The sequence below is a fragment of the Micromesistius poutassou genome, assembly GCF_964030765.1.
Source record: "Micromesistius poutassou genome assembly, chromosome: 14".
In the NCBI taxonomy this organism is placed as follows: Eukaryota; Metazoa; Chordata; class Actinopteri; order Gadiformes; family Gadidae; genus Micromesistius; species Micromesistius poutassou.
The window spans coordinates 13,520,010-13,587,270 of NC_140284.1; the positions used below are offsets into that span (position 1 = coordinate 13,520,010).

At 45.5% G+C, this 67,261-nt stretch overlaps 3 protein-coding genes and 1 pseudogene across 7 annotated transcripts in view; 2 read left to right on the forward strand and 2 right to left on the reverse strand.

The window, feature by feature from the left end:
- Positions 1-726: 726 nt before the first annotated feature.
- Positions 727-1,451, reverse strand: LOC311358210 (zinc finger MYM-type protein 1; the record flags this gene model as incomplete). The annotated part of the gene is given in 2 exon segments (XM_084478219.1): positions 727-1,328; positions 1,331-1,451. Coding segments are annotated over 2 exon segments (723 nt in total).
- A 1,273-nt stretch (positions 1,452-2,724) lies between these two features.
- LOC311358211 lies at positions 2,725-20,838 on the forward strand (annotated as a pseudogene). The gene is made up of 12 exons: positions 2,725-3,072; positions 17,155-17,307; positions 17,490-17,698; positions 17,804-17,930; positions 18,225-18,523; positions 18,817-18,907; positions 19,155-19,271; positions 19,399-19,474; positions 19,550-19,807; positions 20,130-20,301; positions 20,390-20,538; positions 20,648-20,838. The product of its transcript is annotated as an uncharacterized misc_RNA (transcript).
- Positions 20,839-33,058: 12,220 nt separating this feature from the next.
- LOC311358554 (uncharacterized protein) lies at positions 33,059-60,380 on the reverse strand. Of its 4 annotated transcripts, none has more exons than XM_084478624.1 (10): positions 60,237-60,380; positions 58,880-59,320; positions 57,650-57,811; positions 50,117-50,292; positions 49,889-49,954; positions 45,136-45,229; positions 38,502-38,692; positions 37,861-37,947; positions 34,239-34,320; positions 33,059-33,900 (listed from the first exon to the last, which is right to left on the reverse strand). In XM_084478624.1, the coding sequence occupies exons 2-10, from the start codon at positions 59,298-59,300 to the stop codon at positions 33,596-33,598; spliced, it is 1,584 nt and encodes a 527-aa protein (XP_084334750.1). In that variant the 5' UTR covers positions 59,301-59,320; positions 60,237-60,380; the 3' UTR covers positions 33,059-33,595. The 4 variants fall into 4 exon arrangements, with proteins under 4 accessions (XP_084334750.1, XP_084334749.1, XP_084334752.1 ...); XM_084478623.1 differs by having other exon boundaries at positions 49,832-49,954; XM_084478626.1 differs by lacking the exons at positions 33,059-33,900; positions 34,239-34,320; positions 37,861-37,947; positions 38,502-38,692 and adding exons at positions 39,804-42,361; positions 42,473-42,543.
- Positions 60,381-61,893: 1,513 nt separating this feature from the next.
- Positions 61,894-67,261, forward strand: part of LOC311358212 (uncharacterized protein) — a gene marked incomplete at both ends in the record, with an annotated part of 6,479 nt that continues 1,111 nt past the window's right edge. Inside the window, 7 exons of the mRNA XM_084478220.1 lie at positions 61,894-62,149; positions 63,138-63,356; positions 63,684-63,866; positions 64,955-65,125; positions 65,218-65,349; positions 65,533-65,699; positions 66,992-67,228. Coding sequence (XP_084334346.1) covers positions 61,894-62,149; positions 63,138-63,356; positions 63,684-63,866; positions 64,955-65,125; positions 65,218-65,349; positions 65,533-65,699; positions 66,992-67,228 — 1,365 coding nt within the window. The remainder of the gene's footprint in view (positions 62,150-63,137; positions 63,357-63,683; positions 63,867-64,954; positions 65,126-65,217; positions 65,350-65,532; positions 65,700-66,991; positions 67,229-67,261) is intronic.

Consider the following 67,261-nt stretch of genomic DNA (forward strand, 5'->3'; position numbering starts at 1 on the left):
TCTTCAGGTGAACATCCAGCCTCTGTTTTCCGGGCAAGAAAGTTTCTGGCCACCAGAACCTCCTCTGTTTTCAGGTCAATGCTGTAGTGTTGCAAGTTCATTCAAGTGTGATTCACACAAGAAGGTTTCACATTTAGGACTGCATGCCTGGATGCCTTTTAGTAGCCCTGCATCTACACTGCAAAATCTTTGCTCAAGCTTGCCAACCATCCTATCCACACAAGGGAAGAATAACTCTCTTTTCAATGTGTCTGAGTTGTTCAGTTCAGTGTGTGAACCTGCAGTTGCCTCCAGCACAAAATCCTCCATTCTCCTCTGTTTATGCCTTGTCTTGGCACCTGGTTCTGGGATACTGTGGGTGTGGCACAGGGCTTTGGTTCTCTCATATAGCTCCTTGGCAAATGCATCTGTGCGTTTGCCCTTAAGTGTGTCACACACTGCTTGTTTGCAGATCAAAGCTTCTGCCAGGTCTAAAGTCTTTTTCTGAAGGAGCTTGTGGAGTCCTTCGGTTACAGACAGAAGTGACTGAAACATCAGTAGTGCGTAGACTGCTGAGAACTTATAGAGCTTTGCTCTGAGACCAACAGCTATGGGGGAGCGAATGGCAGAAAGGCACTCCAAAATGGCAGGCAATGTCTCAAGAACTGCATTGATCGATCGCAACTGACATGCCCAGCGAGTGTTTGAAAGTTGCACAAGCTCAGTTGTTGTCAACCCAAGCCTTGTCTAAGCCTCCATGAACTTATGATGATTCACAAGGGAGGTGCTGAAGAAAGAGTACACACACTCCAACAAGCTGAAAAGCTCCACAGCCTCTGGGATGGCCTTGCAAGTATGGCACAACACCAGGTTAAGTTCATGAGCATAACAATGCACATAAATAGCTTCAGGATGGAACCTTCTAAAATGTGCTTGTACACCTCCAGTGGACCCACTCATGACGGCTGCACCATCATAGGTTTGTGCTACACACTTAAGCTCTGCAAGACCATTGTTTTGGATCTGCTGCTGCAGCTCATTTGCAATGGACTTGGCATCAAATGATTTTATCTCTGCAAGTGCTAGGAAACGTTCTTTCACATCCCCCTCTGACACATACCTGACACAAACAGCTAACTGCTCTGATTTTTCATCCCTTGCCTCATCTGCCATGATGGCATAGATTTTGGACTTTGTCATTTCAGACACAATGACACTAGTAACTTCCTGGGCACAACAGTCAATCATCTCATTCTGGGATGTTGGTGAGATATACTGAGCATTTGATGGGGGATTATGTTTTTGAAGAAAAGGATCAAATTCCTTCAAAAGCTCCAGCTTGTGCTGTCTCTACCTTCATCATGGCCACGAAAAGGGAGTCCCTGTCTCCCTAACATAAAAGTGACTGCAACGATACGCTTGAGATACTCTCTTCTCTCTACTATCTCACTCACATTTGCAGATGCTATCATCTGTGCAACGTTTCCCTGTTTGCTAGTTGCCTGGTAGCTTTTCCATGCAACAACACTGTCCTTATGTGTTTGTGCCATCTCATGCTTGCCAAAGATGACTAAAGCTTTCTTCCAGTTCTTGCAACCACTACTGACCAAACTATCATGTTTGATATGTTTGCCAAACACTCTACATGGGAAGCAGAAAGCTGTATTCTGGTTGACTGAATATTCTAACCAGTTGTGCTTTTCAAACCAGCTGTGGTGAAATTCTCATTTCTGCGTACCAAAACTATCTTGTAGGTAGCTCTTCAGCTTTACCTGTCTGGGCCCTGTGTCTTTAGCACCTAAATCAAACCCTGTAGTGGAGTGAGTTGCTGAAGCTGCTGCATCATTTTCCCTCTCTTGGTCTGTTTGCTCTACTTCTCTCTCTGTAATAACTTGATCTTCCTCTGCCTCTGGATTCCCTTGCTCTCTCTGACTTGACCTTGCCTGTTGATCTTTTTCTCCCTCAGCATCTCCTTCTGCCTGACCCTTCAAGATACACAATGAATTGAATTGATAACTGATTAACATAGAAGCTAATGACATGACTTTTGCTCAGAACACAATAATTGTTTGCTCCCAAATATTTTGAAGTCGCACATTACATTTTGGGCACATATGTGACTAAAATGGTTGTAATTTCAAGCCCTCAAAAATATTACTTAATTATTTGAATTAAAGTAATATTTGGGTCAGGCTAATCTGGTTTACATATATATGTGTATATAACTTAAAATAAAAGCTCAAGTTAAATAAGTATTATATGGTGCACCTTGACTGAAATGTTTCATAATTCATATTCAAATTGAGTTCCATAAAGTTCCAAGACTGTCTGCATCACAAATGACTCTATTCTGTGAAATCCTTTAGACTCACCTTTTTAGGGTATCACAAAAAAGAAATATAATAAGGAAAAGTAGGTGATATTTTAGCGGTTAGCAACCGGTTAGCGATGATTCTTATTTCTCCCACAATGCATTGCATGACGTAACATGAGGTACTCCGCTTTGGGACGACAGCCGAAAGCCCGCCTTGATATCTTTGAGAGAGACGAGTAGCAGCTAGTGAGAGAGTGACAGTGTCAGATTATATAAGTAAATATATAGATAGAGATAGCCTAGATAGATAGATAGATAGATAGTGAGAGATAGCATAGCATAACATAGCATAGATAGATAGTGAGAGATAGCATAGCATAACATAGATAGCTGATAGATAGATAGAGAGAGATAGTAGATATATAGATAAAATGGTTTACTACTGTGTTTGTGGCGGGTGCAAGAACTCCAGCAAGACTGGACATAGGCTCTATTGCTTCCCCAAGGACAAAGGGATCTTCCGAAGCTGGGTGCAATTTGTCAAGGTTAGGCGGGCAGATTTTTCAGCTAGCTCTGTTACTGCGTACTCGAGAATATGCAGCGCGCATTTCAAAGAGGATTACCACTCAGGGGATGCCAAGATGGTCTCACTTGGTCTAAAGAGTGAGAGGATGGCGAAGTTAATTCCTACCGCCGTGCCGTCTGTGCATGCAAACCTCTCTGCCTGCCCTGTCCCGAGGTCGAGAGACATCGTCTGCCGCAAGCGAGAGATTGCCACGGTAAGCATCATGCTATAATGTTTACAAGCTGCGCGTTAGCTAGCTCTGTGTGTATTTTGCATACCGTGTTCACTTTGACACAGCCTCCACTACAAGCATGAGCAGAAGAGCATATTTCATGATTCACGAATATGAGCCAAAACAAAATTGCCCTGAAGTAAATGTCCATATCGTCATGAAAGCTTCATGGCTAGTGTTTGGATCAGTGGTGGTCATCATCAAGCGGCTTTCACAACAGTGTGTTTGCGTTTTGTGTAAGACTGCTACGGTTCTCTTTCACATATATTTGACCGTGACCGTGTCGCCAGGGCTGTAGTGGAGGCTAAATGTAAGTAAACGCAGTTTACCCACCTCTGAAATTTCAGAAACAGAGTTTATCCACTTCTCTATTGAGAATGAGGAGTTGTCGTCACGGCACAGAGCCCCCCCCCCCTTCCCGCCATGTTGGAAGGTACGCTCCTCCGAGTGCAGCTGAGCTTTGCATTATTGTTGACACGGTAGCTGCTAGCAGAGGAGGTTGTTGCAATTCTGTACTGTTTCAACAATGCCTGGAAATAACTGCTGCGTTAAAACTGCTTCAATGCCTCACACGATCGTCGAGGAAACCATAAGAACAGTGGGTTACAGTTTGTCAGGTTCCCTAAATGGACAACGCACTGAAGGCTGCCCCACACTACAAGAGTTGAGTCGGATGTACACCACACACATAAAGAGAATCTCAGCCAATTTGTTGCTCTCCGATCGTAAATACAAATACATGAGATTCGAACACAAGACGGAACATCACACACTATAGGACAATCTTGTCCGATAATTGCCCGCTGCAGTGCCGTGGAGGTAGAAGTAGAGCAACTCGCGTCAACAGTGAAAATGGATCAGCGTCTTTTGACAGCAGTGGTTTCCGCGGTGCTTATGATTACATAATATCAGAGAATATCCACGTCAGTTCGGCCGCGGTGCAATTAATGAATAAACATCATAAACTGAATGGCTGTGCAAGTGTTCTGAGACACGGCTGCGAACCGGCAACTTTTTAAAAAAGTAGTGCCGGTGTTACACCGAATTCTGCGACCCACCGAAATATGTGACCCCAGGGGGCGCTGTTGCACATTTTCTGCAACATGCACGAGTTTGAAGCGTAGACAGGCATGAAGTCGTTCACGTGCGGAAACATGCACGAGCTTAAAGGGTATCGTCATCGATCACTCGGAATGGGTATGTTCGTTTTGTGACACCGGGCAATACTTTCTTTCTTGATAGCGTCTTACTGACTGTAGCGTCTTATGGGGAAAGAAGCAACGGTGATGGGCTGTAGGCTAGCCTACTAAACGCCATATCCATACTATGGGTCTGTGAAATGCTAATGAAATCAAATGTATTTATTAAGCGCATTTAATACGCTGTGCAATTATTTATTTATGTTTTTGTTATAATGCCCACCGTTTTTATTTTTATGACCACCGTTATTATTTTTTTAATGCCGTTTATGAAATAAATATGAACTAATGCCAAAATTATTCATGTCTGCGATCATCACAGAGTCCACAAGCAGCAGGTCACAATCCACGATGGGTCACAATCCATGACAGCAGACCGTCGAATTCTGCGACCCCACTGTAAATGCGGGGAAAATGAGTCAAACCCCAACCAAATCTCTTCAGGTCATTTGTCGTCCTCATATCTGTATGTGCACACAATTATTCATGTCTGCGATCATCACAGAGCCCACAAGCAGCAGGTCGCAATCCACGATGGGTCACAATCCACGACAGCAGACCGTCGAATTCTGCGACCCCACTGTAAATGCGGGGAAAATGAGTCAAACCCCAACCAAATCTCTTCAGGTCATTTGTCGTCCTCATATCTGTATGTGCACACAATTATTCATGTCTGCGATCATCACAGAGCCCACAAGCAGCAGGTTGCAATCCACGATGGGTCACAATCCATGACAGCAGACCGTCGAATTCTGCGACCCCACTGTAAATGCGGGGAAAATGAGTCAAACCCCAACCAAATCTCTTCAGGTCATTTGTCGTCCTCATATCTGTATGTGCACACAATTATTCATGTCTGCGATCATCACAGAGCCCACAAGCAGCAGGTCGCAATCTACGATGGGTCACAATCCATGACAGCAGACCATCGAATTCTGCGACCTGCTATGTTCTATTAAATCCAGGAAAGGCCGCCGAGACAGGATCGCTTTTAACTCACTTTATTTAGTTAAGGTTTTGGTCTATTGTCTATCGTCTATGAAACAAAAGGAGAGGAATGTGTATAACACGCGCGGAGCGTCTCTAAGCTTTGCATCCACGATACGCCGCCCAAGAGATTCTGGGGTCTGATAGCGGAGTCTGAATTTAAATAGGCAGGTAGGGGTGGGCGTGTTCTGTGGATTTAAAAGCCCGCCCCCTGACGTTGCAGCCCTTCCATATGTGCTCGGTGCTGCTCCCTTGTGGCTGTGAGAGAATATCACTTCTTAACTATTAGTATTATTGTGTATTATGGCTGAAATATTACAGAATGTTACAGACCCCACTGTAAATGCGGGGAAAGAAGAAGCTGAACGTTGGGAAGGCCCATGCAAGTGAATGGAGCAGTCTACAGCATTGAGAAGAGCCGTGTAATAATAAAATAAAATAAATAATAATTCAACTTGAGTATTTTTTTTTTTTTACAAAAGTGGGTACAAAATGAATCTTGACGAACTGGTGGCATCCCCAATCAACGCCTATGACGTTGGATGTTCCTGATTGGTTCCTGATTGAATTCTGTAACATAAACAGATTGACAACAGAAAGTTAACGTAGGCCTACACTTTTTGAGCAGCAGTTTCAAGAGTGCATTATTTGTAGAATATAGGCTATATTATGGAGCAACAAATGTTTGAGGAATTGAGGGAGTTTCTGATCAATGGAGAGTTTCCCAATGAAACTGACAAAAAACAGCGCTGGACAATACGACGACAAGCCTTAAACTACGTGATCAATGGTAGGCTCAAACTAGATATTTAATATATTATAGCAATAAATTATTTATCAATAAATTATGCAGTTATGCATTGCAATTCATGTGAGGCCTGTAGGCCGAATTAAACCAGGTTTAAAGGGTACTCAATAATTGCTATCCTATCATCTAGATGACAAATTGTTTTATGTCAGACATAGGGGCTCGGACAAGGAGGAAAAGGTGAAAGTGGTCTGTGGGGCAGCTGAGGCCGACGCCATATTTAAAGAATTTCACTGCAGCGACATTGGCGCACACTGCGGCCAAATTCGTACCAGGACAGTGATTTCACAAAGGTTCTACTGGCCTGGCATGTCCACCGACATTGATAATTGGGTTTGTTTTTGCTTTCATATTTAATAATTTTCTACTTTATTCAGCACAAAAAACGGCAAATCACATGAAAATATCTTCCATAGGTATCACAATGCATTGTGTGTCAGCAAAATCGACATGACCTCAAGCTTGGCACAGAGTATAAACCAATAAAGGTAAACATTTCATTTTTGTGTCTTTTAATCCATGTTCCTATAGATGGGAGGAACATTCATCATATTTTCAACATATTTCATGTGTGAATAACACAGCAATTACCTCTTTCTCTGTCTTTCTCTCTTTGTTTTCAAACAGACCAAAGTTCCTTTCGAACTAATAGGCATGGACCTGGTTGGCAAACTTGTGATGACTAATCAGGGAAATCAGTACATCTGTGTAATGGTGGACTACTTTACTCGATGGTCACAGGCCTATGCCATCAAATCAAAATCTGCAGCCGAGGTCACACAGTGTATTCTGAAATTTGTTTATCAATTTGAGGTGCCACAAAGAATACTCACTGACCAAGGAAGAGAATTTGTCTACCAAGTATGTATTTTTATCGCTATTTTAGCAAACATTTTAACTTTCAAATGACTATGTTTTATTTATTCAATGTTACAGTGGGGTTAATTTGTTCTCTGCACCATTCATACAGATCAACACAGAAGTGTGCCAAATTTTGGGGATAAGGAGGAGTCTCTGTTCCCCATACCACCCCCAGACTAATGGGTTGGTGGAGAGATTAAATGGCACAATACAGAGGTTAAGAGATGTATTTTACAACTAGTTCAATTGACAAAATTACCTTGTTAAAAATCGAAGAAACAGCATTTAACATACTCAAATAAAAGGGTAACATTAAACTTTTTTTAACTGTCTAGAGCTCTGGGGAAGCTCGCAAAAGAAAAACCCAACACATGGGATGGATACCTGGACGCTGTCATGTTTGGTTTGCGCACCAAAAAGCAGCTCACAACCCGCTTCTCTCCATTTTTCCTGATGTTTGGGAGGGAAGCAAGGTATCCATCTCAGGTGCAGGACAACTATGAGGTTAGTTGGAATGTTTATATATATTCTCTTGTTCTTCAAAAAAATATTTTGAACAATTATTGAATGACGTTACATAGTTATGAACTGTAATCAAATTAAATGACCAATTTTGTTTTTTACAGGTCGATGGGTCCTTTGAGGAACAGTTTAATGAAGAGGAGGTGGCAATGGACATCGAGCGACAGGACAAAATTGTCCAGCAAAATGTGGAGAAGGTTCAGGAGAGAACCAGAGGTAGACTGCAATCCTTGCAAAAGAGAAAGAGCTTTAAGGTGGGGGACATGGTGTGGAGGAAGAATGTCCGTAGCCTGCAGCGGAAAGGAGGAAAGCTCGATCCTGAGTTTCTTGGGCCGTTCACAGTGGTGAACATTGAAGAAAAAAGTGTTGACCTTGTGGATAGTTCAGGAAAATCTATCCACAAGGTCAACACTGATCACCTGAAGCTGCACACTACCCCAACCCCAAGAATTCCTCGGAGGTTGAGAATTCCCCCAGTCTCTTCTATTACCTCCACTCCACCTGCTGCCACCTCCACTCCACCTGCCACCTCCGCACCACCTGCCGCCTCCACTCCACCTGCCACCTCCGCACCACCTGATGCCACCTCCACTCCACCTGCTGCCACCTCCACTCCACCTGATGCCACCTCCACTCCACCTGCTGCCACCTCCACTCCACCTGCTGCCACCTCCGCACCACCTGCCACCTACACTCCACCTGCCACCTCCACTCCACCTGCTGCCACCGCACTCTACCTGCCACCTCCGCACCACCTGCCACCTCCACTCCACCTGCTGCCACCTCCACTCTACCTGCCACCTCCGCACCACCTGCCACCTACACTCCACCTGCCACCTCCACTCCACCTGCTGCCACCTCCACTCCACCTGCCACCTCCACTCCACCTGCTGCCACCTCCACTCCACCTGCCACCTCCACTCCACCTGCTGCCACCTCCACTCCACCTGCCACCTCCACTTCAGAGAAATGTATGTAACGCTATGAAGCTCAGTCTGATATTGTACATTTTGATGTAAATGTTCAACCTTAAAAGTTCAGGTAACTCAAACAAAACAGCTGTTCAGGAGAGAAGATATTGAATCGATTGAATAACATTTTTTTTAATAACTTTTTTTCATGTAAGATGTTACAGAGGCTTGGGACGGCAAAAATGTTCATGTTCTGCTGTCCAGAATCGGACCATACAAGTTGTTCTATTGGGACATCTGTAGGACAACTCCGGGTCAGGAACTCGAGAGTGAGGTAAGCTTCAGTATTTTATTCTCCTTTAGTTAACTCATATAACAAGGAAATCTCCAAATGCTCATAAGTTAACTGACTTCATTTTCAAATGGATTTGCTTTCCCCAGGTGATCAATGCCACCCTGCAGAGAATGGTCCAAAAGCATAATTGCCAAGGGGGCAAAAAGGCACTTTGCATTGATACATATCCTATGACACAAATTTGGAACGGGAAGACTGCAATTCTAAGGGTAGGCACAGGTTTTTTTTAACAGTGAATTGTGTTATTATTTATATATTATTGTGTTTTTTTTTAACAGTGAATTGTGTGTTATTATTTATATATTATTGTGTTATTTTAGAAGTGTAATCCATCATTGTATGGAGTCATTCTGGGGGTAGTGAATGAGCCAAATCATTGGATACTCACAGTAAGTTAAACATTATCTTACCCTATGTATTCATATTTTAATTTCCAAGGCACATCCATGATTTTATTAGGATATGTGAATGTGACACATGCACAATGTGTTACGGTACAAGACTGGGACCCAAATGCTGGACACAGGGAGGCGGAGACAGGGTAAAAGGTAAAGGGATTTATTGGATGAGCGATCGGGTAGTCAGGCAGGCGGGGGTCTGGAACCGGGAGGGCGATCGTGCAGGCGGGGCGAGGGACGAGTAGTCAGGCAGGCGGGGGATCTGGAACCAGGAGGGCGATCGTGCAGACGGGGCGAGTAGTCAGGCAGGCGGGGTCTGGTACCGGGAGGGCGATCGTGCAGGCGGGGCGAGGGATGAGTAGTCAGGCAGGCGGGGTCTGGTACCGGGAGGGCGATCGTGCAGGCGGGGCGAGGGACGAGTAGTCAGGCAGGCGGGGTCTGGTACCGGGAGAACGATGGTGCAGGCGGGACGAGGAACGAGTAGTCAGGCAGGCGAGGTCTGGTACCGGGAGAACGATGGTGCAGGCGGGACGAGGATCGAGTAGACAGGCTGGACTGTTGCGAACTGCTAGTAGGCTAGGGAAACAACGAACTGGCGCCGGCTGATTGGGGAACCCCGGCTTAAGTAGTGAACGTAGATTGGGGATTGCCCACAGGTGGGTTGCGGGAAGGAGGACCAGTTACGCCCAGCAGCCACTAGAGGTGGGTGTTGGACCGTGTAGCGGGACGTGGCGTAACAGTACCCCCCCCTCGACGGACGCCTCTTGGCGGACGCCCTAGCACCGCCGGGTGATCTTGAAGAAAGTCCTGGATAAGTGATGGGTCCAAGATCCGGTTCCGGGGAACCCAGGAGCGCTCCTCAGGACCGTACCCCTCCCAATCGACGAGGTACTGGTGACCCCGCCCACGGCGCCGCACATCCAGGAGTCGACGGACCGTCCAGGCTGGATGATTATCAATCACCCTTGGCGGAGGTGGAGGTGGGATGGGGGGGGACAACGGACTGGTAGAGACTGGCTTGATCTGAGAGACATGGAAGGTGGGGTGGATGCGGCGGAGTGCAGGGGAGAGGTTCAGGCGAACCGCAGAGGGATTGACCACCTTGGAGATGGTGTAGGGGCCGATGAAGCGTGGGGAGAGTTTGGGAGGAATCCCCTTCAAGGGAAGATCCTTAGCCCGCAACCAAACCCCTTGCCCGGGGGCGTACTCGGGTGCTGGTCGACGCCGCTTATTAGCCTGAAGTTGGGAGCGAGAGGATGCCTGGAGTAGTGCAGTGCGTGTCCGTTTCCAGATGCGCCGGCATCTGCGCAGATGGGTCTGGACCGAAGGGACTGCAATCTCTTCCTCCAGATCAGGGAACAGAGGAGGTTGGTAACCCAAGGAGGCCATGAATGGGGATAACCCCGTGGATGCGCTTAACAGCGTGTTATGGGCGTATTCAACCCAGGGCAGCTGAGAGCTCCAAGTGGTGGGGCTGGCGTGGGTGATGCAGCGAAGTGCCGCCTCCATCTCCTGGTTGGCTCGCTCCGATTGCCCGTTAGACTGGGGGTGAAACCCAGAGGAGAGGCTGGAAGTGGCGCCAAGAGCCTTGCAAAATGCCCGCCATACCTGTGAGGTGAACTGAGGACCTCTGTCCGAAACAATGTCTGCGGGGATGCCATGCAGGCAGAATACATGCTTGACCAGGAGGTCGGCGGTCTCCCTTGAGGTGGGAAGCTTGGGAAGGGCGATGAAGTGGGCGGCCTTTGAGAAACGGTCAATCACGGTAAGGATGGTGGTGTTGCCCTCTGACGTGGGTAGACCAGTGACGAAGTCAAGGGCAATGTGTGACCAGGGGCGGCTAGGGATGGGTAAGGGCTGTAGTAAACCGGAATGGGGGCGGGTCGAGGTCTTGTTCCGGGCGCAAGTTGCACACGCCGAAACAAACGAGCGGACGTCCTTGTCCATGGTGGACCACCAAAAACGCCGACGGATGAAGTCCAAGGTGCGGGTGATACCTGGGTGGCAGGTAAGCCGGGAGGAGTGCGCCCAGGTCAGTACTTTAGACCTTACCGCGTCAGGAACGAACATACGGTTAGGGGGCCCGAGACCGGGATCCGGCTGTTGCCTCTGCGCCAGACGAACCGCGGACTCCACCTCCCAGGTGAGAGTGGCAATGAGGCAAGTGGGTGGCAGAATGGTCTCGGGGTCAGTGCCGGGGTCCTCGGGAGAGTACAGGCGGGACAGAGCATCCGGCTTGACATTCTGGGAGCCGGGACGGTAGGTGAGGGAAAAGTTGAACCGACCAAAGTATAAGGCCCACCTGGCCTGACGGGAATTTAGCCTCTTTGCAGACTGGATGTACGCGAGATTGCGGTGATCGGTCCAAACTATAAAAGGAAGCTCCGCGCCCTCCAACCAATGTCGCCACTCCTCCAAGGCCAGCTTGACCACTAAGAGCTCTCGGTTGCCTACATCATAATTGCGCTCCGGCGGGGACAACCTTCGAGAGAAGAAGGCGCAAGGATGGAGTTTGTGGTCGGCGGAGGAACGCTGGGAGAGCACCGCGCCCACTCCGGTGTCCGAGGCGTCAGCCTCCACCACGAACTGGAGTGAAGGATCAGGTTGAGTGAGGATGGGAGCGGATACGAACCGCTGTTTGAGGCCCTGAAAGGCGGTCTCCGCCTCCGGCGTCCAAGCAAAGGGACTCTTGGTGGAAGTCAAGGCCGTGAGGGGTGCCGCGATTTGGCTGTAACCACGGATAAAGCGACGGTAAAAATTGGCAAAGCCAAGGAACTGTTGCAATCTCTTGCGGGTTGAGGGAGGGGGCCACTCGGCCACCGCAGAGACCTTAGAGGGATCCATTTCTACCTGGCCCTGGCTGATGATATACCCCAAGAAGGAAATGGATGGGACGTGAAACTCGCACTTCTCCGCCTTGACATACAGCCTGTTCTCCAACAGCCTCTGCAGAACCTGTCGGACATGGACCCTGTGCTCCTCCATGGATTTAGAAAAGATTAAAATATCGTCGATATAGACGAAAACGGTGTGGTTCAACATGTCCCGGAGGACATCATTGACCAAGGACTGAAACACTGCGGGGGCATTGGTGAGGCCGAAGGGCATAACCAGATATTCGTAATGGCCCAAAGGGGTATTAAAAGCCGTCTTCCATTCGTCACCCTCCCGAATGCGGACTAGATGATATGCATTGCGCAGATCTAATTTGGAGAAAACTGAGGCTCCATGGAGGGGGACGAAGGCGGAACTGATGAGTGGTAATGGGTATTTATTCTTCACAGTGATGTCGTTCAGACCACGGTAGTCGATGCAGGGGCGAAGTGACTTATCCTTCTTGCTGATGAAGAAGAAACCCGCTCCAACAGGTGATGATGAAGGGCGGATGATTCCCGCGGCGAGGGATTCCCCGATGTACTCCTCCATAGACTCTCGTTCAGGGCGGGAGACGTTGAACAGATGGCTGCTAGGAAGGGGGGCTCCGGGGAGGAGGTCGATGGCGCAGTCATAAGGGCGGTGGGGGGGCAAGGTCAAGGCATGGGCCTTACTGAACACCGATCCGAGGTCGTGGTACTCCTCCGGGACAGAGGACAAGTTAGGAGGTTCGGGTACGGACTCGAGCTCTGTCGCCCGAGGGGCCTGAGCGGACCGCAAGCACTGGGACAGGCAATGGGTACTCCATGACAGGATGCGCCCGGTTCCCCAATCGATCTGCGGGTTGTGAGTCCGAAACCAGGGGTAGCCCAGAACAACCGGGGAGAAGGGGCTGGAAATCACCAGGAGGGATATGGTTTCATGGTGATTCCCCGAAACGAGCAGGTTGAGTGGAACGGTGCGGCGTTCCACCCGTGTGAGGGTCCTCCCGTCTAACGCCTGGGTCTCGATTGGGGGATCGAGAGGAATGGTGTTTATCCTCAGACGCCTAACCAATTCCTGATCGATGAAACTATCATCAGCTCCGGAGTGCAGGAGAATGGAGAGCGGGAGGGTTTGATCTTGCCACAAAAGGACGGCCTAGAGGAGGGGACGGGAGACTGAGGGATTACGAGAGCGACTCGCCAGTATCCCTCGGGTTACTGACGAGCCCGTTCTTTTCCCGAGAGGGCGGGACATCCGGATCTAAGATGACCTGAAGTGCCGCAATACAAACAGGCTCCCGATCGGATACGACGCTCCCTCTCCTCGGGAGTAAGGTGTGTGCGTCCGATCTGCATCGGCTCGGGGGAAGAGGACCGCACATAGCGAGGTGGAACGGCGACCGGGAGGGAGGACTGAGTTGCAGCCGGTGACTCGAAAGGGGGCGTGGCGAATGAGTGGGCGCTTCTCTCTCTGCGTCGTTCGCGCAACCGATTGTCCATATGAATCGCGAGAGAAATAAGATGGTCTAAATTCGTGGGTTCCTCCCAGGAGGTTAAACGGTCCTTCAGCTCGCTACTGAGCGCGTTTTGGAAGACCCCCTGCAGCGCTTCCTCGTTCCAGCCGCTCTCAGCAGCGAGGGTCCGGAACTCGACTGCAAAGGAGGCGACGCTGCGTGATCCCTGGCGAAGCTGCAGGAGACGTTGGGAGGCCTCCTTGCCCCGGACAGGATGATCGAAGACCTTCCGCATGTCTTCCGTGAAGGCGCCGTAGTTATGACAGACCGCAGACCCGCGTTCCCACACCGCCGCGGCCCACGCGAGAGCCTCGCCACTCAGCGAACCGATCAGGTAAGCTATCCTTGATCTCTCGGTGGGATAGGTCTGGGGCTGCATCTCAAAGACAAGGGAACACTGGGTAAGGAATGACCGGCAGGATCCTAGATCCCCTCCGTAGCGTTGGGGGGCTGGGATGGACGGTTCCCGAGGAGAAGCCGACGGACTCGGGGCGGGGGCTGGTGGTTCCGGGGCGACGGGGGGCTGAGAGTTGACGGCTAGGGTCAGCTCACGGAGGGCGGTGGCGATCTCCTGCAGGGCCTGATCGTGTTGGCCCAAGAGAGTCCCTTGGTGGGAGATCATTGCCCTGAACCCCTCTGCGTCAGCTGGGTCCATGTTGGCCAGTTCGTACTGTTACGGTACAAGACTGGGACCCAAATGCTGGACACAGGGAGGCGGAGACAGGGTAAAAGGTAAAGGGATTTATTGGATGAGCGATCGGGTAGTCAGGCAGGCGGGGGTCTGGAACCGGGAGGGCGATCGTGCAGGCGGGGCGAGGGACGAGTAGTCAGGCAGGCGGGGGATCTGGAACCAGGAGGGCGATCGTGCAGACGGGGCGAGTAGTCAGGCAGGCGGGGTCTGGTACCGGGAGGGCGATCGTGCAGGCGGGACGAGGAACGAGTAGTCAGGCAGGCGAGGTCTGGTACCGGGAGAACGATGGTGCAGGCGGGACGAGGATCGAGTAGACAGGCTGGACTGTTGCGAACTGCTAGTAGGCTAGGGAAACAACGAACTGGCGCCGGCTGATTGGGGAACCCCGGCTTAAGTAGTGAACGTAGATTGGGGATTGCCCACAGGTGGGTTGCGGGAAGGAGGACCAGTTACGCCCAGCAGCCACTAGAGGTGGGTGTTGGACCGTGTAGCGGGACGTGGCGTAACACAATGTGCTTATCCAAATTTCTCTAGGTCATCTTCCCCTCAGAACAGAGGAGCCTTGTGCCGGCAACGATGCCTCCAAAATAAAAAGATGTCTGGAGACCACAAGGTAACAGTTGTGTTCTATGGCCTGACCCCGGCAGGCGGAAGGCTGTTATTTAACCATTGGAGTATGGGTGAACACCTTGTGCTCATTTGCTAATTTGCTGCTTTTTGTCTACTTTTCAGAGCATTCATGAGAGCGAGGGGCTGTAGGGTGTCCAGGTGGAAAGCCAACACTGTGCCACATAGCTTGCAACTGGATTTCACTTCATGTGGAATATTTGCCATCAAAGTAAGTTTTTGAATTGCATATTTCTTTATGGAAACATGAAGCAGATTTTGAAAAGGTCTCTTTTTTCAACATTTAAACTCTCAGAGAGACATAAAGTTGATGAATTTTGATTAAGTTAAACTGGGCCAGTATGTTTTGAATATTCATTTATTCAAACATGTTTTTAGTATGCTGAGAAAGTCCTGGCAGAGGAGTCTCCTACTTTCCCAAACTCCGAAGAGGCAGTGGTTGACTACAGGAGGGAAATTGCTGTGATGCTTCTTAATGAGACTGGTATGTTAACTCTTTTCAAACTTCTATTAACACCATGAGGATTTCAAATATCATAATTGAAATGAATATAAAAAAAGTCTAGAAAGTTAGTATATATCACTCATGGCATATTTTCCCATGGAAATAAGAAGAAAATATAATATGTAATCAATACCATATCTTAACCAGATGATCTCAGTGAGCTGTGCCACTGCTGTGGAGAGGGAGAAGAAGTGCGAGGAGGAGGGTCTCAAGACAGACCTGATGCCACTGACTGGGTAAGTTATTGTTATAACACCACCGTTTTCTAGTTTTTTGCTTATTTAGATCAGCCTGAGTTCTTGGCTCAGGTTGTTGGCAGAAGGCATGATGTAAACAAGTACCAGGGAGATCGGCCTAAATTCATGTGAATTAGGGTCTGAACAGCAGCTGTGCATGTAACATGGATGTCAATATAACTATGTCTTAAACCCATGTCTTATTGACATATATACAAACCTTGCCTGTGTCTTTGCATGACTGTGTATGTTAAAACAGTCTTAGTTGATATTAAATAGATAAATGCATTAAATGAACAAAAAAATTATAAACCATGGTATAAATCAACAATATCTTTATTCTTTATTCTGCTCTTTATGCCAACCTGTCTGGTACAGGAGAAGACACAGATTTGACATAGATATTTACACTGAACTTTTGTCCCATGTAATATGACCTCAGTTTAAGATAACATAAACAAGATTTACTTTATTAATCCTGAGGGGAATTGTTGTGTTTCAGATCCAGTGTGACACCTGCGGAAGGTGGTACCACGAGGGTTGTGTTGGGAGACCTAACAGAGATCATTTCTACAGCTGTCTTGCATGTCAGGCTTAAATGAGTCGATGCACGAAAAATCCATCAAAAAAAATAAAAATTTTGATAACCATGTGACATGATTGTACGCCTTCCTGTGAGGATGGACACTGGGTTTCAGCGGCCCTCACAACCGTCACCACCACCCCACCCCACCCCCCCCCCTTCCTGTAAGGGATGGACACTGTGTTTCAGTGGCCCTCACAACCCTCATCACCACCCCACCCCACCCCCCCTTCCCGTGAGGAAGTACACTGTTGTATATAGTTGTATATAGTATATAGGGTTAACAAACCTATGGTGGCATCCTGCCTTCAGTGAGCATATTCTATAATTCTCTCCAAACCTATGGTGGCATCCTGCCCTCAGTGTGTCTTGAACAACCACGCATAAAAGGTTGCACATTTATATGAATTTTTCCGATTTCGTGAATAATTGTGTGCACATACAGATATGAGGACGACAAATGACCTGAAGAGATTTGGTTGGGGTTTGACTCATTTTCCCCGCATTTACAGTGGGGTCGCAGAATTCGACGGTCTGCTGTCATGGATTGTGACCCATCGTGGATTGCGACCTGCTGCTTGTGGACTCTGTGATGATCGCAGACATGAATAATTGTGGCATTAGTTCATATTTATTTCATAAACGGCATTAAAAAAATAATAATGGTGGTCATAAAAATAAAAACGGTGGGCATTATAACAAAAACATAAATAAATAATTGCACAGCGTATTAAATGCGCTTAATAAATACATTTGATTTCATTAGCATTTCACAGACCCATAGTATGGATAGGGCGTTTAGTAGGCTAGCCTACGGCCCATCACGTTGGTTATTGTTTCCACTGGGAAACTAGGCTAGTTGTAGCACACACGTCCCATTTTATTGATGGACTTATGAAATTTTATTTATATTACCCCTGGTTGCGAATCACTGATCTAAGTATTCATAGTTTACCCACCTCTTATTTCACCACTTCACCCTTGCATTTCGCTGACCTTTTTTCGCAAGATGTTGACAGACGCCTCACAGCAGGAGACCGTGGACAGTGTAGACACTATGGAGAGTGTCGATACTGGGGATCAGCTCTTGTCCTCCTCCACTTCTGACACTGGGACACAATGTAATTTGAAGCCCCCCCGATGGTCTCACGGTAAATCTTGAGTATTTTAAGGGGTAGATATTCTGTCTAAAACATTGCCAGTATCTATTGCCAGTATCTATGCAAGGACAAGGACATTTCCATACACATTGATGAAATTAATACATAGCCTACACCAAAACATAGCCGCTTAGATTTGCCATGATTGTCATATGTTTGGTTATGTTTACTGCCTCTGCCACAGCTGTGCAAGCCCAAGATGGTCAGCGTGGGCATACAGACGTCATTCAGCCCACAAACCTCCACTCCCCTCGCTAGTCCTGAACAGACAGATGATGATGATGCCTCTGTCATCAGTGACTTATCGTGGGTGCCCGAAGAGCCGATGCATGAGGAGGATGAGGAGGAATTGTTTGAAGAGGAGCCACCTTACACGTGTGACCCCCACCACAAGAGATAATTTAAAACCAACATAGACCATTTTGAATTCTCATTTTTTTGTGTACTGTAGCTTTGGTAGTTTGAATGACACCCTCCCCTCATTTTTTGTTGTTGTAGTGGCATTGACAAATTCATTGTTTGTCAAGAGGAGCTGATGGGCCTTTTTGCCATCTGTCTGGCCTGTTGTGAGAGGTCGGATAGTAGCATTGTGCAGCAGGAAGGAACTTTGGTTAAGATCAAGCAGGTACGGTTTTGTTTATGCAGCAGGCCATCTGATTAGAAAATCAGAATATCTAATTACAATCTGATAGCTCTGACTGTCTTGCCAGTTAATTTACAATGTATGTACCAGGCTGACTTTAGTCTGTTGGTTTGTGATGGCATCATATTTGAGTGTTATACTGTATTGGTCATGTGTGTTTCATTGAAAACATGAAACTTTTGACCAGTAATGTACAGTACTTACTCTATATTGAATCCTGATATACTGTTGATTACTCTTTTTTTTTTTTTTTTTTTTTTTTTTTTACATATCTAGGTCTGTGCATCATGTGGCTACCACCGTTACTGGCAAAACCAGCCAATGCTCCACAGGAACATGCCGACCTGCAACCTCTTACTAAGTGGGGCCATTCATTTTACTGGATGTTTGGCCACCCAAACATTAAGAATGTTGACCCTGTTTGGCCTGCAGTGCATCAGTGCCAGTAGTTACTTTCGCCATCAGCGCCTTTACACCATCCCTGTCATCATTCAGGCCTGGCAGAACGATCAGGCCAATGTTTTTAGTGACCTCAGGGCAATGGATGGAGGCCTAGTTGTTGCTGGTGACTGCAGGTAAAGCAGAATTTGTTTATTCTGTTCTATTTAAGGGATATGCAAGATGAAAAGGGCAATGTTGGAAAGGTGTAAAAAATTAACTTTTGAAATCTTGTGTCATTAATTCATTGTTCTTTGTCTTTCCTAATGTTTTTGTGTGTAAGAGCTCAGACCAGTTGCACATTTAGATTTTGTTATTTGTTATTATGTAGGGCAGCTTTAGTTGGCATCTGCAGATGGCATGGTGGATTGTCTTTAGACATTGGTTATTAAAAACTTGAAACATAATTCAAATTTGTAATTATCCCCAGGTCGGATTCTCCAGGGCACTGTGCCAAGTACGGCTCATACTCTTTGATAGAGGACAGAGTGAACAAGGTGGTGGATGTTCAGCTTGTCCAGGTAAGCCTGATGTTATTGGACAAAGAAACAAAGAAAACTCTGTGCAATTTGGTAAATGGACTGCATCATAATATAGCATCTTAATATAGCACTTTTCCACTAGTACAACCATGCATAGGGCTTTATTACATATTTCCTAACTAGTGTACAGTGTATTATAATGCTTGGTCCAGCAACCCTCCGGTTCCTTCACGCTTTCTTCAACACCACCAGCACTCTACACTTGTACTGTTATGCCATGTTGCAGAGTTCAGAGGTCCCCAACAGCACTTGGTGTGAGATTGAGGGGCTTAAGCGCAGCATCAGCTTGCTGAGGAGGCAGGGCCTGCATCTGTCAACTCTCGTAACAGACAGACATCGCCAGGTATTTACAATAAAAATGTTGAATGTAGATTAATGAATTGCACTGAGGCTGGATGTTTCTGCTTTGCTGATGCACTGAGAGCCAGACAGTGCAAGCCTTCACAAAAGTTTTGGCTTTTACTCCTTAGATTGCCAAATGGGTGAGAGAAGAGCTGTGCCCTGAAGGGACACAGCATTATTTTGATGTCTGGCACATTGGAAAAAGTATGTATCTGCTGTTGGAACCTTGAAGCAGTTTTTGTTATTGCATTTCAATGAATACGATTTGTTCTAAAACAGGTCTGGGGAAGGCCTTGGACACAACCTCGAAAGACCGACAATGTGACCAACTAGTGTTGTGGAGGCCAGCTATAGTCAACCACCTCTACTGGACTGCAGCCTCAACCCCAGATGGCAACCCAGCTGTGATGGAGGCCAAATGGAGAAGCTTGGTCAATCATATTCAGGACATCCACGACCATGACACCCCTGCCTTCTCCAGTTGCGCTCATGCCCCTCTGGAGGGGGATCAACGCAACAAAGAGTGGCTGGAACCAGGTACAGTACAGTATGTGGCATTATGCGTTTGGTGGAGTGATTACCTTGGTGCTATGACACGCTGACTTTTGTGATGAATATTGTCTCTCTCTCTCTGTCTTTGTGATAAATGTGATATATGCCCTTACACTGCCTCCACCATGTTTTACAGATGGCATTAAGCATTAGTCTAGCATACAAGGTGGTAAATAGAGTGAGAAGGGGTCTTGAAGATGGAAGGCTACCATAGCCACGTCATGTGGACAGCACTTGTTTATATGATAGAATGTCTTCCGTCTGTGTGTCTGTCTGCCTCCTTGCCTACCTATCTTGGTCTTTGCAGGCTCAGTGGCAGCAATAAAAATGGAAAGCATCATCACAAGGACTGCCTTACTTAAGGATGTTAAACAGCTGTCTCCACAACACCAGACTTTCTCCCTTGAAGCCTACCACTCCCTCATCCTGCACTTCGCGCCCAAGCACACTGGGTTTTCATACCTTGGCATGTATAGCAGGTCAGTGCTATCCAATGGAATAGTAGTGCCCTATTTTATCATACATACACCAGGTTTCTAAGGTGATCTCAAATGTGTTATTCTGTAGGCTTCTCTTATCGGCGATACATTACAACTATAATTCAAACCAAGAGACAGCACGAAGAAGCGATGGTATGGAGAAGTATTGCATGCGGTATCCACGCTTCAGAAAAGGTGCCTTTGTAGTGCATCCCATCAAAGAGAAGGCCTCATACGGTAAGCAGTGTCATGCAGTTTTATCATATTTTGACATGGTGCACGAGACATCTGTGATCAGTGACGGTGATCTTTATACAGTATTTTATCATTATTATTATGTCTGCAGGTTATGCAACGTCGTTAATGGAGGCCCTTCAGGAGAGCTACACAAATTCACCAAAGGCTCTTCAAGAGGTTAGCGCCAATTTGTCAGCCTCGGCACCTGCCCCCATCGCCAAATCATTCACACAAATTCTGAAGGAGGAGGCCGTCAGCCTCTATCTAGCCCAGCAGTCATGCTTCAACAAAGCTAATTAGAAGTTATCTATTTTTTTTTTTCCAATCATTTAGTTGTTAGTATTATTTTTTTTTTCCAACTTTCCAACCTGTCTCTTTGTTCAGTATTCTACTCCCATTACTTAGGATAAACCAATAAACTGTTTTTATTGGAATTCACGTGTTCTGTGTATTTTATCAAATTTTAAGGGCAGTTGAGCGATCACAACAGAACAAGCATGACATAATTCTTGAACTGAAAAATACTTAATTTTGTTCATGTTGTGCCAATATGGTTTTTATTCATTTTCATTCAAACAAGGCCATTGAAAGCCATGATAGGTCTCGTCACCACTCTGAAATTGTTGCCTGATGGCTGAAACCAGACAGGAGGGTAGAGGCTTCCTTATATGAATACCCAGAACGCCATAAGCCCAGCGTATAGCCTGCCTATATGCAGTGTACCGGTGTTTCAGTTCAAATGGTGACCGTGTTAACTGGTGACCATCCGCCGAATGTGTCGCTTGTTGTCGTGGCTACGGCAGCTGTTGGAAATTGGGACCAGACTCGTAGCTGTCCTTGCGAATGCCTCTTTGATTCGTTTTCAATAAAAATGGTAAAAACATTCCCGTCTCATTCGTATTTGGAGTCTAATTGGAGGAAACGTGTCACGTTTAACAGTTTTAAGCCAAAATGAATGGAAAATTTATGTTTACAAATATATAAACATTACGGGATTCGAAGTCATTCCATTGTGGGGGAAAAATATTGCAAGTTGGGAATCTATTCCATTGTACCGTTGAGCCACGGAGATGCTAGCAGCTGCAGTACTAAAAATCACAACTAGTCTTCTTCCTGAAAACTGGAAAAGCAGCCAGATCAACTTGTGACCCGACTGTCCATGTTATTATAGACCGTGGTATTTGTCTTGTTTCCAAAAAGAAGAGGCCATTACACCAGTTATTCAAAACCTAATGTTGTGTGTCCCTACTCCCTCCACTGCTGAAACCAGCCAAAAACACTGTTATACGCTCTTTCGCTATCTATTCGGTCGCCTAATGTGGCGTCGTCTCTAAGCAAAGCAGCGAGCTCCAGAATCAATGTGACGCAAGGCAGGATCACTCTGAGGCACAACGTTTATTCAGATGAACAAAGCATATGTACAGGTTGTTCAAGGGATGACAACGCCCCTAACTTCAGTTATTTCAGTAAAGTATACGAGCACAAAAGTGGCATATATGACACAATCATTATGTACAGTGTCAGTTATAGATGTAGAGATTGTTCGAACACATTGATAGGTTGCATGATACATGATACATGGCACAAATCCCAATTAGAGAAAGACTAGGATTTTGGAACAAACAATGGATTGTATATATATAGCGCTTTCCGGAGTGGCCCCTGAGTGGCCCTATTTAGGGCATTTAGCAGATGCTTCTATCCAAAGCGACTTATAAGTAGTACATTTGTCAGAAGAAAGAAACAACAATATCTCAACAAAGCACACGTAGGCCTACAGGTTGTCCAAGGGATGGGCCTACGCAGATCAGGGGGCCTATCATGAGCCAGTAAAAAAATTAATAATAATATATACATTTTTTTTCACTGCCTTATGATAGGCCCGTGATCGTCGTAGGCCCTGGGGCTTCAGCCCAGGTAAGCCCGTGCATTAAGGCGGCGTTGCATTGGAGTGACACATAAAAAGTGCCCAGAGTGTGGCAATTACATAATCAATTAATTGTTTTTAATTGGTTGGTTCAACCAACGAACAGCTGGTTGAACCTATTTAAGGGTAGCGCAAATGTCACAATAATGTGGGAGTAGGCACGTATTGAGAGAGACAGAGACAGAGACAGAGACAGAGAGATAGATAGATATAGAAATAGATAGAGAGAGAGAGATATAGAAATAGATAGAGAGATAGAGAGATAGATATATAGAGAGATAGATATATAGAGAGATAGAGAGATAGATATATAGAGAGATGGATTCTGTACTTATTCAAGAACTGATGGACTTCAAAGTCAACAATAAGTACCCTGAGGGCTTGAATAAAAAACAGCGGTTCGTCATAAAAAGAAGAGCCTCCAACTTCGTGCTCCAGGGTAAGTAAAAGTTATGAAAAATAAATGACTTGGGGAATAATCAAATAAAAAACGCTAATGTTAACATTAAATCGACCATTTCTGACCTGATGGAGCCCTCCACTACGTTTGTAGGAGGAGAAAGGAGCGGGAGCATCTGGCCAAGGTCGTATGCTCCGCGGCCGAGGCCAACCTCATATTTGAGGAAATGCACTGTAGCAGTATCGGTGGTCACTGCAGTGTGGAAAAGACCCACAATGCAGTGATCAGCCGATACTACTGGCCTGGCATGGAGGCGGACATTCGCAAATGGGTAAGTTAGAAAGGTTACCCCTATTTACTTAATTTAAATGAAGGCCTAATTAACAATCGGTCAAATCAAACTACTCATAATCTTTCACTTATTGTTTCTGCTTGCCCAAAGGCCTGAGATACATTGATTTGAATAATATTTGACTTCAGGTTGCAGAGTGTCCACAGTGCCAGAAGAAGCAGGCCAGTCTCAAGGAAAAGATTGAGTACCACCCAATAGAGGTGAGGTTATTTGTGCAACTGAATGTCCCATGCAGCGAAATGTGCTTACATACCAGCTACTTTCTATACTAATGTGTAATTATCCTTCTACCTTTTAGGTATCTGAGCCTTTTGAGTTGGTGGGAATGGACCTTATGAGGCTCAGTGCAACAGAGAGTGGTAATCAATACATTTGTGTGAGGGTTGATTATTTCACTAAGTGGGCAGAGGCCTACCCTCTGAAGAGTAAATCTGCAGAAGAGGTGACCAATTGTATTCTTGATTTTGTATATAAATTTGGTGCACCTCAGAGACTGCTTACAGACCAGGGGCCTCATGTACAAAGACTTGCGGAGACTTGGAAAGACTTGGAAAGCTGCTGCGCACAAATAAATCCGGATGTATCAATCCTTGCGTAAGCACGATTTCACGCAGATTCTCTTTGTACATCCCAATTAACGTGAAATTGAACGCACATGCACGAGCCCGTCTCTCCACCCAGTCTCCTCCCTCATTTAATATGCTAATTCGTATAAATAGGCCTGCAGTAGTGCACTCGTTAGGAGAAAGGAGAACATGGAGAAAGGAAGAAAAAATAACTTTAGTGAATGCGAGGTGGAGGTGCTGATTTCGGAGGTAGAGGCCAGAAATACGATCTTGTTTGGCTCTCTTTCCTCCGGAATCAGCACCAAAAGCAAAAAACTGGCGTGGGAAAACGTTGCCAAGTCGGTCAATGAGGTTGGGGCGGAAAGCCGAACTGTGGCTGACATTAAAAAAAAGTGGTCGGACATCAAGGTGGACGTAAAAAGAAAGGTCTCTGCCCACCGGAGAAGCGTGGGTCAGAGCGCAGCGGGCGGAGTCTGGGAGCTCGCCCTATTTGAGCAAAGGGTGGCAGCTGTGATTTGGGATCGGCTCTTTTTTGACCAAAAAATCATAATAGTCGCGGAACACCCGTTAATTTTGAATGCGAGCATCTTCTAACAAGGCCAACACTGCCATTGTCAACCTATCGATTATTGCCACATTTTGCGCATGCTTTTATATTCTCATTTATTTGGATGCATGCTGACGATAGGTTGTATCCATACACCCAATGTGTCAATAATATGTACATAATTCGAAATTGGCCGACTGGTTCATTGATGGATTGATTTTAAGTAACAATGGCTTGTGCTTAGGCCTACTCCACTCAACATCACATAATAATATTGCAGTCAAGAATTTCACAACAAATGTGTGAAGAGAGATCATATGTCATGCGTGGTCCGGAAAATATGTAACGTTTAATAAACAAGCCATCACTGAAAATAATATTGCTGGGGCTTCCTTTTAATTCCAATATTGACAATTTAGTTTTATGGGTCTGTTTAAGTTTAGCCTAACAACAGTGTCACATTATGCGTCTCGACAACAATAACGCATGATTGAAGCGCATTTAAGATCACGCATTCCGACGTTCAAATCCACTTTGAACTCGCCTCATATTGCAATATTACTTCATGACTCGTGATCGCGTAGGCTTAATGTTGTTGCACTGCATTGCCTCTATGTGCCGCCAACTGACAAAATGCAGCAGAAATGTGCGTAAGCCAGGCATTTAGTTTGCGTGGAGAACCGCACTTTCTCATGTCAAGTCAGTCTTTGTACATCCGAACGTTTGCGTGAGAAGTTGCTTACGCAGCTTTTTTGTGCGTAAGCATGCTTTGTACATGAGGCCCCAGGGAACTGAATTTAAAAACCAGGTAGCACGCTCAAGACAAACATTCCTTATTTTTTCAGAATCAATACTGTAATGCTAACTTGTTTTCTGATAAATGGAATAAGGTGAATGCTAGACTTTGTCAAGCCCTGGGGATTAAACGAAGTTTCTCGTCACCCTACCACCCTCAAATAAATGGCCTGGTGGAGAAGCTTAATGGCACCATACAGCGGTAAGTTGCATATTGTTGAATTGGCAGATATCATGCACAATATAAATGTTACAGGCTAAATTATGTTATGTACAAATTACATTTTCAGGTCACTCAGAAAACTGGCTGAGGACAACCCGACAAAATGGGATAAGGTCCTCCAGCCAGCAATGTTTGCGATCAGGACAAAAAAACAACTGACGACGCAATATAGCCCATATTTTTTGATGTTCGGCAGGGAGGCCAAATACCCCTCTGAGGTGCCACATAAATATGAGGTAGGTGGCAGTATTTGTATATGCGTTAAAGGATTGTGGTCATTATTACTTGACTAAATAGGTCAGATTATAACACCACTTGGTTTTTTGTACCTTAGGTGACCACTGAGAAGGTGGAACAAATGGTGGGAAGGGAGGAATTACATCATGGACTTACGGAGGTCGTACGGAGGAAGACCTTTGAGAAGGTGGCAAAAAACATTCGCATGAAGCAAGATGCTGTTCGGAAGAGAAAAAGCGAAAGGGGCGTTCAAGGCTCTTTCGCTATAGGCGATCAGGTGCTAATTAAGAATGCGAAGGAGCTGCAGCGAAAGGGGGGGAAATTGGAGAGTGCGTTGCTGGGCCCTTTGGTTGTGTTGGAATTAAGAGGCAAATTGGCAACGCTTGCCTCTCTAGATTCCCCCAAAAAAACGGTGGCCAACATTGACCTCCTGGCACACTTTGTTGAGCCAGAGGAGAGGATTCCAGCCAAACTTAAAAAAGTTGGCACCTCTCCTCTGGCTCCCCCCTCACCACCACCACCACCATCCAGCCCTGACCCTCCACCACCACCACCACCACCACCATCCAGCCCTGACCCTCCACCAGGGACATTACCAGAGAGGCAGCCCATTCAAAGTAACGGTACATTCAGTTATGTGACATTGAGTATAATAATGCTATCCAGTCTTTTAAATGACTACAATGTTTTTAATTTCCAGTTCTTCAAAGAATATGGACAGGGCTAAGTGGAGAAATTATATGGTCCAAAATTGGACCATATAAAATCTTCACGGCCGACCTCCAGAGCCTGGCCCCCGGGAAGGAGTTGGAGAGTGAGGTAAATTGTTAACTTAACTTGTTTTGTGATTCCAATATGTCCTCGTTGATATGAAAGTGAATTGGAATCATTTTTGTTTAGATTGTGAATGCATACCTCACTACCGTGACGAGAATGGGGTCAAAAAGGTGTCTGGTGATAGACACCTTTGAAATGACCGCCATATGGAATGGCACGTCACGGGGGTTGAGGAGGGTAAGGACCATAGTTGCTTTTAAAAGGAATTGATTAACAATAAAAACATCTTAAAAACTCAACTAATCTCTTACAGCTTGACGTTATGGAGTGGGAAATCCTGATTGGGGCTGTCTGCAAAGACGGACATTGGACACTAGTTGTAACTGCACTTTAATTAATGCAATTTATGTAGCTATATTTTCTACTCTAAGATTACACTAACGTATCCGATCTGTAAAAGGCCATGTATCCAAAGGAGGGACGGGCCGTTTATGCGGATCCTTTCGGGGCAACCGCTGCGAAAATTAAACAGTGCATGGATTCAACAAGGTAAGCAAATCCAGAATATATTCTAAGGTGTCAAGTGTCAAGTATGTTAAATTAGTTCTGGTGTGCAAGTAACAAACAATAGTTGTATTTATTGTTTGTCTTCAGGGCTTTCATGCGCAAAAAGAAGGGTAATCAATCCCGGTGGCTTTGCACCTCATTCCCCCATCCCCGCCAGCAGGACCTTACTTCATGTGGGGTTATTGTTTGCAAAGTAAGATTATGTGCCCAATAACAATCTTAAACCTTTTAAAAGGAAAATAATAATACTAACCTGTATTTTAAGATAGCAGAGCTGCTGTTGCTAGGAGCTGCCATGGAGTTTGAGGTGGGTGAGGTGGGGATCAACTCCATGCGCACAAAAATGACCAGCAAACTGTTAGAGGATTCTGGTACGCTTCAATCAATTATTGTATATGGACCTCACCAAAACATTTGCATATAGGCATACTTAATCCATTGTGCAATTTGAAAATCGTTTAACAGATGACCTGACAGAACTCTGCCGTTTTTGTGGGGAGGAGAGCAGCACCTCAGAGGCAACCGTGGACCATTGGGTAGTCAGCCTTTATAGTAAGTCTAAATTGCATTCTTTAGTAAAACAAATATCTAATTGATCTATCTTCTTTCAGATTGAATGCACATTGTGTTCCTTGTGGTTCCACTGGGTCTGTGTTGGAAGGCCCAACATTAACACCGATTATCGTTGCCCAGTATGTAAATGAGCGGCACAGGAGTCCCTGCTAGGCAGTTCCTGTTTTATTTTATTTCATTTATTATTTTTCTTATTTATTTAATTTCTTGCTCAGGAGGTAGAGCGGGTTGGCTGGTAACCGCAAGGTTGCTGGTTCGATCCCCGGCTCCTCCTAGCTGAGTGTCGCGGTGTCCCTGAGCGAGACGCCTCACCCTGACTGCTCCTGACCCGCTGGCTGTCGCCCTGCGTGGTTGATTCCGCCGTCGGTGTGTGAATGTGTGCATGAATGGGTGAATGTCAGTCAACACTGTAAAGCGCTTTGGATAAAAGCGCTATATAAATTAGGACCATTTTTACCATTTATTGCCAGACCAACGCTCAATCGTAGATTTAGCGTTAGTCTGGGTAAGCTGCTTGATCAAGGCCTGATCAACGGGCCTAACTCAAACGACTCTTTACGCAATTGGCTAGTGGTGTAAAACCAGCCAATAGTGCGCCAGGGGGGAAAGCCAGCTTGGTGATTGGCTCCCGCAAAAGTGTATCAAAACTAGAAAGAAATGTATTGCTCTTCTTCAGACCCTTCTGCAGGGCAAACTCAAATCGCCCATCCGGCAGGATGGGCGGGGCTACCCCAGTCTAAGGGGGGCTTGGCACTTGGTTCTATGAACCTCCTTACTGTACTGACAGTGAGATATTGTTGTTTCTCTTTCTTCTGACAAATGTACTACTTATAAGTCGCTTTGGATAGAAGCGTCTGCTAAATGCCCTAAATAGGGCCACTCAGGGGCCACTCCGGAAAGCGCTATATATATACAATCCATTGTTTGTTCCAAAATCCTAGTCTTTCTCTAATTGGGATTTGTGCCATGTATCATGTATCATGCAACCTATCAATGTGTTCGAACAATCTCTACATCTATAACTGACACTGTACATAATGATTGTGTCATATATGCCACTTTTGTGCTCGTATACTTTACTGAAATAACTGAAGTTAGGGGCGTTGTCATCCCTTGAACAACCTGTACATATGCTTTGTTCATCTGAATAAACGTTGTGCCTCAGAGTGATCCTGCCTTGCGTCACATTGATTCTGGAGCTCGCTGCTTTGCTTAGAGACGACGCCACATTAGGCGACCGAATAGATAGCGAAAGAGCGTATAACAGTGTTTTTGGCTGGTTTCAGCAGTGGAGTGAGTAGGGACACACAACATTAGGTTTTGAATAACTGGTGTAATGGCCTCTTCTTTTTGGAAACGAGACAAATACCACGGTCTATAATAACATGGACAGTCAGGTCACAAGTTGATCTGGCTGCTTTTCCAGTTTTCAGGAAGAAGACTAGTTGTGATTTTTAGTACTGCAGCTGCTAGCATCTCCGTGGCTCAACGGTACAATGGAATAGATTCCCAACTTGCAATATTTTTCCCCCACAATGGAATGACTTCGAATCCCGTAATGTTTATATATTTGTAAACATAAATTTTCCATTCATTTTGGCTTAAAACTGTTAAACGTGACACGTTTCCTCCAATTAGACTCCAAATACGAATGAGACGGGAATGTTTTTACCATTTTTATTGAAAACGAATCAAAGAGGCATTCGCAAGGACAGCTACGAGTCTGGTCCCAATTTCCAACAGCTGCCGTAGCCACGACAACAAGCGACGCATTCGGCGGATGGTCACCAGTTAACACGGTCACCATTTGAACTGAAACACCGGTATTGCCTAGGGATAAGTAGGTTGGAAACTTAATTTTATACATGTTTGTCATGCATGTTTATGCAACACAACTCTAGTCTAGTAATGGTAAAGTAAACATAAACAATGAACATACTCGTACCTGCTGGCTTGAAGGGGACCATGATCCTGCCTGAAATGTAAGTATGCTGCCAACCACAGCGACAAAGACATGCTTACTACTCTCTCCCTGTCCCGGTAAGTGGTACCCTGACGGTGTCGATGACAATCAATCACGAGGAAAACTAGTTAGCACTATCAAAAATAATCACACTGAAGACATGACCAGCCTACTCGGCTTCGGCTACGTTTGCAAACAACATTTTCACCAGAGAAAGAGGTAAAAGCTTAGAAATAAAAAAACGTTGACTTTCACTCGATGCTATTCACTGACAGTAAAAAAAAAAGTTGTTATTGTATGCACTGCTGTTCATAGACTACTAGCTCCAGCGCTCCTTGCTGCATTTCTAAATAGCTCACCAGGACACTTCACCAACTCTCCAGTCATTCTCCTCTGACCATGCATTTATTTGTCTTTGACGGCCATCGGCTCTCGGTATTTCCTCATTCGCCCTCTCACGTCTAACCGGTTCGAAATTATATGGCTGTGGGCCATCATAAATGTTAACTGTGGGTCTTGCCGCCTCTTCCTCATCCCAGTTAGACGCCATAGTGCTCTAGTAGCAGCTACAAGGCTGAGGCTACCTTCCACCACGACTACCTTATGTGACGTCATCGCCGAGCGCGTAAAAAAATAACCGTTACTAACCAAAAACTACAAAAACTGGACTTTAACACCATTTTGGAGACATTTCTAACTTTATATACATATCTTGAGTGCTTTATGTACCCATTAATCGACAGTGGTGTTTAACCTGCACATTGGGCTTTAATAGACCATTTTCGTTGCTTCAAGGAGCTCTGGCGGTCTTTGTATATATATATATATATATATATATCTTTTTTTTATTATTATTTATTTCGGATAAATCGGATTGTTGTATTTTACATCTGCGACATTTCTCAACACAACTACACAGTGTAGTTGTGTTGAGAAATGTCACAGATGTAAAATCGCTGTTAACGTAAAAACGGACAGTGAGGAGAATCCTTCCTGGTTTCACGTCCTCCGTTAACCAATGGGATGAATGCTCAAAACGTCTCTATTACATTGTAATGAGTTGAAAACCCCTGCGTCGAATTAAGACGAAAAAGGACACCCTTTGCGTCAGCCGGTAACGCCAAAAGCCCCTGATCAAGCGTCGATTTTTGACAAACTCGGACTACTGTTTGCATGACAGGTGCATTCTCCTCTCCCCCAGCCCATACCAAACCAAACCAGTTTCACCCCCCGCCATAATGGAAGATAAAAGTATGAGCAAGTGTACACAGAATCAAGCAGTCGTGTACAGGGGACTAACAAACATAGCACCAGAAGACGGTGAGACATCAGCAAAACCACCGGCACAGCAGGAAGGAGTCAGAACAGCTGACAGAACTGGAGCCAGTCCGGAAGACACAACGTGACAGAAACAAGGACAGAGAGGCCACGCAGGCCAGCCCGGGGGCCAGCCCGGGCCTAGAAGACAGTGGGGACTCCGGTCCAGATGTTTCTGACTACCAGGATGAGTCCTGAACTTCAAGACAGAATGGAAGGGGTCTGCACCAGCTGTCCTCGGTCGGGAGAGAGCCACCAGTCTGGAAGGCAGCGCTTCAGGGGCCTTGCCATCTTCTCCTTCTGCGCTGGTGGCCCTCTTCAGTGTCAGTGTGGAGCCAGACCAGGACCAGGCAGTGCTTGTCCGCTGCCTCTTGGAGTTGAATGATGTGGGGATGTAGGAGGGCTTACTTCATGTTCGAGTTCAGGGAGTGAGGCGGTCAAAGAACTTTGGGCAGCTTTGTTCTTGGAATGGAAGCTGTATGTTTGATAGGTATGTTAGATTGTATTTTTTTATTGTTTAAATATTTGTCATTGGTGATTGTCTTTTATTTTTAAATGTTTGTGTTTGTTGTTTATGTGTGTGTTTGGGGACATTTCTTTTTTACGTACACGTTTTTATGCTGGGCCTGTGCTCTCGCATGGACATCTTGAATGGTGGTTTGTGAGACTTCAGTCTCAAACTGAGGAATGTTGAGGATTTTCAAATGGTTGGACATGGTTTAGCCCCATTTCCCCCACCCTGCCAGACACCGTCTCTGACCCCAGTGAGTAGAGGACACCTTCCCCTTCCCTCCCTCCCTCCTGGTCTCTGAGTAGAGGACACCTTTCCCCTCCCTCCCTCCTGGTCTCTGAGTAGAGAACACCTTTCCCCTCCCTCCCTCCCTCCCTCCCTGCTGGTCCCTTTCTCTGACCCTCAGTTTGAGTTGATCAGTGTTTCACCTTCATCCGGTTCTCATCCCCCCACTACTCTTGAGGAGTCAATATACAAACATTGTCTGTGTATTGACCTTCATCCTGCTCACATCCTCCTCCCTGCCAAACCCTCCCCTTGTCTCTACGTCCAACAACAGATCCCCCTAAGACCAACAGGTCGGGTCTATCCTACCTAGGTATCACACCCTTGCTCAGCCTTGGTGTAGGTGGTTTGTGATTGGCTTGATTTAAATAACGGTAACCCAATAGGAATCAGTGTGTTACCATCGAACAGGGGGAACCCCTGGAGGTTTATTGTGTCCAGGACACTGGAGGTTGAATCAAACCAGAGGTTTATTGTGTCCAGGACACTGGAGGTTGAATCAAACCAGAGGTTTATTTGTAGGGAGGATGAGAGCAGTAGGGAATGAACAAGAGGTGGACGGAGGAGATGGATGACAGGCAGGCAGGACTACTGGCAGGTAGGCAGGCAATGGACCACACAGGGTGGATGGTAGAGGAGCACACAGGGTGGATGGTAGAGGACCACAGGGTAGATGGTAGAGGAGCACAGGGTGGATGGTAGGCAGGTACGGGGTTGGTGATCCCGGGGAAAGGAGAACACAGAGATTATGAACAGGAGGAAACATGGAACACAAAACAAATTAGGAATACAAAATGTATGAATGCCAAGACTGGTTATCTACCACTGTGGTTGAAGCAACGATGTGGCGATGAGTGTGTGAAGAACCAGGGTTTAAGTAGGGCACATGATGACCAAAGATGGATGGCAGGCCTAGCCCTACGCACACATCTGTCTGAAACTACAGCTGTAGTGACGGCAGCAGCAGCATTATTTCAGTTGGTTAACGAAACGCAGTGTTGATTGGTGACGCATCAGCGACTGTCAGTCAGGACCTGGACGAAGAACGCCTCAATGAAGAACATCTTTGGATCATTGCAGAGACCGAGCAGAGTAGAAGTTATATCATGTATTTAAATAAAATGCATATAAAGATTTACATAAAGTGTGAAAAGCTGAGATACTGCACATATTGTAAATGAAGTATGGGCCAGTCACAAAAAAGTTTGAGGCAAGCTTGACTTGACGTCTTTGTGGAATCCCTTCTTTAGCCTTGGTTCTGTTCCAAGTTGAGATATTGAAACTGTAAATAAATGCACCAACAACCTCCTTTTAGTTCTATGTAACTATAGCTTTATATCCAGCTATATATCTATACACAAATCAAACACGTTCTTTATTAATCCATCACCCATATTTCTTGCATGGTAATAAATAAAGACTTGATAAAGAATTGTACTCCAACATCCAGAAGGAACAGGGGTAGAAAAAGGTTTTTAATTTGAATTGCTTCAGTGAAGGTCTAAATGATCAAGGTCTCAGTTCTCGTCTATAATTAGTGGAGTCCTCTTGTTAGCAGTTGATCAAACTCGTATTACGAAAAATTAGAATATGAATAAGTCTCCCTTCAAACTATTGAGATGTTCCAGTGAATCGTCATGTTTACGAGCTAACTGAGTATTAGGTTGGCCCTCTCCTCTGTGAGTGATCTGGGTGATGTCTCTCCAACATCTCTATGGTAGCCCCCCTCCTCTTTGGACAAAGCGTGGTTTGATTTACTGACTGCTCACATATTGTATGTCCACTCACTTGGTAGAACCAGATGGAATATGTACAGTATTTAATCCATATAGGAAATCAGAATCACACATATTTTTGCTATCTCACAGTAAAAAGAAATGTTGGCGTCTTAGTCTTGTTTAAAACAACAGACATTGCCACCTATGACCACTTCTAGGATTCTACATCTTTAACACATTAAATAAGCACAGAATCACAAGAATAACTATCATGTATAAAACTTTGCCATCCCGACGTTTCAATGGAAGAGGTGGCTGTCCATCAGAGAGCTGAGGTGCTGTGATTGGCCGGCGGGGATGTGTGGCGAGGTCGATGTCACTGCATGCTGGACGCCAGGATTGCCCCGCCCCACAAAGACGGAGGAGGAGGAAGAGGAAGAGATGTAGGCAGGGAAACGGTTGCTAGGCAGCATGTTGTTGCTAGGCAGCATGTTGCTTGGCATGCTGCTGTTGCTAGGCATCATGTTGTTGTTGCCAGGCATCATATTGCTGTGAAGGAAGCTGGTGGCCTGGGAGGACAAGGCTCGGATGGAGGGAAGAACTCCTGTAGGTCACACAAGGTCACTACATGAACACACTACACACACACACGGTCACTACATGAACACACTACACACACACACACACACAAGGTCGCTACATGAACACACTACACACACACACAAGGTCACTACATGAACACACTACACACACACACACACACACAAGGTCACTACATGAACACACACACACACACACACACAAGGTCACTACATGAACACACACACACACTACAGGGAGGTCCTCACACACAGGGGGGTTAAGGGGGGGGTCAGGGTTAAAGGGGGGGTCGGGGGGGGTCAGGGTTAAAGGGGGGGTCGGGGGGGGGGGTCAGGGTCTTACCAGAGGGTCGTCCCGGGTGTGGCTGAGGGTGGAGGCTGCGGACGTTCTGCTGGGAGAACCCGGGAGCGGAATCCCCTAGAGCCTGGGGACGGAAAGTTAGAGTACTACTAGTACCTAGTACTACGTAATAGGTACTAGTAGTACTGAGATACAGGAGTAGTAATACTCGTAGTAGGCCTGCTAGTACTGAGATACAGTAGTAGTAATACTCGTAGTAGGCCTGCTAGTAGTGACAGTACTGACTAACATCCACCTAGGCAGATGGCTTTCAGTCAAGCAAAGCCAGGGAAGAGAACCCCAAATCCACCAAGTCCAAGCAAGCAGACAAACATAAGAGATGCCAGTGGGAGGCAACCGCCATGTGCCTCAAGGAAAGGTCGACAAGCTTATTATTAGGCTCATTTGTGCGGGCCTTCATCCATTTTCTATTGTCAAACAACCTGCTTTCAAAGAACTTGTAACTACACTCAATCCCCACTGCAAGGTCATTTCTATGGAGGTAGATTTCATTTTCATTTCCAATATTGAATCTGTCTGTCTGCTGTTTCACTGTGTCGTCATGTACTGTATGTTGTCACTGGTGCTGTGGATGTTGTATGTTGTGTATACCATTGTCTGTCTTGTGATGTATTGTCTCTCATTGTGCAGCCTGTGAAAACAAATTTCCCCATGGGGACAAATAAACTTAATAATAATAATAGATTTGTGTCTTTATTATGCAATCAAACAGAATAGGTTTGAGAGCAAAACTTTCCACACTGCAATCAAAAAATAGATTTGAGAGCAAAACTATCGACACTGCAATCAAAAAATGTTTTATTGCAAGTAAAATAAATGTTAAAAAAAAGTATAAAAAATGTTTTGTTTGCGAATCCAAAAGTTTTGCTTGTGAATCCAAAAGTTTTGCTTGCGAATCCAAAAGTTTTGCTTGCCAATCCATAAGTTTTGCTTGCTGTTGAGCTGAATCTCGTGGGCGGAACCTACGCCGAAAGTCTCGATTGGAGTGACAGCGTGGCAACATCCACAGTTAGTAATGAGAGAGGGAGTTTTGAAGTCCATGATGAGACCGAGCGGGACTCGGGAGCGGAGTTGCCAAGCTGTCACTCCGATCGAGACTGGCCAATAGAGACGTGTAGGACGCGTAGGTCCCGCCCATGAGATTCAGCTCAACAGCAAGCAAAACTTTTGGATTCGCAAGCAAAACTTTTGGATTTGCAAGCAAAACTTTTGGATTCGCAAACAAAACTTTTGGATTCGCAAACAAAACTTTTGGATTTGCAAACAAAACTTTTGGATTCCCATTAATACATTTTTTATACATTTTTTTCACATTTATTTTACTTGCAATAAAACATTTTTTGATTGCAGTGTCGATAGTTTTGCTCTCAAATCTATTTTTTGATTGCAGTGTGGAAAGTTTTGCTCTCAAACCTATTCTGTTTGATTGCATAATAAAGACACAAATCTACCTCCATAGAAAAGAAGATGGACACATACAAGAGACTATCACGTGCAGCCTTTGGGAAATGCCAAGCCATGTGGAACAAGACAGTCGTTCATCCATGGCAGCAGAAGGGAGGAGGCGATCAGGAATGTTTGTGAAGAATTCAAATTGAAAATGTTTTAATGTTGCATTTCAACAGTATGAAAGTTACCTTGTGTTCCCATACTTAAAACTTAAAGCTTTTCCTGCTTGATTTCCTAACAATTGTTTGTATTTGATTTGTGTCAGGCTGAGTCAAGCAGAAATACTTTCTGAGTGATTACTGCTCGGTGATGAGCCCTCTGCTAAGGCCTTGACATTCTTCAGACCAGCACACACTTGGGGGCTTCTTCCAGTGATCTGTCAGCTACAAGCAGAACTCAAAAGGCAGGAGACATCCTCCAAGATGTGTCTACCACTCATCAAAGCCATTCAGGATGGTGTCCAAAAGCGTCTTGGTGAGATGATGGACCCCCAACTGATCACTGCAGCACTACCCAAAATCAAGAGCACCTGGATAGAGAGGCCTGGTATCATAGAATCAGCTATGAGTTCAACTTATAATATACTGTGGTTTTTAATGGTTTATTGGAGATCTATCCACTTTGTTTTATACTCAGCGGCTTTTCAGTTGTGCTGGATTACTGTTCACTGCAAAGCGAGCAAGGATGAGTTCCAATAACTTTGAAAATCAGCTGCTGCTTAAACTGAACGAGAAGTTTGTAGACTAATTATAGGTAATTTAGGGAGTCGCAAAACTAGTGGCCTTGATTTGCAGTATAACCGTTGTTGGTGTTGGTGTGGTGGGTTACATTTGTGTAGGTATTTGTTTGTTGTTATTGCACTTACACACAGATGCCCTCTATAGCTCTCTTGCAGCTGTGGAGATGGCATTCTCTGACTGTTAAATAATAAACACGCACACACGCGCACACACACACACACACACACCTCCTCTCTTGAATATTGCTGCTCTTTTAGTAGCTTCTTTTTGTAGCAACACTTGTGAGAGTCATCATGTAGGCATTGCTTTCTAGTTTTTACCTCTGTGTGTTTGTGTGTGTGTGAGTGAGTGGGTGAGTGAGTGTGTGAGGGAGAGAAAGAGGGTGGGTAGAGAGAGAGAGTGGGTAGAGAGAGAGAGAGAGAGAGAGAGAGAGAGAGAGAGACAGAGGGAGAGGGAGAGTAAGCGCGTTTAATGTTTTACCACTAAATGGATGAGCTCAACTAACTTTGAAAATCAGCTGCTGCTTAAACTGAACAAGAAGTCTCATTTGTTGGTTTTGCACTTACATTTGTTACACTTGTTCTTTAATTAAAAACTAAATAGTTTGGGATTTATGACCCCTTGTCCTATTTTCACTACCCTAACCCCCTCACCCCCACACACAGACAACCAGAAACGAACTAAGTAACTTTTATTTAAAGTACATTTTAAATTAACTACTTTTTACTTCTACTTTCAGATGGTTATTTTTACTTGTACTATTTCTTCAAAGTATTGGTACTTTTACTTGAGTACAATATTGTAGTACTTTTTCCACCTCTGAGCAGTAGTAGCAGCAGTAGTAGTACCAGTAGCAGCAGTAGTAGTAGTACTAGTAGAAGTAGTAGTAGTAGCAGCAGCAGTAGTACTAGTAGCAGCAGCAGCAGTAGTACTAGTAGCAGCAGTAGTAGTGGTACTAGTAGCAGCAGTAGTAGTAGTACTAGTAGCAGCAGCAGTAGTACTAGTAGCAGTAGTACTAGTAGCAGCAGTAGTAGTACTAGTAGCAGCAGTAGTAGTACTAGTAGCAGTAGTAGTACTAGTAGTAGCAGCAGCAGTAGTACTAGCAGCATTAGTAGTAGTACTAGTAGCAGCAGTAGTAGTAGTACTAGTAGTAGCACTAGTAGCAGCAGCAGTAGTAGTAGTAGTACTAGTAGCAGCAGTAGTAGTAGTACTAGTAGCAGCAGCAGTAGTACTAGTAGCAGTAGTACTAGTAGCAGCAGTAGTAGTACTAGTAGCAGCAGCAGTAGTACTAGTAGCAGCAGTAGTAGTAGTACTAGTAGCAGCAGCAGTAGTACTAGTAGCAGCAGTAGTAGTAGTAGCAGCAGTAGTAGTAGTACTAGTAGCAGGAGTAGTACTAGTAGCAGTAGTAATAGTACCTGTGCCTGGTTGAGGCCAGCTTGTAGTTTTCTTTTGGCTCTCCATCGGGCAACTCTCAGTCTGGTCTTCTCTCTTCGCTCTCTGACCTGGAGACAAACACAGACCCCTTTACCTGCTGGTAGGGTAGCTCAGGGGCAGTACTGACGTGGCACAGAGGGGGCGCTGTTGAAGGCTCATTAAGCCATAAGCAGGAACAACTGGCTCTGCAGAGTTCAGCAGGTGACATTCGGAGTCTTAACCCGATGGACACACGCTGCTCGGTGACACTTTGATGAGAGAACCTTTTGGGATTTATATACACGGACCGCAATGACTGGACTTAAGGTCAGCGGGACTGACCCCCATTGGGCCGAGGGAGTGGGAGAGAGAGAGGTGTGTGGTGGCTGGGGACCTGGAGTGAGTAGCTCTCGCCTAACCCCTAGATAGATGACACTCACCCAGGGGAAGCATAGGAACATACTACAAGTTCATGGCACCATGCAGGGACAGACGTTAGGTTACGGGCTGACTACACAGGGGGAGAACGTAACACCTGCCACACACACATACAAAGACACAAACAGCTGTACTCTCACTGGGAGGTCAAAGCTGAGGATGTGAAAGCGTTTCTGCAGCGTTCCAGTAGCAGAGGAGTCCTCACCAGGTCGGCCAGCAGCGGCTGGGGCAGGCTCTTCTCGCGCTCGCGGCGGCGGTTGATGCTGCGGCGCTGCAGCTCGTTCCTGCGCAGTTTGTACTCCTCATAGAGACGCAGGTCTTTGGGCCACGGCCGCACGGCCTGGCGCGGAGCAACGTGGGCAAGCAGGGCGGGCAGGGAGGAGCCGCCAGCACTGTCTGAGGAGGCAGTGACATGGTGAGTGGGGACAGGGTGAGTGGGGTGAGTGGGGACAGGGTGAGTGGGGGACTTTAGTGGAAGTAAAGTGGTTACGTTTAAAGGCTGAATCCAACCATAAAGTCAACAAAAACCCTTGTTCAAATCTAACCTGGGGTCTAGGTCTAACCTGGGGTCTAGGGTCTAACCTGGGGTCTAGGTCTAACCTGGGGTCTAAGGTCTAACCTGGGGTCTAACCTGAGGTCTAGGGTCTAACCTGGGGTCTAAGGTCTAACCTGGGGTCTAACCTGAGGTCTAGGGTCTAACCTGGGGTCTAGGGTCTAACCTGGGGTCTAGGGTCTAACAGCCAGAGCCTGACTGGGGATCACCTCTTTTTCCGTGCTTTAACGGCATAGTTTGGGCTTTTCAGTTTAAGCTAACTGAAAATCACTGCTTGTCCTATTCCCCGCTGTAAGATCACTTCACTCAAATTAACTATTTTACAAGATCAATACAGCCCTTGACTTAATGTTGAATTATGTCCTTGTTTTGGACACAATCACTGCAATCAATCGCATACAAAACCGAGTAAACTTAGGGTGATTAGGCCAACCAGAGCTTTTTATAATAATGGCCCAGATAATGTTTTCCCTGTGACTCCACTTGCCTGTCAAGGTTTTACTTTTATATATTTGTTGGTCTCTCATAAAAACATGAAATAAGCCCCAGTCTCCTTGTGAAGCATTATTTTCTCTTTTCCATGATTAATATGTAATGGAAAACCTTTGATTTTTGGACTTCGAGAATTTGAGTAAACTCCCGGCTCTCTGAACGACGAATCACTCAGTTGACGTTTAGGGTACAGCTCTGCTATAGATGAAAAGTGTTGTCTTGAAACAAGACAACCGCTCTGCAATGATGGTATTCTCAGTTGAAGACAACGCTGAAGACAAACCTTTACCTGCTGAAGTTCAAAACTCTCCCTAACCCAAGGATCCCAGTTTCTTACTGAAGACCACAAGGGGAGAGAAAATATTCTGATGTGGTGTGAAGTTATGACACAAAACACAAGATACAAAAGTAATTCTTTATTTGTTTATGAACGAGAACAAGCATTAATTTCACATTGTCACACAAGCTTTCTAAGCTTAAAGGAGTGCTCTGGCTTTCCGTTTACCCAGTCAAACAGGAAGTACTGTGCCATTTCTTTCTCAAATAGCCCATCTCCCTCCCTTCACTGACTAGTCAATCTCAGCGTCCATGGATATTGGCTAACTAACTGCTGGTACAATGCTTCTCATTTGACTATGGCTAAATGGAGATCGATTTATCTTTGTCAGGGTAATCTTAGCATGGAGACCATCCTCATCTCATGTCCTCACATCCATTTCTCCACACGGATCAATCTTTTTTCCACTGAGAAACTCTGCTAGTGCAGACACTCCTTCTTGTTGGTTGTTAGTGGGACTATTTCTGCAATCGCTGCCCTTGTAGCTTTACTCTACTAATGATAAAGTTACTGCTCGTTGTTCTGGAGACACCATCACTGTTTGGCCAGTGTTTTACATGATCAACTACACTCAGTTACGTCATTAACTACGACACTAGAGCTGTCAATCTACCTCTATAATCCCATTCAACCTTTTTTTTTTTTAACGTTCATATTGAGCCTATTATTATATTTACTATGTAGCTATACACTTTGAAAACACAGGCTTATGAATCGCCAATGCCACTATCAGCATGTGGTTGTTCTGTCCACTAAAGGGCATTCTACCGATAAACATTTCTTTCTTGCTAAATGAATAATCATATAAGGCACAAAATGGTATTATATGCCATGGCGTTAATATAATTAGCCTTGTTGTCCGTGGTGACGGGGAGCACTGACTCACGACTTGCTCACACGATTGTTCGTTGTGATTTCTTCCCACGAAAACAAAATAAATCATTGAGTTGAATGGGACTGTATACATACAACACGATTTCTGTTTTGCAAAAATAGCATTAAATATGTAACGACTCTAGCCAGAATGAATGAATTTCACCAATCACATGCAGATTTCTTTGTCATATTCATCATGGACACACAGACAAGTAAGACAAGGCGGAGGTAACATCCAAATGTCTCGTTACTGCATCCATGGTAAACTACCATCATAGATCTATAATTATGACTATTATATGTATTGATCATCACTAGTGGTAAACTACCATCATAGATCTATAATTATCACTGTTATATGTATTGATCATACATAGTGGTAAACTACCATCATAGATCTATAATTACCACTGTTATATGTATTGATCATCCATAGTGGTAAACTACCATCATAGATCTATAATTATCACTATCTGTTACATGTATTGATCATCTATAGTGGTAAACTACCATCATAGACATAATAATCACTATCTGTTAAATGTATTGATAAAAATATGTACAGTTTAATTTAGGATACCATCTTTCTACAAAAGAGTGATGGCTTATTTTAGGTATTGAACAGGGAAACCACCAAAAACATGGATAAATTAAAGAATGCACTCATCGTAATCCCCCTCATCCATGAATCCATTCGCTTCACTATATTACATTAGAATTAAAAAGTAACTCTCCCAGTATAATTCAATTGTCTAATTACATCTGATATTCGGAGACAATTCCCGTCTTCACAAGGCTATAGGTAAGTGTATAGGTTATACCATCAACCTATAAAAGTATCATTTATAGGGTGAGTGTCTTTCACTGCTGCGGTGATTATAGCAATACGCCGCACATTCACATACGGCTGACGTAAACTGTTAACGTGTGAAAACTTTATTGTTCATCAGGCGTGACAAAAGCTTTTCCAGGCTGAGCAGAAGGGCAGAATTCGCTTTCGTTAACACACAAATTTAAAAATAAAATAAAATGCATATTCAAATGGTATTTCTTTTTTTTTGTATTAGACTCCCGAATTTGGTTCAAACCGCCCTATCCGACACTGTCCTTGATCGGCCCCGATTACATTGTGGTTTCAAGAAATCAATGTGGGCGGCGGGAGGTCCAGAGTGGTCTGTGGCATAGCTCACGTGCTCAGGATGGTCTCATCTAGCTTTGGCACCACAATATTTGAGACTATTTGGTCATTTGGAGATAAGCGTGAGAGAAAAGGTCAGAGTTCATGTCAAATGTTCTTCCTACAGGGACACCTCATCAGATGGCGCCAGAGGTCCGTACTGACGAAGGAGCCGTGGCAGAACTGGCAGCAGCCATAGCTCCTGGTCCGGCCTTCCTTCGGTCTCCGCTTGACTTTCAGCAGCCCCGCGCCCCCGGCCACCACCCTACTGTTGTGCAAGAAGTTGCCCCGATTCCTCAGCTTCTCCAGCAGCACCTTCCGTTTCTGACACGACGGTTTGAGGCCCAGCACCAGGGCAATCTCTGGGTGTCCTTTGTGGACCTTCAGGTGGCGCGCCAGCTTGACCTGAGGCTTCCCGCACACCAGGCAGAAGTTCTTCCTCTCATGGATGCTGGTTTGGTATTGGGTTTTGTCGCGGTCCTGCGTGGTCTCTGGCGTGGTACTGAGGAAGCCTTTGAGAGGGTCCTCTAGAGAAAGAACCCCCCCCTGGTCCGACTTCAGGCTGAAGGGGCGAAGGTTCTCTCCCATTCCCAGGATCGGGTCTTCAGAAACACTTTCATTCTCCCCAAACTGCTCGAGAAGATAGAAGAGCGAAAGACAGCGATGGGTTAATACTCTTGTTAAATGGTTCAACCGGTGAACTGCTCCTTGTAAGAGCACAGTGGTTTTAACATCACTTACTTTCTGCTCAGAGGCTAAAACCATCTCTGCTTCGGCTGAGAATCCACTGACCGGCAGATTGTTGTCATTACCTGCAAGAAAAACAAAAATACACATGGACCAATCAGTGTTTATAAGCTGACACAAAAAAAAATAAAAAGGTTCAATGAGTATTGGTAATATTTAACAGGCCACAGGTGTATATATTGGAGTCCCTCTAGCTCCATTTGGGTCTGATCCACATGCAGTACAGCCTATCATCTACTGGTTGGTCTTTGGGCACGGCCCTGAGTCTGGTTGGAACATTGTGGGGACCCATAAGCACTGCATACTGTTAGCCTAGCTGTGCCGCCTAACCGCGTCACACTTTGTACTGTTTGCTAGCTATTATCTAGTTTCTCTCTTAAATGCCAAAAGAGACACAGAAAGACAAGTTAAGGAATTAAATGTTTTACTTACTTCTTCGCCATTCTTTATTTCAGCTAGTTAGCTAGCTACTGCATCTCTTCGTCATTCCGAGGTGCATTAAAAAACATTCTTTAACCTCTGTAACGTTTGAGTGCTAAATGTACTAGCATCAGCACATGCTAACTGCTGGTCTGTTGGTCAGCAGCTGCTCAAATACAAGACGTTTTATTATTTTACCAGCTCATGAAAACGAAGATTAACCGGGTTTAAGAGGCGGTTTCATTAGAGGGATAGGGGTACAATGTATCCTATCACCCATTGTTATTTTGGATTTTGGCATTTACTACTTTGATTTGAGAATATCTCTAACTATTTCCTCCTACAGTTTTAGGAATCCATACCAAACCACTACCAAAAATTCATTTCAGAGCGTCTAATTTTACAGTGTACACATTGAGTTATAGTTTTAGAATATTATAATATAAGATGGAAATTCATTTGGGCACCAAAACTCTAAAATCCACCAATACAAATGTGAACAGCTGGAGTGGTCAAATTTAGCCCATATATGGAAACTGCGCTTTAGCAGTTCTCCAGAAGATTAGGTACCACTTCATCAACCACCCGGCCCGTTTGAAACTTTGAATTTTCTCTTGAACCATGAGCCAAAATGACATTAGTTGGACCTGACCATGAGTTATTATGATTTACTATTGGTGAGAATGATAATTTTTGCATCACAATTGTAATTTTCACTGAAACCATTATCAAAACCATGAAATCATTTGCTGGGGTCTTTATGTTTTCTTACATCTTGAGTGCTGTGGAGACCAGGGAATCTCCACAGCACTCCAGTACTTATACTTAATTTATAAAGGGTGTTCTTCAGTTAGATTTTTACCTGTATCGAAAAATATTGTCAACATTTTTGTTTGGCCCTATTGTATAATATAGAAATACATGGTATAATATAGAAATAATTGAATTTGGTAGATTTGATTTCCTGTATTCTGGTGCATTTTGGGGATGGCTACTACCTATTACCTACTATTCATTCAGATTCATAGCCTACATCCTGACTTGCAGGGCCTGGACAAGCTTACAAGCATACCCATTGTTATTATGATATTGAGGCAAATCATGATCACTGCCCTATAGTGTCCATTTTTTGTGATTCAACTCAATGGCTATTTCAAATGCAGTTTGAAATAAGGGACAGGTGCTTCATTTTATGGATATGCTACAGGCCGAAAGACTAAATGAATATGTAACTTATTTGCTCCTTTTAAGTATACCATTGCTTGGGGAGTCGAATTCCTCCACTGAAATGGGTGGAAAGTAGACTGGGTAGCCCCGTCCGGTCTGGAGAAGACCAATACATTTCTTTCTAGTTTCGATACATTTTTGCGGGAGCCAATCACCAAGCTTGCTTTTCCCCCTGGTGCGCTATTGGCTCGTTTAACAATGACGACAGGGAAGCGACGTCAAGCAGCCAATTGCGTACAGAGTCAATTTAACTCCGCCCGTTGATCACGCCTCTTGTGCTGAAGAAAATGAGAGCAGCCTCCCCAGACCAACGTGCAATCTATGATTGCGTTTGGTCTGGCAATAGCCAGGCTAGGTGGAAAGTGCCTTTACAACTCAAAATTGCGACCCGAGGTGGAATTTTCATGCTCCAATGAAAAGCTGTCTCTGCTTGATGGACAGCAAAAAGTTTGCATGCTCACATAGACTTCATCGTGGCCGGCGCCCCTGACTTGAAGGAGGGCTTTATTTCGATTGACCAATAACAAGCCTAGTCCAAATCATTGACGTTCAGACACATTTAAATAGTTGCTGGCCAGGCAAGTACGGTCTATCACACAATTAAACGAGGATAAACGCTATGTATTTTGTTGATTTATTTTGTATTTTTAATGATTTAATCATCATAGTTGGCAGATATATTCAAGTGAATATTTCACGGAGGGGCGGCACCCTAGTGCCCTCTATTGACCCACCGCCACTGGTTCTAAATCATATAATGTAATTTTACAGGGAATCATGTAGTTGTACAAATATCCATATCAGATATCCGATTGATTGATATTTTTATCTACAAAAGGAAAAAGTAATTAAAGCAGAATAAATTATGCCAGATTCTCATGGTTGTAGGATTGGTTTAAAATGGAGGATTCATCATGGAAACCATGATAACAAACTTCATGATTTCATGAAGCTAATTCCCCTCTTCATAACATTTCAACGGTATAGAAACACAAGAGGATAGTACTCACAGGAAGTGGAGGCTGGGAAGTTAAAACCATGAGCCATGTGGCCAGGGAGGTTCCTCTGCATCGTCGAGCCTCCAGAGAATTCTGACTGCTGACCCTGGAAAACCAAAGACGTGGGGACTCAGGGTCAGAGGCCACGCAAGGGTTGCTACCAGATAAGAGACTCGGTTACCAGTCTTTAACTGTTAATAATAATCAATTTGCTATAAAATTTGAAAGTCTTTGACCCATAATAAAAATCATGAGTGAGAGCTGGGAAGTGGATTACGGAAAGCCTAGTTTTGTGTTATCTTCTGGGTGAAGAAGAGTTGAGATTATAATGAAAATATGGAAATATCCTGAAACATTGCAACGAGATTTCAGACAGACTACTCCTTGAGCAAGACTTGGTTGGACAAAAAAACGAACTGATCAAGCGAAAGGTAAAGAAGTTTAATTTTTCTTACATAATGAAATAATATAATCTGAGCATGGCAGTAGCAAAGAAAAGCCCATTTAGAGGATGTATATTGACAGGCTAACATACAACAGGATAACATGGTAGCCTGTTTTCTGGATCCCTCTTTCATTCTCGCTAAATACTCAGAAATGTTGTTTCTGAGTATGCATTAGTCCCTTAGACCAAAAATCCTTAAAAGGTAATGCCAATCCTAAAGTCAAAGACAATCTATTCTAACTAGGGATGTCCCGATCCACGGCATTGGTATCGGGCCGATAATGGCCTAGTACGCTGGGTCGGATATCGGAGGGCAGGTATGGCAGTATTTCAACCTTAAAGAATAAAAAAGAGCCACATCCGGATGCAAAATTTGGCTGTTGCCGAGCGCGATCACGCAATCTCATAGTCACCCACTCTAGCTTGGGCTAGAGCGGATCTGAATCGGCTCGCTTCAGAATGCTTCGAAATTCGGTTCGAAATGGTTAGCTTTTGTGATGGCCACACTAACCATTTTGATAGATTAAAATGATTAATCGATTTCAAATTGTTATTATATATTGGATGTTTGCGTGCGGGGACCCGTTTATTTGGCTAGAGGCTTCTTAAATATCCCATGTACTTCTTACATATCCATGTACTTCCGTTAGAAGCAAAATGCTAACATTAACAATCTTTTTCAAGTCCTGCTATCTACACTAACTATATTCCATATCCAAGTAGTTGTATTAATTGTGTGCATGTTTACTAGAGGTATTGAAATTAATCAAATAATCGATGCATCACGATGAAGACATGGATGATGCTGCATCGATGCAGTGGCCGACCATAATCGATTATAATGCAATGATGTCGCTCGTTCATTTTTTGGCCACGGAATAAACATTCAAATGAAAAATAACACTCAGTAACCTAACCCGTTTCATCTAGACCAGTGGTAGCCAACCCGTTGATCGTGATCAACTGGTAGATCTTTGAGACTCTCCCTGTAGCTCCCAAAAATAGAAAACTACATACAAATAAAATCTCTCTCTCTCAGGCGTTATAAATAACGGTGTTACTTCTTTCAGTAACGAGTAATCTAATTGATAACTCTTCATTATACGGAGGAGCGTTACTATAATTTAAGCAGTTTATTCATCAGACCAACTAGATCTCTCTCTCTCTACTGTTCTTCCTTGGTTAGGCACTGTGCATGAGACAATCGCATTAATGATAACGATTGGCTGAGGTAGAGTGAAATGTCACGGTAAGCCAATCACAGGTAGAGTTAGGCGGGTGTTGTTTACACAAACTCGAAAGCACGCAGAGTCGGACACAACAAGTCAACGTGAGAGGAATGGCGAGCCCAAATAATCCGAAAACAGCCTTCTTTAAATGGAAGCATAGTTTATATCTTACTTGTATTTTTGGATGAAAACTCAACCATATGAAGTAATTTAGAAAACTATTATATTGAACTATACAGTATCTTAATGCATTCTGGCAAGTCAAATATTCTATATGGCTTTAATAGAAAAATGTATTTGACGCATCATGATGCATCGAGCAATCGAATCGCTGACATGATAATCGTAATCGAATCGGGAGATCAGGGAAGATTCCCACCTCTAATGTTTACTCCATTTAGACTTTTGAACTCTTCAAATCTTTTCACCTGATTTAAGCCATTTAACTTTTCTTTAGTGATGTGTTTTTAGGTGGCTAATTGGCAATCATGATGAAGTGCTTTCATATAATTTTTTATTAGGGGCTAAGCACAAGGTGCGAGGCAACCTATTGTAATCGTTAGTTTTATTATTCCGCCACGTTTGACTTACACAGCCTAAACCACCCCACACTTTTTATGAGACTTTCTACAGTTGTAGAAGACTGAAGATTAACAGAGATTAAATATTACACTGATTGGCCCAAAGGTGGCGCTATAGAATTATTCCAACAATGGCAAACTTTGAACAAGCATATCTCGTGGCCCCTTTGACTTACAGTCATGAAACGTTTCAACTTCATGATGAACCAATCTGCCTATAGAACCTATGACCTTGACTTAGTCAAAATCCCTTTAGCACATATCATCTATGGCCCAATGTCTTCAATTTGATGTGAAGCTAAATATGTACAATAAAAATTAAAGCCCCCAGGAGCCATTGACTTCTGAAAAGGGTGTGGTTTAAAACTTGTAAGGACTTAAATGCTTATATGGACATCAAGATGAACTTCTATGATCTTGAGTCCACATATTTTCAATTAGGGCCATCAAAATTGGTGTGGCCTGTGACTAAAATCCCCACATTTCCTAGACGGTATGTTTGATTTGAGCGGGACCAACTTAGTGACTGTTGGGGGCCAAAGTTCAAACTGTTGAAGTAAGATGAAGTCAATTGACAAAACAACATGGCCGCCAGAGGCTCAAATACATCCAAATTTTGCTTAACACCAAAAGGCTGGGTTAACTTAATCCAATCATCATCAAAATTGGTGTCAAAGAAACATGGGTCAAGATGAACCTCTCCAAATTGTATCTCGATCGGGGGCGCTATAACAATTAACTGAAAATGCTGACTTTGGACGGCCATATTTCCTGAACCCTTTCACCTACAGTCATGAAATCCTGTAGACATTTGTCTCTTCTCATGTTGAGCAAATGTTCCTAGGAAACCCAGAACCTGTATCAAAATGGCGGCTGGATGTCCAAATCAGCCCAATCAATAGAGCTGGTAAGTCCCGCTCCTTCCACTAGGCCCCATCGGACCTCTAGGCTAGGAAAATTAGAATTGGAGTCAATGTAAAGTAATTTATTATTTTCTGGTCCCAGTCATTAACTGCCTTGGATTACACATATGTTTTCTTTGGGTCTAAATAATAACATTCATGTTAAGAGTTTGACAGTATATTGTATGATTCTTCAGCTAACGGCTGTGGAAAAGACATAACGAGAAAGACTACATGTCACCTACGTGACGTCACCTCATAACACATTCCCTCTACCTCTCAACTCAGTGCTGATGCTGCGTCTTCTGCCACGATCTACGGAGCCATCCATAGGAAACATCAGATCAAGATGCCTGTGTGTGTTTAGTACCCAAATGTTCCGAGCGGGATCCGTGGGCGAGTGGTGACATATCATACTCGTCGAGAGCAGCGAAGAGTAGTCCACAAAGCTCTCTCACACAAAACCTAACCGTATCAAACTTCTACCCGCTAAATTGTAGCATTCTTTGCACAAAAAACGATATTAGAAATTCACAGACAACATATGTTGACATTCATGGCACAATTCAAACGCAACCAGAAAATATTTTTCATCTGGTCGTCAAATGCATTATGAGAAATGAGAATCGATCATAGAGGTCCCATGTAACGGAAACAGAAGCATGCAATTTACGAGCTCTGTTAGGTGACTAAAGGCGGGGCTATCTTGAGTCAATCAGCACCAAACTTGGTGTACTTAAAGAAGCATAGGTCAAGGTTAACCAGGCTAAAGTTCATCAAAATAGGACAATAGGGGGCACTAAAGCGATCAATTGAAAACTGTAAAGACTCATAACTCCTTAGCCTTTTGACGTATGGTCATGGAAGTTTGTTTGCCCATCACCAAATCCAAGCTGAGGCTATTCCAGCGATGTCAACCGTATGCAAACAAAAAAGGTCTTAATGGTCTGCTTCAGGGTCTTAATGGTTTATCAGGATCTTATTGGTCTACTTTAGGCTTGGCCCACGTTAAATGCTGCTTGCAGCTTTAATTATTATTATTTGTTAAAGAGTAAAACAAAGTATCGGACTGATATCGGTATCGGCAGATAGCCAAAGCTGCGGTATCGGAAGTAAAAAAGTGGTATTGGGACATCCCTAATTTTAATGTGTTTTTTATTATGGCTATACCGAGTTCTTCTTTCACAGAAAATGCATTTACGCCGATTTCAGGGAGAGCCTTTTCTTTCATTCAGGGCTATGTTGTCCTTCAAGCCTTCGCCATATCCACTTGTTACTCTCAGGGGAGGTGTAGCGGGAATGCTTGATTGACTTTACATGCTAACCTAATGGCCAAGAACTCAAGCATGGAGGGCAATTTGAGTCCATATTTAAATCACATCCTGATTTAAAACTTTGTGCCGTGTAGATGTCAACCAGGATCCATCCATAGCACTTTGAAACACACTACACCACTTGTCATCTAAAGCAAGTTTCTAAAGGGCATGATTTTGCTTTAAGCTAATCACAAATCCTAGTAAGGCTTAGATACGGTGACCCTTGCCCCCTCACCTCTGACCCCAGGAGGTGAGCTGGTCTACCCTGGCAGTCCAGCAGCAGAGTGCCCACCTGTTCTTCCTCCGGCTCCTCCTTTATGGACAACACCTCCTGAATGGTAGGACACTCCTCCTTCACCTGAACAGTACAAGAGCAATAACATTAATTGCTATGGTATTTACCTGTACAGGTGATGTGTGTTGTGGCATTACCTGTACAGATGTGTTATGTGAGGCCATTCCTCTGTACATGTGAGTTGTCATATTTACCTGTACGGGTGAGGCTTGTTATTGTATTTACCTGAACAGGTGGGGTGGAGCAGGGCAGGGTTGAGCTGTCTGCTGGAAAGGGGGCGTGGCCAGGAGATGGATCCACGCTCTCCATACCTGACTGAAGGCTGATTATCCAATCCCCGTCCTCCTCCTCCTCTTTTTCATGAACAGAACCATCTCCATCCCCAGGAAAATGCAGGTCCTCTGTTTCATGCAGAAATGTGGGATGGGAAGGTGGAGAGGTGAGCATACATGGATAGCATACATGGCTATAGTACATCTAAACAAGTTAGGCCTGTGGATTATATTGACACTGGCTGGCATGTTCATCCCTCTCCCCAATGCACAACAACAGTCACTGAGGCTTTCAGCGGAGGTCCGACTCCCTGTGGTCACTTCAGATCTGCTGAAGGGGTCATTGCTGGTACCAATGGTTTCGTTCACCCTGTATTCAGCACATTATCCTTTACATTAAATGGTACTTTTCGTACTTACTTTCGTTCTTTATATCATCCATCTATTCTAACACAATTCAATTTGAAATACAATTTGACAGTGTCGCTTCCTGGAAAAATATTCACCCTATGCAGTGATGTTGCCTCAGGTTTTATCATAAAATAGTACCCCTTGTTATTCATTCTTATTTTCCTTATCCTTAAGACAAATCAACCAGTACATGCATGATGCACCATCCAGTCCTAGAGCCTAACTGTTGGAACCCTACACCCAGCAGACCATCAACAATAACCTTAGAAGCGACTATGAACCACTTCCAATTTGTAACCACTTCTTGTTCACTCATCCTTGGGATGTCCCTACAAGAGGGACTTTGCGGCCGCACTTAGAACTGCGTTTCCTCAACGTGACGAAGACGATGGCAGCTCAACCAAATCCACCGGCCACCGCTGGAAAGAGCTTATTTTGAGGGCGGGCAGTGGGTCTGAAGTCCTTACGCAATGCCCACCATAAGGGTACTGTCGGCTTAAACCCCGCCCTACCATAAGGGTACTGTCTTAAACCCCGCCCACCATAAGGGTACTGTCTTAAACCCCACCCTACCATAAGGGTACTGTCTTAAACCCCACCCACCATAAGGGTACTGTCTTAAACCCCGCCCACCATAAGGGTACTGTCTTAAACCCCGTCCTACCATAAGGGTACTGTCGGCGGTGGAAATGCGAGCCGTAACTGAGCTGCACCTAACCACACCCTACTGTACTACACCTACTGAACCTAATGGTACCGGACCTAACCACACCTAACTGTGCTACACCTACAGAACCAATGGTACCGGACCTAACCACACTGCCCGGTGGAAACGCCCCATAAGACCTGTTGGTGGATAAGGGCCCGCTCTGGATCCCCTCAGTTCAGCCCTTTAAATAATGCCAGACCCATGCCTCCTTATTGGGGTACACCTTCATTGTATTTGTGATGTGAAAACTTTATTTTCACAGGAAATAATAGACTATTATAGTGCTGGGCGATATACCGGTATGAATGTGAATACGCGAATAATGCGAACCCCCGCGCACAGATCTCAATAGGCCTTAGTCGCGTACTCCAGCCTCGCTGTGCTGCCTCTCCAGCCATCTCAGCATACTTTGCTTTCTTAAGCTCATTGGCTACTTTAACTCTGTCATCCCAAGGAACTGTAAGTTCAATGAAATAAACAATCTTCTCCAAGTCCGACCACAATAGCATATCCGGTCTTAGCCTAGTGCTAACTATATGTGGAGGTATAGCCATCTGCTGATTAAGATCCGCCTTCATTTCCCAGGCTCCTCCACTTCTTAGCTGCCCGGCTCTGTGCCTGCCTCTAAGTGGTCTAGCCTTTTCCCCCTGACGCACAAAGTTAATTTGCCTACCCTCTTTACTAGCGGCTGATGAATTAACTTCTCTCCGTTTATCATCAACAGCCTCTGCCAAACATTTCAATACCTGATTGTGACACCACGTATACCGCCCCTGGGAGAGACTGACCTTACATCCTGATAGGATATGGCGGAGGCTGCACACACAGGAACATAGTGTGCATGCCTCATCCTCACAAAACCATTGATTTAAGTTCTGGGGAGATGGGAGCACATCATACGTAGCACCTATCATGAATCTGATCCTGCTAGCCTCCATGCTCCATAGATCGCTCCATTTTATCTTATTCTTCTCCACTCCCTCCCAGTTCACCCACTGCCCTTGTTTTGCCTGTGACACTGCCTTAGTACATCTTACAGTCTCCTCCTGTCTATGTATTTCCTCCACTACCATTTTCCTCCTTTCTCCTGCAGAAGCCTTACCCCACCAGGGTTTACCTGTGTCCCTCCATAAGCCCCCCCACCCATGCTGAACATGGCCCATGATATCCCTATGCCTAATTGCCGATTGAGCTTGCTGAACCACTTGTTTTGGTTTCCATTTCCTCCCTCCATTAACTGTGGGTGCAACCCTCCTCACCACTGGGTCCTTGGACTGAGTAAGAGTCCTTTCAGGTCTAACCTTAACACACTTAAATTCTTCGGTCAGACTACATATTGGCAACTCTACAATGCCCTTCCCATACAAGGCTACTCTGCTTAGGCAGTGTGGGACTCCGAGACACTTTCTGACAAAAGAGTTGATCATTTTTTCCATCCTTTCTACCTTTGACAGAGGAACTTCATAAACTGTCAATGGCCACATTAGCTGAGGCAATAAACCAAACTGAAGACACCACAACTTAAGCTTAACAGCCCTGACTTGTCTATTTTTTCAATACCTTGTCTAGTTTACTGTCTCAAGTCTTCAACCTGTGACTTATCACTGAGGCTTGCATCATACCACCTTCCCAGACACTTCACTGGCTTCTCCAGAACTGTGGGCATCACCTCTTCATTTATAGCACACTACTTATTTACTTCCCTTTAACGATTGAGAGACTCATAGACTTACTTGGCTTCACCTTCATTCTAGCCCATTGCAGATTGCTATTTAACTTATCCAGCAACCTGCTGGTGCATGGAGTGGTTGACGTAATGGTTGTCATGTCGTCCATGAAGGCCCTAATCGGGGGAGGCGTGGCCCTCCCTGCAACTTCTCCCCACCCACTACCCACTTTGAGGCCCCAGTAATGACCTCCATTGCCATTGTGAAAGCAAGTTGGGAGATTGTACATCCCGCCATGATTCCTATGATTGCCATGAATATCCAGAAAGTATGCTTAAACTAGGCATTTAATGCTACCTGGGATTCTGAAATAATCAAAGGCCTCCCATAAAAGACTATGTGGTACTGACCCAAAAGCATTAGCCAGGAATCCAAGAATACAAAAATACAACATGGGTCTCTCCTCTTGCACTTTGCTAACTGAATTTGGTGCCAAATCATGCTGGTATGCTCTAAGCATCCGGAGAAGCCAGGGATTCCAGCTTTTTGCTCCGTGGTATCAATTATCTATATAATTGTTGATTCTTTTCAAGATAACTTTGTATAAGAATCTCCGTGCCACAACACTGAAGAAGACCTTCCCTTCAACATTCAGTAGACTAATTAGTCTAAACTGATTAATCTCCACTGAGTCCCTCTCTTTGGGAATAAATATTCCCCCAGCCCTACGCCATGCCTTGGGAATATGCTTTTTCCCAAACTATTTTCATTAGTACTCCATTGGGTCCCGGGGCTGAAGAGGCCTTTGCACGTTTAATTACTTATTGCACCTCCTACCACCTTGGTGGGCTATCGTCACACTGACTACTTAATTCACCAATAGGTGGGATATCAGCGGGAAGCACCATCTCTCTGAACCTCTCCCTGTCTTTGTGCACTCCCTCCAAGTACTCCTCAAGCTTCTGCTTAGGTTCCATGAGGCTATCACTCTTATGCCTATCAAATAATGACTTAACAAATTTAAATGGATCTTTATAAAATGCTACTCTAGTTCACGATTTCTTCTTCCAAATCTTCCTAATACTTTCTGCTCTTCTTAGCACTGCCAGCCGCTCCCTTACATCTGCCTGTAGACAATCAATAACTTCCTTCTCGTCAACTGTACCTTTTCTCCACTGCTTCTTAAGCTGCCTCCTCTCCTGGATGAGTATCTATTGCTGGCGCCTAGATTTGACTACCTCATGTTGCCGTTTCATCCTTTTCTCAAAAATCCCAAATCTTTCTTTACCGTGGCTGTAAATAATGTCCCCCATTTTCTCTAATTTGCTTTCAGTCGTCTCTTTAAGCCGACCCAGAATGCTAATCAGATCACTATTAAAATCTTCCCATGTCCTACCTTCTGCTGCGCCTGGCCACCTGACCCCAGGCCTATGCCCACTCATCTTCTCCCTCTTTGGTTGGCTGGCCTCTCTTTCTGCCTCAGTGCTTGAATCTACCTCCACAACATCAGGGGTGCTGATGTTGAACTGTGGGTTACTTCCTGTCGCTGGACTTCAACCGACTGACTCGATGCACTTCTTAAGAAGTAGCTATCAATGCGGGTTCCCTGTGTTCCCTTTTCCCTTGATGGATTCTCAGGCCCTTTAGAGTAGTGCCGCCTCCTCCTGCCAGCCACACACACACACACACACACCTGCAGCTTCTTCTCAGTTAACTTTGGCTTCCACCGACATGCTTTCCTTACTCAGTCAAATTCGTTCCAGGGTCATTAACCGTGTCCATCACAGGTGAGTCATCTTCCGCCCCTGCTCTCGCTGACTCTAGGGGTATTTTTCCATTATATCGTTTAGTAGCTTGGTAGGGGGTAACCCATAGCTTAATAAAGCCTGGGCTACTGCCACAATGAGCTGCTAACCCATTGCGGCCCCGGCGGGGTCTATTTCCTCCTGTCAGCCGTCTTTCCATGCTGTCACAAGGTCTTTCCCTAGCTGCCAGCTGCCCTATTCACAGCAGTCACTAGCCTAAGCTAGCTTCAGTATTTCATTAATACACAGGATCAGATGTTATAATCCCTTGTGCCAAAATCCAACCTTGCAAGCACGCTGGCCACTAAGCTACCAACCAATAGTGAAAAACACAAGACAAATGGCCCATCTAACAGCAATATGCAGTAAGTCATTGGGGTAGAAATTCCCTAAAGTTTTTAGTTTTGATATGTCGAATCTCATTCTTGTTGGAAATGGTTATGTCTACCAGAGTACTACATTAAAGGCACCTATAACACGTTAATTATTTGTCTTCTTACTTAAAAAGAAAAACTGTCCCGAGCTGGACTTGATCACGCTCTCTGATACTGAAGTATGAGGTGCAGGGCCCCAGCAGGTGGCCCTGCACCTCAAGCCTTAATACACCTGGTTTGTTTATTGACAATAAGCCACACAGATTAACCAGTAACCACAGACATTTTATGTCGTCCACAATGTCTCTAGTAGGATCTATGTTTTTGTTTAATGACACGAAGCATCACATATTATGCATGCTGTGGAGTTTGTTGTTTTCCTGCTTACATTTTCCTATTCTCCTGTGTTCTTTAAATGTGTTATTTAATCAAATTCATTAGGGATGCACAATAATTTTTTTTTACCCCATACAATAACTTTCAGCTACTAAAGGCCGATACCGATACCCGATAACACACACACATTCATATATATGATCATGACCTAAGATCGGGGGGGGGGGGGGGGGGGGCGGGCTTGCAAGGGGCGGGATATGACGTAAGGTCGAGGTTCGCAAGAGTGTGTTTTGGTCTGACAGCAAGACCGCAACAGAGGCAGAACTCATCGCGATCATCTTAAATGTTGCTGCAGCGATGCATCATATATTCCGTTGCATCCACAACATCCGCATCAATTGATGAAAGATTGGAGCATGATTTAGAGACAAATAGAAGAAACGACGAACAAGAAAGGCGTCGCAAACGACTGCGTTACCGGAGAAAGAGAGAGCGTCTTTTTTGCTTCATTTCACATCTAACAAACACTGGGACAAATGTAGTTGATTTCTTTGTTTAACTGAGAAAACAGGGAGTGGAAGGCTGGGACCCTATAATGTTCAGCTAACTGTTGTCAGTGAGCGAATCCCACGAGCGAGCAGAGCGAGCGGTAGCGTGTGTCAGTTTAGTGAATTAATGAACGAATCCGATTATGTCTGTGCAAACGTGTACTGTTAAGTTAGTGAAACTAAGAATAAAGTACCCAGCCTGTCAATAATCGGCGACCGCTTCATTTCGACCATATTCCAACCTATAAGCAGACCCACTGCCGGTCAAAGGGAAGGCGATACCCCCGAGAGAACATCGACCCTGGAGGGACATCTCCCCTGTGCTCCTCGACTACGGTCTGGGAGCAGGAAAGGTGTAACATAATTAAAAAAAAAAAAACACTTTCTATATACGCGTGCAGCTGTGAACTACTGTATTGTAATTAGGGGTGTAATGACACACGTATTTGTACCGAACCGTCACGGTACAGGCACTTCTGGGTGGTTACAGAGGTGGACCGCGTTACATAAATGTGGCGTACATACCTGCCCCCCACCCCCCCCTGCAATAAATAGTTTCTTAATGTTTTTTGCTAGAAATACCAAGCTATCAACTTGATCTGGATCAAGTGCGGCTCTCTTTTTATTCATGATGTTACGTGCGGCGGAGAACACGTGCCTGGCACACACAGGTATACGCGCGTCTATGTTGAGAGAAGCGGGTATTTGTTGCAGCCCGTGTCTCCACCAATGCAGCGTGTTGCTGTCAGCAGGGATGACTTGGGGGTCGCAGTTTACCGCTCAGGCTGGCTGCTCCGTGTGTTATCCATTTTCGAATCAGGATATATTATTTACTTGATTAGCGTGCCTGCGAATGGATGAGATGGCAAATAATAAAATAAAAAGTAAAAACCAAATGGTCTAATCATTGGCTGTAAAATCCGCTACACAACATGGCACTTAAAAACCAGTTTGATTGTATATATTCAAATACAGATATCGCATGTCAAATTCAAATGCAAATTCGAATATCGAATAAAAAGTGCCAGCCCTTACAATCACCGTTGCTGTTCCCTGTCTGGGGATTCAGAACGGGCTGATGCCATAACCAAGTTTTTACATTACTGCTGATCTACGGCCATTCTCCGTTGTTGAGAAACAAGCAAACAAGCAGTTTTCATTTTTCCCCTTAACTATGAACCGTACCGTCCCGTACCGTGACTTCAGAACCGAGGTACGTACCGAACCGTGACCTTTGTGTACCGTTACACCCCTATCACTTAGCACAATAATTTCTGGGACAATTTATCGCCCAGCTATCATGATATTATTATTATTATAATAGAGCTTTGTGAGTCCGCAAAGGGCAACACTCACTTCTCCTCCATACTGTGGTTCACTCTGACAGCTCATTGGTCAATGGGCAGCAGCTCATTTGCATTAAAGCTACAGACACCATAAACAGCACATTCTGAAGGGACTGAAACAGAGGGGAATAGCGGTAGGCGAGAATTTCTTTCCTAAAATCTATTTCCAGCAAACGGCTTCAAAAACATGTTTTCTGGAACTCATATACTACGTTTACTTGTTGGAAAAACATCATAATATGTCACCTTTAAGAATAACGTCCCCACATGCACTACCCCAAGGGGCTTACCTGAGCCGTGTTCCTGGCCAGAGCCACCATATCCCAGCAGCCCGTCAGGCAGGACATCTGACTGATCAGTCTGGTTGGTCAGCTCAGTAACCTCAGATCCTTCATCTGATTGGTGGCTAACTCTGACCATGGGCCGACTGCCACTCTGGGAGGCGGGGTTTACTGCGAACAGATCAATTAAAAGTGTTCAGACACGACTAATCGAAGGGAGGGCTATGTATTGTTCTCAAAATGTAATTCATATAATAACTCATAAAAACTAGAAGGTTCTACCGATTAAATCTAATTCAGTGTAATTATTGTGTTGTATTATAGCCTGTGTATGCAGAATTGACACTTCTGCGTACAGCATGTATACAAAGGGAGGGTGTGGGTCTTTGTACTTCACATTAAGGAGTAGACAAGGGGTCAGCAGTGTTTAAGGCCCAAAATTAACATGAACTCACCAGCGAATCTGGAAAAGGAATCGCTAGGCAGAGACTGCTCAAAAAAAAGTAACATAAATATGTGCAAAAGAGGGTGTATCGCAACTTGCTGAATCTGTGTTTGATAAAGCGATGTGCAATAATTGTATTCTCTGATCGGTCTGTACAAAAACAAAAACAACTTTATTTATGCATTTAATTTAACACACAGCCAATCAGAAACTACTTGAGGAAAGGGTTGTGTGCCCACGCCTGGTCAATGTAGTCAGCGTTGTAGGTTAATCCCCCTGGAGCTCTACCGCCCTCTCATGTTGTATACAAGTACCCCGGTCAACGAGTCAAACGCCAAAGCAAGTGTAACAACACTGTAGGATAGAATTCGAATAGGTAATATTGTTTACTTTGAGTATAGCCCTTTCAATTGAAAGTCTCATAAATCATCATGCATGTCGGATGCAGAGATGTGTTGTGGCATACACTTGGTTACCAGGCGTGTATGTCAGTGCCTGTTCTATTTAGGATTAAACGAATGCACTGAACAAGCTCCCTTAATCAATGATTTGGTTTTGAAGGACGACTTTTAAAGGCTGCAATAAAAGGAAAACATTATTTTTAGATTTTATACATATAACATACTGCTATTTGTCCTGTCCTCACAACCCGGTCCAACATGGGCCGCAACCCGGTCCTGACCTCAAGGTTGGAGAGCGCTGATGTAGAGGGTCAGGTGGAGAACAAAGAGTGTGCAGTTCTGTTTCTTTTCTGGGAGACAGAACATGAGAAGTATTGGGTCTGTTTGAGTCACCTTGGCTGTTCTCCGAGGCGGCCCGGCCAAGCAGCCCGGGGCCGGGCCCCGTGTCCCCGGGCGCCTCAGGTCCCCGGGCCGTGGAGGACGGAGAGGCGTGCTGGCTGCTGGGATGAGACGAGGTGGTGGCCCTCTGTTGGATCTCCTCCTCCACCCCCTGGCGGTAGTACTTGAGCTTGAGCTCTGTGTACCTCAGCATGGCCCTTATCTTGTCGTTCTCCTTCTCCTTCAGGGACTTCTCCCGCTGCACTGCCGCCTTGTCCCGCTGCAGGGCGGCCACCTGGGCCTTCAGCTCCTCGAATTTCACCCCCACGATGCGCAGCATTTCAGCCAGGACCGTCTCCACCGCCCCGTTCACCGCCCGCTCCACCACCGTGCCCATTTGGCCCCGGATCAGCGACACCGCGATGCTCACGTCCATGTTGGACCCCGACCAGGATCCTGAAGCCACAGGACCGCACCGTCAACAAAGACCTAACCCCTAACCCCAACCTAACCCCCAATCCACAGGACCTAACCCCAGCCCACAGGACCTAACCCCAACCTAACCCCCAACCCACCAGACCTAACCCCAAACTAACCCCAACCCACAGGACCTAACCCCAAAGCCAAACTAACCCCAACCCACAGGGCCTAACCCCAACCCACAGGACCTAAGCCCAAACTAACCCCAACCCACAGGCCCTAAGCCCAAACAACCCCCAACCCACAGGACCTAACCCCAATCTAACCCCCAACCCCAAACTAACCCCCAACCCACAGGACCTAACCACAAAATTACCCCAACCCCAAACTAACCCCAACCCACAGGCCCTAACCCCAAACTAACCCCAACCCACAGGACCTAACCCCAAACTAACCCCAACCCACAGGACCTAACCCCAACCTCGTTCCGTTGTTTCAAACAAAGGGATGAGGAATTATCTAAACAATTTCTCAGGTCTGGGTGGACCACATTAGTCCGCTCCTAGGTATCGAGGCAGGACTAAACCAGACGTGAGGTCGGCCTACAGGTCTGGGTGGACCACATTAGTCCGCTCCTAGGTACCGAGGCAGGACTAAACCAGACGTGAGGTCGGCCTACAGGTCTGGGTGGACCACATTAGTCCGCGCCTAGGTACCGAGGCAGGACTAAACCAGACGTGAGGTCGGCCTACAGGTCTGGGTGGACCACATTAGTCCGCGCCTAGGTACCAAGGCAGGACTAAACCAGACGTGAGGTCGGCCTACAGGTCTGGGTGGACTACATTAGTCCGCTCCTAGGTACCAAGGCAGGACTAAACCAGACGGGAGGTCGGCCTACAGGTCTGTTTACAGCGCGCGCAACAGATACATGAGAAGACGGTTTAACGGTTACCTTCACGAGACCTCAATCTGAACACATGATCCACGCTGAGGGAGACCAATGAAGCGGGTGAGATGAGTCGGGTTAGATGAGTCGGGTTAGATGAGTCAGGTTAGATGATTTGGGTTAGACGTTTTCCTCGAGGATTTCATTGGAGACGATCCGATGGCGGAAGTAAACAATACAACATCCGCCTTTTAATCATACACGTGACAGCAGTGACCCGTAGTGGACGTTTGGGGAATGGTGATTTTATATATATATATAAAATCATCATTCCCCAAACGTATATATATATATGTGTGTGTGTGTGTGTGTGTGTGTGTGGCCACTACTAGAAACATCCGCTTCCTACTTCAAACCAGCACGCTTCAGTCCACCATACTGATCTCTGATCAGTTATCAGTTACCAGACTGATCTCTGATCAGTTACCAGACTGATCTCTGATCAGTTAGACGTGCCGACACACGCGGGTTGACTCCCGGGTGAAGGGGTGAGCACTCCCGAGCGAAGAGTGAGCACTCCCGGGTGAAGAGTGCGCGTGTCGAGTGTGTGAAGTGGAGAAGACCGACACACCTCAGCTCACAGCTGGCCTCGGGTCAGCTGACCGAGGTGGTTCACGTTCATCAGCTGTTCCTCGGACCTTCACACCTTTAAGTGGACCTGCGCAGTGCCGCTACTCTTTGATGTATGTTCACTCAGATGAACTTTGAGTGTCCGCCGCTAGTGGAAAACAACGACCGAGAGGCGTGTTGTGCAAATAGTTTATTGGCAGATTGGTAGTAGCTGAGTATGCTTAAACTTTATGATATATATGATATCCCTAATAGATACTCGATAGATAGATAGATAGACAATAGATTACAGTTAAGAAAATGGTAAGGGAAAACAAAGTAATAAAGTAATGAAAAACCAATCAATTAGACAGGATTAAATAATGTAATGTAATCAGGTTTGAGCTTAGCGTAAATATCTGTGTGTGTGTGTGTGTGTGTGTGTGTGTGTGTGTGTGTGTGTGTGTGTGTGTGTGTGTGTGTGTGTGTGTGTGTGTGTGTGTGTGTGTGTGTGTTTGTGCTATATCGCCCGAGGGGTGGAAAAAGAGAGAGGGTGAGGAAAACAAAGAGATTGAGAAATGAGAGGATGGGGAGAGTGTGCGAGAGAGAGAGAGAGAGAGAGAGAGAGAGAGAGAGAGAGAGAGAGAGAGAGAGAGAGAGAGAGAGAGAGAGAGAGAGAGAGTGAGTGAGTGAGTGAGTGAGTGAGTGAGTGAGTGAGTGAGTGAGTGAGTGAGAGAGACTTTTACTATAGAGAGAGAGAGAGAGAGAGAGAGTGTGTGTGTGTGTGTGTGTGTGTGTGTGTGTGTGTGTGTGTGTGTGTGTGTGTGTGTGTGTGTGTGTACTTCCATCCTCGCTGTGAATCTCCTGAAGGCTGAGGAAACCTTCTTCTCCACTTCACACACTCGACACGCGCACTCTTCACCCGGGAGTGCTCACTCTTCGCCCGGGAGTGCTCACCCCTTCACCCGGGAGTCAACCCGCTTCCCTCAAGAGGACCACCGAGTTTAACAACCGGCGGGACACAAGAACTTTCCGCCGGCAGAGTTCCCGTCTGTTCGCACTACACGGTCCGTCCTCCCGGAGCAAGTCGGGCTGAGGCTCGCTGGTCGGAGAGATGAGGCTAGTCTGTTCCTTCCTGCTCCTGGCTCTCTGTCTGCTGGGCTCCGGGACCGGCACTCCTCCGGCCCGGGGCTCCCCGCCCAGGGCGAGGCTGGGTCAGCTGGAGCGGTGGGGGCGGAGCGCCGTGCAGTACCTGAAGCTCCAGCGGTGTCGCCGTGTGGGCTCCGCCCCGGCCGAGGGGGGCTGCAGGCCGGGCGGGTTGCAGCTCCTCACCGCCGCCCTGTACGCCTCGGAGCCGGTCACCCACCTCGGTAGGACCCGTCCGGTTTCATTAGTGGGTCAGAAGTAGCCAATACTTTCAATTTTAATAGAAGACTAGAAGGCCTAGTCCATATTTGCTACAGCTTAAAACATTTAAAAGCCCAATAATTCGCAAAGTCATTTTTTATTATCAATTATTATTTTATGTTCTCCTTTATATAATGATCACGAAGATCATGGAGATGATGATTCATCTCTTTTTCTTCTTCTCCTAATTATTAATTATACAATATTATTATTATTATTTTATTATTATTATTATTAGTCATTATTATTCGTACGTAGTAGTGTAAGTATTATTTGGAGCCTGTGGAGGCCCACTTAGGCCTCTATCATTCTGCTAAAATATAATAATGATGTATTGATGATGAACACATGATTATTATCATTCTGCTAAAATATAATAATGATGTATTGATGACGAACACATGATTATTATCATTCTGCTAAAATATAATAATGATGATGAATACATGATTATTATCATTCTGCTAAAATATAATAATGATGTCTTGATGATGAATACATTATTATTATCATTCTGCTAAAATATAATAATGATGTCTTGATGATGAATACATGATTATTATCATTCTGCTGAACTATAATAATGATGTATTGATGAATACATGATTATTATCATACTGATATAATATAATAATGATGTATTGATGAATACATGATTATTATCATACTGATATAATATAATAATGAGGTATTGATCAAAACATGATTATTATCATACTGATATAATATAATAATCATGTATTGTTGAATACATGATTATTATCATTCTGATATAATATAACAATGAGGTATTGATGAATACATGATTATTATCATTCTGATATAATATAATAGTGAGGTATTGGTGAATACATGATTATTATCATTCTGATATAATAGTGATGATCAATCCATGAAATCACGATCTGTGTGTGACTCTGGGTAGGAGCTGGTCTAATGCTTGTCTCCCAGGAGCTCCAGATAAGGTGGTGGCCCTGCTCCCGGACTCCTCGGACCCCACAGGGCTGGGGGGCTACAGAGCCGGGGCCCCCCGGCCCGCGGCGGCCCACGACGCGGTCCTGCTAGTGGACCCCAGCCCCGGGGAGAACTTTGGCCACCCTGTGGTTCTCTTCTACGTGGACGTGAACGTGACCAAGAAACGCTGTTCACTCATGGAGGGCCTTTACTTCGGTATTCCTGTCATTATTCTTCATCCTCATCCTCATCCTCATCTTCAAACCGCTTATCCGTAGTCGGGTCGCGGGGCAGCAGCTCTAGAAGGGGGCCCCAGACTTCCTTGCCTCATTATTGATATATTCAATTATAAGAACTTCTATACCTATTATGCTTATTTTCAGACCATAATGGCAAAGCATAGTCACAATACCCATGTGTGTGTCTGTGTGTATTTGTGTTTGTTTTACAAGGTATTTGGTATTTTTTTTACACGCCTACTTTGACTACTTTACTATTCCTCTATCTCTGTCTAGATGATAAGTGTGTCTCTCTTTCTTTAAGGGGAGGAGTGTTTGACTCTGGCGTTGAAGGGTCGCTGTCAGAACCAGTTGAAGCGTCGTTCGTCCACGTCCCAGCGGTTGCTTAGCAACCTGGAGCCGAGGGCGGGGCCATGTGAGGTCACCTTCCTTCCCCTAGTGGTTGGACTGAGAGACAGCAACAAAACACAGAGACTCAGGTGTATCGGTGAGCCATCCATCATCCTCCATCATCCATCCATGATCTGTCACCATGAGACCACCATTAGACCACCATGAGACCACCATGAGGCCTTCATGAGACCACCATGAGGCCACCATGAGACCACCATGAGGCCACCATGAGACCACCGTCAGACCTTCATGAGACCACCATGAGACCTTCATGAGACCACCATGAGACCACCATCAGGCCTTCAGGAGACCACCATGAGACCTTCATGAGACCACCATGAGGCCACCATGAGACCACCATGAGGCCACCATGAGACAACCATGAGGCCTTCATGTGACCTTCATGAGGCCTTCATGAGACCACCATGAGAGAACCATGAGGCCACCATGAGGCCACCATGAGACCACCATGAGACCATCATCAGGCCTTCATGAGACCACCATGAGACCTTCATGAGACCACCATGAGACCACCATGAGACCACCATGAGGCCACCATGAGACCACCATGAGACCTTCATGAGACCACCATGAGACCACCATGAGGCCTTCATGAGACCACCATGAGACCACCATCAGGCCTTCATGAGACCACCATGAGGCCTTCATGAGACCACCATGAGGCCTTCATGAGACCACAATGAGACCTTCATGAGACCACCATGAGACCACCATGAGGCCACCATGAGACCTTCATGAGACCACCATGAGGCCTTCATGAGACCACCATGAGGCCTTCATGAGACCGCCATGAGACCACCATGAGGCCTTCATGTGACCTTCATGAGACCACCATGAGACCACCATGACGCCACCATGAGACCTTCATGAGGCTACCATGAGACCGCCATGAGACCTTCATGAGACCACTATGAGACCTTCATGAGGCCTTCATGTGACCTTCATGAGACCACCCTGAGACCACCATGAGACCTTCATGAGACCACCATGAGACGACCATAAGACCACCATCAGGCCTTCATGAGACCACCATGAGGCCACCATCAGGCCTTCATGAGACCTTCATGAGGCCACCATCAGGCCTTCATGAGACCACCATGACCCCCCGCTATCCTCCTCCTTGTGTCTGGAAGTCCTGATAGGTGGTTCCTTCTCCCCCAGAGCACCCTGAGTTTGGGCCGTGCCCCCGGACCCTCCCCGCGCCCCCCCCCAGCCAGCAGCTGTCCAGCTGTGAGCTGAACAGAAACACCCGGCGATGCCACCACCCCCCCCTGGCCTCCCAGGGCTCCTGCAGGCTCTACCAGACCTGCGACCACGCCCTGCTCCTCTCTGGTATCTACACCTAGATATATCCATCCATATAGATATAGATATAGAAATAGATATAGATATATGTACATCACCAGCATCCCATGTGTGTCCAGGAGGCTGGCAGCAGCAGATCCTGTTCCAGCACAAGCTGCAGTCCCTCCAGAAGTTCTACGAGATGCTGAGGGCCAACGGCTTCCACCAGGACCACATCAAGACCTTCTTCTCTGGCCCCGGACACACTCCTGGTACTAACCCCTCCTCGCCAGGTCGCCTCTCTCTCTCTCTGTCTGTCTGTCTGTCTGTCTGTCTGTCTGTCTGTCTCTCTCTCTGTCTGTCTGTCTGTCTGTCTGTCTGTCTGTCAAGTCAACTATGGACATTTTGCTGAGGAAGTCAGACAGTGAAGTGGTATCTTCTCTCTCTCTCTCCAGAGGGTCTGCAGGGCGCTCTCCCAGCAGTAGAGAAGGCTGTGATTCGTCAGTACGTGTCCTATGTGTGTAGGAAGCATCACTGCGTGGACTCTCTGGTCCTCTTCCTCAACTCCCCAACGTGTACTGACGGCTCCATGCTGCTCTGGGACCACAACCTCAACGGCATAGTACGCAAGTAACACACACACACACACACAAACACACACAGGCAGTATTACCTGTGGTGGTTTGACCTGACCTGTGGTAGTTTGGAGCTGACCTGTGGTGTGGTAGTTTGACCTGACCTGTGGTGGTTTGACCTGGCCTGTGGTGGTTTGACCTGGCCTGTGCTAGTCTGACCTGACCTGTGGTGTAGTAGTTTGACCTGACCTGTTGTGCGGTAGTTTGACCTGACCTGCTGTAGTTTGACCTGACCTGTGGTAGTTTGGAGCTGACCTGTGGTGTGGTAGTTTGACCTGACCTGTGGTAGTTTGACCTGACCTGTGGTGGTTTAACCTGACCTGCAGTAGTTTGGAGCTGACCTGTGGTGCCGTAATTTGAGTCAAACCTGTGGTAGTTTGACCTGTAATTTGAGTCAAACTTGACCTGTGGTAGTTTTACCTGACTTGTGGTAGTTTTACCTGTGGTCATTTTACCTGACCTGTGGTAGTTTGACCTGACCTGCAGTAGTTTGGAGCTGACCTGTGGTGTGGTAGTTTGAGGCTGACCTGTGGTAGTTTGACCTGACCTGTGGTAGTTTGACCTGACCTGTGCTAGGTTGACCTGACCTGCGGTAGTTTGGTGCTGACCTGTGGTAGTTTCACCTGTGATAGTATGACCTGACCTGCGGTAGTTTGTTGCTAACCTGTGGTAGTTTAACCTGACCTGTGGTAGTTTAACCTGACCTGCGGTAGTTTGGGGCTGACCTGTGGTAGTTTAACCTGACCTGTAGTAGTTTGACCTGACCTGTGCTAGTTTGACCTGACCTGTGGTAGTTTGACCTGACCTGCGGTAGTTTTGGGCTGACCTGTATTAGTTTAACCTGACCTGCTGTAGTTTGGCGCTGACCTGCAGTAGTTTAACCTGACCTGCGGTAGTTTGACCTGACCTGCAGTAGTTTAACCTGACCTGTGGTAGTTTGACCTGACCTGTGGTAGTTTGACCTGACCTGTGGTAGTTTTGGGCTGACCTGTATTAGTTTAACCTGACCTGCTGTAGTTTGGCTCTGACCTGCAGTAGTTTAACCTGACCTGCGGTAGTTTGACCTGACCTGCAGTAGTTTAACCTGACCTGTGGTAGTTTGACCTGACCTGCGGTAGTTTGACCTGACCTGTGGTAGTTTGACCTGACCTGTGCTAGTTTGGCGGTGACCTGCGGTAGTTTAAACTGACCTGCGGTAGTTTAACCTGACCTGTGGTAGTTTGACCTGACCTGTGGTAGTTTGACCTGTGGTATTTTAACCTGACCTGTGCTCCTGCAGGCGGAGCTGAAGGAGCGTTACTCTGTGAATGAACTGCTGGTGGACCTGGCGGGCTGCAGGGCCAGCCGGGTCCTGGTGTTCGTGGACCAGAGCTACAGCTCCGTCCTCTCCAAGAGGCTGCGCAGCTCCTCCAAACACATCAACGTGGTCCCCATCATCAGCCCTGCCCCCCAGGATCCGGGAGAGTCCTGGAACCACCTGACCCCAAGAACCTGCCTCATAGACCACCTGGGAGAGGTAGGACTGACTGACAGACAGACAGACAGACAG

What these genes read in the sequence shown, in the direction of transcription:
- LOC311358554 (XM_084478623.1), bottom strand. Translation starts at nt 59,300, where the DNA reads ATGGACGTGAGCATCGCGGTGTCGCTGATCCGGGGCCAAATGGGCACG. An exon ending in GCTCCACCCCACCTGTTCAG is followed by an intron (nt 49,955 to 50,116) that starts GTAAATACAATA and finishes TGTACTGTTCAG; the next exon opens with GTGAAGGAGGAGTGTCCTAC. An exon ending in AGCCGCTGCTGGCCGACCTG is followed by an intron (nt 37,948 to 38,501) that starts GTGAGGACTCCT and finishes GTTTGTCTCCAG; the next exon opens with GTCAGAGAGCGAAGAGAGAA.